The sequence below is a fragment of the Vicia villosa genome, linkage group LG6 (assembly GCF_029867415.1).
Source record: "Vicia villosa cultivar HV-30 ecotype Madison, WI linkage group LG6, Vvil1.0, whole genome shotgun sequence".
Classification (NCBI taxonomy): domain Eukaryota; kingdom Viridiplantae; phylum Streptophyta; class Magnoliopsida; order Fabales; family Fabaceae; genus Vicia; species Vicia villosa.
The window spans coordinates 69,326,812-69,398,900 of record NC_081185.1 but is presented as its reverse complement, the minus strand read 5'-3'; the positions used below and the strand labels follow the sequence as shown (position 1 = coordinate 69,398,900).

Genomic DNA, 72,089 nt, shown 5'->3' with positions numbered 1-72,089 from the left:
AGACCAAACAAACTCATATTGCAGCCTTGTGTAAAGAGAATGGCCAAACTATTTACCAACAACAGGAGATTAAGAATGAGATCCTCAATTTCTATGGTAAACTTGTTGGTTCGTTTGCTGATAGCCTCCAAGGCATCGATATTGAGGCTATGCATAATGGATTTCAGCTCACGCAGGAACAACGCGAGTGCTTGACTGGACCTGTCAAGGAAGAGGAAGTTTTTAACAGTCTAAAGGGTATTAAGGATACCACTGCCCCAGGTTATGATGGATATAGTGCTAAGTTTTACAAATCCAGTTGGCCTATTATTAAGCATGATCTGATTAAAGCAGTTAGGGAGTTCTTCATTGAAGAGAAAATGTACAAGGCCATTAATACCTCTATTGTCACACTTATCCCTAAAAGTCCTAATGCTAGAATGGTAAAAGACTACCGGCCTATCTCTTGCTGCACAATCATCTACAAAATCATTTCAAGAATTATGACGGTGCGTCTTGGTCGTATCATTGGAAAAATTGTGCATAATAGTCAGACTGCTTTTATACCGGGTAACAGGATGCAAGATAACTTTCTCTTAGCCTACGAATTGATCATGGGTTACAGCTGGAAAAATGGCCCTCCTAGAGTAATGGTTCAGATCGATCTCCAAAAAGCGTATGACTCGGTCGAGTGGAATGCTGTGGAAACTATTCTTCACGAGATGAGCTTCCCTCACAAGTTCATTCGCTTGGTTATGCTTACGATAAAAACTGTTTCTTATAGATATAATGTCAATGGGGAACATACGGATATTCTGGTTGCGAAACGCGGTCTCCGTCAAGGAGATCCTCTTTCTCCCATGCTTTTTGTGTTGGTCATGGATTACTTACATAGAGTCCTCCAGAAGCTTCGGTGTAATCCAAACTTTAAATTCCATTCAAAATGCGACAAGATGGGAATTATCAACCTCAGTTTTGCTGACGATTTTCTTCTCTTTTCTCGAGGTGATCCTATCTCTATTCAGCTCCTTATGCAAGCTTTTGCTAACTTTACTGAGTCGACCGGCTTGGCAGCTAATCCGTTGAAGTGCAGAATTTATTATGGTAATGTGCCTACTACTGATACGGAGAGAATTTTCCATATTACTACCTTCCAAGAAGGGGCTCTCCCGTTCAGGTACCTTGGTATCCCGTTAACGAGCAAGAAACTTTCCATAGCCCACTGTTTGGTCTTGGTTGAGAAACTAGTTGCTCGCATCCGACATTGGAGTACACGGCTCCTAAGTTTTGCAGGGAGACTAGAGCTGATTAAAAGTATCCTGTTCTCCATCTCTAATTTTTGGCTGCAAAGTATCCCTCTTCCAAAGAAGATCATCAATATGGTGGAAAACATTTGCCGCTCTTTCCTCTGATCTGGTGGTGACACCGTCCATCGTAAGACGCCTATTGCATGGGAGCAGACTTGCAAACCGGTGAACAAAGGTGGGCTGAATATTATCTCCTTGAAGCATTGGGGTACTGTCCAAGTTCTAAAGCTGCTCTGGAATATTTGTCAGAAAACCGATAGCCTTTGGGTGAAATGGATACACTGTTATTATTTGAAGGATGAAGATACCATGAATGTCCCTATTCGGAGTAACTGTTCCTGGATTCTTAAACGTATCCTTATTAGTAGACAAAGTGCTGAATCTCTACATAGCTGGACAGGTTCAATTCAACACGGAAAGTTTCTTAGCAAGAAGATTTATCACGAGCTGAACACAGCATTCCCCGATGTTCAATGGAAGAAAATATTCTTCAATAATAGGGCCAGGCCGCGGGCTAAATTTACTCTGTGGATGGCATGTCATAAAAAACTGCCCACAAAAGAAAGATTGTACAGGTTTGGCCTTCTTGACTCTAGTATGTGTAGCTACTGCAATGAGACTGAAACGTTGAATCATATTTTCTTCTCCTGTAAAACTTTCTATGATATTTGGGTTTCCGTACTTGACTGGCTAGGTTTGAACCATACCCCGAATAACTGGGATGAGGAAATTCGTTGGATTCTTCATGCGAGTAAGGGCAAAGGTAGTAAGGCTGAAGTGCTCAAATGTGCGTTTACGGAGACAATCTATGAATCATGGCTGTATAGAAATCAGCTCTGTTTTGGTCCTTCCATAGCTAGTGATACCATTAGGAAAAAAATTATTGGTTTTATCACTTACAGGTGCTGGATGAAGATTAAACTTAGAAACTACTTAGCTAGGATTATGCTTCCTATATAGTTTTCTTGTTAATTAGTGGCTGGATCTTTTAGATCGCCTTTGTTATCATCTGTTTTTGGTTAAATGAAATAAAGTATATCATTTCCCAAAAAAAAAAAATATATTTTAATTTTCTATATATTAAACCCGTGCGTTTGCGCGGATTTTAGTATGGTTATTTGTGCGCTCACACGATACTGGTGTGTTACCCGTGCCTTGGTGTGGACGATGGAATTGTCACTGCTTTGACATAGAATTTCAAATAAATTAAAAAATATCAAAATATTAATTGATAAAAGAAAATAAAATTGAGATAAAAGATGAATGTTTATGTTTTTAAAAACAAATAATATATTTGAAAAATATAAAACAAAAATGTTGTAAAAAAGATAATGATGCTAAAGAATTAATTTTAATGTTGTATTTATTAAATTTTACATAAAAATATATAATGTTGCATTCTTAATTATATTCCTAATTATAACTTAATTGACATTTCTTGCGAGCGAGCGTCGGCCAGAATCACGGACGACGACATTTCTTGCGAATTACAGTATTTTTAAGAATAAATTTTTGTTGTCAGCCGAGGAAGACAATAAATTATAAATTGCATAAGAGGCGGAAACAACAACAACATAATGTGAGATAGATCGCAAGAGCAGAAAAAATGTTTTCTTCGACGTGTACGAGTTTGGAGTGGGTGTGAATGAGCTAGGTTTAGAGAAAAACATTATTAACAAGTGTTTTTATAGTAAAATAAGATTATTTAACCCCTCGGTTATTATAAAAATCAAAAGATTGAGTAATTTATTTTATAAATAAAAAAAGAATGACACCACATTTAAAAGAAATAAAACATAATCTGATTTGCTGGGATACAAAGCATGTTCTAAGATACTTTCCCCCTCAGTTATATTTAAAAATCAGGGGATATATTATATTTTTGTTAATAAAAAATAAAACATTGCATGTTCGGAAATTATACCTCAACTTTGTGTTGTGTGAGAGGAAATTTTGTCAATAAATGTATTATTTGTAGTAGTGGAGGTTACGATCACGGAGTCTCTTGAACTAGAGATGTGGATCTGGAATCAACATCGTCAAGAGATGTTTATCTTAAATTGACATGGCTAATCTCAGATACGACATATCAAGAAAGGGAAGGGGAACCAACATGGTTAGCATTCCATTGTCCAAATTAGTTTAGATTCAAGATAGTTGTAGTGAAAGTAGGGGTGGCGAAACGGGCCGTGGCACGCCAGACTAGCCTGTGCGCCCGCCATTTCTGGTTGATATTTTAGGCCCGCCGCCCACCAAAACCCGCTATGCCAAAACCCGCCGCCCGCCAATGCTCGCCACGTAAAACCTCGCCGCCCGCCAAAGCCCGCCTCGCCTACTCGTTCAGCCTATCCTGCCTTAAGTCCGCCAATTTTTTAGTTAATTCTAGTAATTTTAATGCTTGGTGATTTAATTTATACATATATTTGTAAATATATGCAACATTTTTTTAAGTAAAATTTGTTTAAAAAATATTTTTATCAAAAATTGTTTTAAAAAATAAGTGAAAAATTTATTTAAAAGGTAAACAAAAGTCTATTAATCTATTAAACAATATAAAAATAAATTAATAAAAAATTAGGCAGACAAGCTCGCCGCCCGCCACCTTGGCGGGGCAGACGTGATTTTATGCCCATTTTGACTTGGCGGACTTGCTCGCCTCGCCTTTTATTTGGCTAGCATAAGACGGGGCGGGCGTCCTGTTTTTCCACCCATAAGAGAAAGTGTATATTATAGATTGCGACCCGTTTTTCTACCCCTAAGTGAAAGTGTATATTATAGATTGTGTCCCTAAAATCATTTACAAAGATATTGTATACCTTGCGGCCATTTTTTTTATTATTAACGTAAAAATGTCTAAAAAAAACCTAAAACATAAAGGAAACGGGATGAGGTAATAGCCATAAACTATATTTGAGTTTATTTTTAGTAATATATAATTGTATGTTTGGTGCGCCATTTGAATAAAATTAAAATTACTATTTTTAGTGTCTTTAATTATTTCACATTTAAATCTAAGTAAAGATAATAAGAGTGTTACCAATCCTTAGTTGGTTCAGTGGTGATTTGACGTTGAATTTTGAGGGGGCTCGAACCACTTGATGCCAGAAAACAAATTAAAAAAAATTAATAAGATTGTTATTAAAATTTAAAAAAATATACTATCCAATCCCATATAAATTATACAAAAAATTCATTTATTTGTCAATAAAATTTTAAAAAAAAATTTAAAAATTCAATATGTAAATTCATAAAATCATATTAAAAGAAAATTTATTATAATAATAAAATAGGAATAAAACTAGTTTCTTTGTTAAAATATATATTTTTTAAATAAATACAAACAAAACATATTTTATTTTATTTGTTCTTCAAAACTATTTTTAAAAATTAATTAATAAAATAAATTGTGAATTTTTAAAAACCAAAACTCGTTCAAAACAAACCCTAAATATTTTCTCCTTTCTTTTCAGTTTCTCTCCCATATAAATCACATGCCATAAATGAAACGAGTCTAACAAAAGAAAATTGCTACAAATATGGGAGCAATTCTTGCATGGACACGACCCTAAATCCACATTCTTAGGCACAACCAATAAAAAAGAGTCTTTTTTAAATTTATTTTAATTTTAATTTTGGTTTTAATTGGATTCATGGGGTGGTTGAGATTATGAAGGAGAGAAAAAAATCAGTATTTATTTTTTTAATTAATTAAAATTCTGTGATTGGTTGTGTGTAAAACAATTTCTTAGGTACTTGTCCCCCTTAGAATTTTCGCAAATATGAAAGGTCACACATTAATCCATCGCCTGGAGTAAAATTGGTTCCTTCCATGAAAAGTTTGATACCATATTATTACAAAAACAATAATGTCTTTTTCTTGTATGTAAGGTTGGACTTTCCCTTCCTATAATAATATGGTGGTTGGTACTGAAAAATTTATTAACAATCCCACAAACATATATGCTTTTGTTAAAATTTTAAGTATTGTATTATTAGGATAATTAAGTATACAAAATTTTAACAACCTTTTCTTCCTAAGAACCTAAAAAGAACTTTTTAGGAAAAACGTTATCATAACCTGTAAGTATCTTACACCATAGTTCATTTCAAAAGCATGTATGTTTGTGGGATTGTTAATAAAATGTTTGTGGGATTGTTAATAAATTCTTCAGTACCAACCACTATATTATTATAGATTTAGATTTATTCACCTAAGAACATTCACATGAATTTTATAAATTGACTGTAACTAAATATTTATTTGGATTTTGGTGTAAGATGTTAGAGTCGTCCAATAGGAAGAGTTCAATTCGTGGCAAAATTCTAATTGGATATTTTCGCTGTGTGTTTGGGTTTGATTATGGTTCATGGGCAAGTGAAGCAGCAAACACAAAGTGTTTTGGTTAATTGGATAAGACTCTTTAATCTTCATGTTGATCCATTTCCATTTCTAATTCTTTCTAAAAAATTGTTCAAGTTGTTCCTTCTTCATGGGATCGTTCTGAAGTTGCAAGGTAATGCCATTTCTTCCTTTTTCATTTTTTAAAGCATATGGAAATGAATTTCTAGGTTTAATTTCTACTCATTATTCACTTACCATTAGTGGTTACATATCCGCTGAAGGGATGGGTACAAACTTTTTCATTTCTTTATGAACAAATATTTCATATCTCAAATGATAACTATATGCGACACCTATATAAAAATATAATTAGATTGTACTTGCAATTAATTACACATATCTATAGAATCCAATTGATTTCAAATGATTTGATTTGTTTGTAGGTTTGGAGCCCACCCTTCTTCCTCTCTCATTTTTTTAGTTTTTCCAAGCTTCGATTTACGATTTGCATTGTCTTGCTATTGTTAGACGATAGGACTGGTCTAGAGGGGGGTGAATAGACCACCTTTTTTGACTTAAGAAAATTTTAGCTATTTGAAACGTGACTTCCCTGAATCACTTAATCGTCTAAGATGATTATGTTATTGGGGACCGGATATGTGCACTAAACCGAACGGATGGGAATGTCAAGTGATGAATTACGTTTTAACGAATACCTCGATTGTCTCAATTACACACTATATGGTATATTACTCACAATGAACGTTTTCACTAAAATATGAACAAAAATTTGATTGAGTAATTTTATCGAACACTTGGTGATCGATATTTTACCTAACCTTAGTTTTTGTTCAATAATGGAAATAAACGAAAACAAGTGAAAATGTAATAAAGTAAAAGCGATAAGGAACAGGATATTTGTTTAGGCAGTTCCTCTATCGTCCTCGCAGGAGTACGTCTGCCCCTAATTTCAAATGAAATTAGGAAAGTTTTATTTGATTGCAAAATGTTTAACAAGGATAGAAAGTACCAATCACCAACTACAATCATGCAGTAAAATTGAAATATAATTCGATCCTCCCCTTGATTCAAGTCGATTCAAGTCAATGTCTAAGATCTTCACGATCAAGACCCCGATCGTTCCTTTCTCAATCCTCCGGTTGTAGCAAGTTTGTTGAGTATATCTTCAATCTCTCAAACCCTTATGCACGGCTGAATTGATTACCAAACCGAATCGATCGTCAAAAACCTTCGAACAAAATCTTTGATGAGGAAGGAAAAACCCTAAGGTTTTATACAAGAAACACCCTCAACAATCTTCACTCGAACAAGATGAATGTCTACCGTCGAATCTCGAACAAGACAAACTCTACCGTCGAACCTTATCAACACACGTTCCTTACTTCGATCGAGAAAGATGATTATGTGTGATTCTCGATCAATAAGCGAAAGGTTGAAGATGAGAAGAAGCTGAGTCTATATTTCACGTTTCTTGTTATTTTGCTATTGAATGATCACTTGAGTATTTATACCACATTTGATGCATAAACCAATTTGAACACAGTAGAAAAACCAGATTAATTAGCGACAGGTCGACCTGCTCTCTGCATAGGTCGACCTATTGAGTTTGTTGCACCTGAAAAAGAGGAATGTGTGACACTTGCGTCGACCTGAAGGGTCGGCGTGCGCATTCCCGTGAGTTCCCCAAAATCCTGTGCGTCGACCTGCTCCATCCATGCGTCGACGCATTTTCCTTTTTCATCTGAGGTTCAAAAGCTGGATGCGTCGACCTGAAGGGTCAGCGTGCGCATACCCGAGATAAACTCAACGTTCCATGCGTCGATCTATGCATGTAATGCGTCGACGCATTCACTCCTTACTTGGAATCTTTCAGAATCAGCTTGCAATGGGTCGACCTATTGCATCCATGAGTCGACCTATTAGTGTCTTGTGGTCAAAGATACTTGTCTTTGTTGCATTAGCTCGGTTTCTCAGATTCCATTTGGGTTGTAGTTGATTCACAATGTTTTGACGTCATGAAAACTACACCTTGCCCTCACATACTCCCCCTTTTTGATGATGGCAAAAATTGTGAATCTTTGTATCGAGGCATTGCTTAACCGAGGTTCTTGCTCCCCCTTTCTGTATGCTCCCCCTTTCTGTATGCTCCCCCTATCTTGGTGCATGTGTTTTCCATTGCTTGTTGATTCACTCAGTTTTCTCCCCCTTTGACAACATCAAAAAGAGACAGGCAGTATTATACATATATGGTGGAATAACATAGTTCAGTTTTGATCATTTCTAAGCCCTTTTGCAATCATAATCATAAAGCATTCATTCACATAAAACAATGTTGAATGATAAAATAAACGGCAATATAACATAAATAGCTAAACGATAATGAGCACATAGCTCAATTTAAATCCTTACACAAACACAAAGTACGGTAGAATTATGTCTAGCAGAAAATAAAATTAAGTCACAAAATACAAATAACATGTTCATGACAATATGGAAATGTTGAAAGAAAAAAATCAAAAGAGAACACTAGGCTTCAGCATCATCATCTCCTTCTTGAGTCGGTGGTGGTGGTTGAGCTGTATAAACCTGAGGAAAAGGGTAGTGTTGCATGAAGGCGTTTGTGAAGGAGGAGAGTTGGTTGCTATGAGCATCCATCATACCATAGAGCGTGTTGTACCGCTGCTCTTGAAGTGTGGAGTAAGCGGTAAATTGAGCACCTTGCTCCGTGACATGAGTGGTCAAAGTAGTAAGACGCTCATTCATCAGGTTCTGGTTCTCAATTTGTTGAAGACGCATAGCCTCCATCAATTGTGTAATATTTGAGCCGCCAGTTTCAGTACCCACATCTTCATCTTCATCTTCACCTGCAATATCTTCCTCTTCATCAATGTTCATTTCGTCCTCATCTTCTCTATTGAGATCCGGATTGTTGCCTCGTAGAACAGCATCATAGGCACCCGTGGCCCGATTGTAGAAAAATCCCATCATATTTAGTGTTTTCTTGGTGAATTCTTGGTCGATAGATATAGTCTTCTTTGGAAGCCGCTGAGATGGAATGTTGACTTTGTTAAGCACCCATTGGATGAGAGATGCATATCCAATAGCGGTTCCACTACCTGATTCCTTTAATTCAAACATACGCTTCGCAATAAAATGAGGCCAATTGACCGGAATTCGGCTCTTAATCAACCAAACTAAGTACACTTCTTGTTGGTCAACACGAGAATATCCACCTTGTTTAGGTTGGATGATACGTGCCACAATCCATTGTAGAATTCTGTCAACAATGTTTAAGAGACCTGTAGTAGCGGACCGAGGAAACAAATTGCTTTGGACTATATGGTCGGCATGAGGGCGTCGCAACATGTTGTTCAGAGTAACATTATAGTCAAATTGGGTCATCACATTTGTATCAGTTACCGTGACGGCATTCTCACGGATTGGAAATAGACCCAATTGCCTCCAAGTGTTGTCGGTGATGGCGTATATGGTTGTACCCATCTGAAAGTTGAAGGAACTCCCTTGGAAGTGTCCTTGCATACCATTATAGAAAACCCTTACCAGATCCTCATTGTACTCATGGCTTAGTTCAAGAAAAGTGCCCAAATTTTGAACTTCAATTAGTTCCATTACCTGTTGAAGATGAAGTCTTCGTAGAGTTCCGGTGAACAGCATGAATTGTTTGATGACTTTTCAGTTTCTGAAGTAGGAAGAGTAGGATTCCATAAGAGCATCAGGAATGAGAGATAAGGCATCCTCTACTTCAGGTTGTTGTTGAGAGGAAGAGTCTTCTCTGCTTGCTCTCTTTCTTAGTGATTTGTGGGAAGCCATGGATGAGTGAGAGAGAGGAGATGAGTGATTCTTAGGGTTTTTGGGAGAGGGTCGGCGCAAGAGGAGAAGGAAGATAATGAAATAGCTTTGTGTTCCCTTTTAAAAATGTAACCTAATTTTGAAAACTTGCGAACGATGCGTCGACCTATGCAGTGGATGCGTCGACGCATTAGCCTTAGATTTTTAAAATTTATTTTTGAGTAGGTCGACTCACATAAAGAGTAGGTCGACCTAAGGCTTGCAAATTTCAAAATTTGGCAGTATGCAATGAATGTATGCATGTTATGACCAAATCTTGCATAGATTAAACATAATGATGAACACATTTCAACTTTACCATAGTGATACATTACCATGAAGTGAGTTTTAAGGTTGAAACGATATTACCTTAACACAAGGGAGATGAGAAACAAGCCCTCACATATCTTTTAATGAACACTTCAAACATTGTGAGAGCATAGATAATGATAATAAATAAAGCATATGCAACTACTCATAGTTGCAACCTATCTGATATATCAAGGACGCCGAGTTCCCTACGGATGTGAAAGAAGGGCTCGGTAGCTAGTGGTTTTGTAAAGATGTCGGCAAGTTGATTTTTGCTATCAACATGCTCAAACACTACATCACCCTTCTCAACATGATCCCTAAGGAAATGGTGTCGTATTTCTATGTGTTTAGTGCGAGAGTGTAAGACCGGATTTTTGGTTAGATTGATAGCACTTGTGTTACCACAAAAGATAGGAATATGATCAAGCTTGACATTGAAGTCAAGTAATTGTTGCTTGAGCCAAAGTATTTGAGCACAACAATTACCAGCCGCCACATATTCCGCCTCGGCGGTTGACAAAGCAACGGACACTTGTTTCTTGCTATGCCAACTAACTAAGGAATTTGAAAAGAAGTGACATGTTCCACTAGTGCTTTTCCTATCCAATTTGCACCCGACAAAGTCGGAATCGGAATATCCAACCAAAGAGCAATCACTACCTTTGGAGAACCATAAGCCATGCTTAGTTGTACCTACAAGATACCTAAGTATGCGCTTAACGGCTTTTAAGTGAGACTCCTTGGGACATGATTGATATCTTGCACACATGCATACACTAAACAAAATATCGGGACGGGAAGCGGTAAGGTAAAGTAGGGAACCGATCATACCTCTACCTTTTTACATCAACCGGCTTACCATGTTCATCCCGATCAAGATTTACTGCGGTAGGCATAGGAGTGTCAATGGCCTTGGACTTTGCCATATCAAACCGTTTGATGAGTTCTTGACAATACTTGGTTTGACTCACAAATGTTCCTTCTTTTAGTTGTTTTATTTGAAGTCCAAGGAAGTAGTTTAGTTCACCCATCATGCTCATTTCAAATTCTCCCTGCATAAGCTTAGAAAACTCCTTTACAAGAGTCATGTTAGTAGAACCAAAGATAATATCATCCACATACACTTGAACTAATATTGAATGCTTATCATGTCTCTTAATAAATAGGGTAGTATCAACTTTCCCTCTTGAGAAACCTTGATTAATTAGAAAATTGCTAAGCCGCTCGTACCAAGCTCTAGGAGCTTGTTTTAAACCATACAAGGCACGCTTAAGTTTATCGACATAATCAGGATAATCAACGTTTTCAAATCCGGGAGGTTGAGATACATAAACCTCTTCATTAATAAACCCATTTAGAAAAGCACTCTTAACATCCATTTGATAAAGCTTAAAGTTTTGTGAACATGCAAATGCAATTAACAAGCGAATTGCCTCAAGTCGGGCGACTGGAGCATAGGTCTCCTCATAGTCGATCCCTTCCTCTTGGCTATACCCTTGAGCAACAAGGCGGGCCTTGTTGTGAGTGATGATACCGTTTTCGTCTAGTTTGTTCCTAAACACCCATTTAGTGCCAATTACTCGATGGTCTCGCGGAGGAGGGACAAGGTCCCAAACCTCATTTCTCTTAAATTGGTTTAGCTCTTCTTGCATAGCTAAAAACCAATGCTCATCGACTAATGCATCTTTTGAGTTTTTAGGCTCAATTTGAGAGACGAAAGAATAATAAAAACAAAAGTTACTTATCCTTGACCGTGTTGTCACCCCTTTTGATATGTCTCCTAGAATGTTCTCCATAAGATGGTCCTTAGAAGATTTCCATGCAAGAGGAAGATCACTCTTCTTGCTTGGTTGATCTTCTACTTTCTCTTTAGGTGTTTGATCCACTTCCTCTTCATTATTCTCGGGTAAGAGGGATTCTTTATCTTTCTCAATCTTGGCATCCAGATCATTAAGTAAACTTTCAGTTGAGACACCTGCACCATTAAGAACACTACCTTTTCCGATAACTTTCGGACAAGATTCATCAAAAGAGACATGTACGGACTCTTCAACAATATGTAACCTTTTGTTGTATACTCTATAAGCTTTACTAGATTGAGCGTATCCTAGAAAGATACCCTCATCCGCTTTTGCATCAAACTTGCCAAGATTTTCTTTTCCATTGTTTAGAACAAAGCATTTACATCCAAATACATGAAGGTGAGAAATGTTCGGTTTTCTCCCTTTTAAGAGTTCATACGGTGTTTTGTTTAGAATAGGACGTATCAGGATCCTATTCAGAACATAACAAGCCGTATTAATGGCATCGGCCCAAAAATATTTTGGAAGCCCATGTTCATTAATCATAGTTCTCCCAAGTTCTTCCAACACACGATTTTTACGTTCCACAACCCCATTTTGTTGGGGAGTTCGTGGTGCGGAGAAATTATGATTAATGCCATGATTTCCACAAAACTCTTCAATGAGATGGTTTTCAAACTCACCTCCATGATCACTTCGGATGGATACTATGTTAGTGTTTAATTTATTTTGAATTAACTTGGCAAATTTCTCAAATGCGGAGAAGGTGTCACTTTTATTTGCTAAGAAAATCGTCCAACAATATCTAGAAAAGTCATCAACTATGACATACCCATAATAGTTTTCGCCTAGACTTTTTATTCTAGATGGTCCAAAGAGGTCCATATGGAGAAGTTCAAGAGGTCTTGTAGTTGAAACAATGTTTTTAGATTTAAAAGAGATCCTCGTTTGCTTCCCCATTTGGCACGCATCACATAAGTGATCTTTGGAAAACTTTATTTTAGGTAGGCCAGTCACTAAGTCTTTTGAGACGATTTTATTAAGCAAATCAAAGTTGATGTGAGCTAAACGTCTATGCCAAAGCCATGAGTCTTCACTCATAGTTGCTAGACATTTTGCTTCAATCGAGGATACATCATTTAGATCAAGCATGTATACATTATTTACCCTCAGGCCTTTGAACACATCATCTTTCTTGTCATCATTTCGAATTATGCAACTTTCTTTAGAAAATGATACTGAGTATCCTTTGTCGCATAATTGACCGATGCTAATAATATTGTGTTTAAGGCCCTCAACTAGAAGGACGTCAGAGATAGTAGTAGAAGAGGGATTACCTACACTACCTTTACCGAGTATTGCTCCCTTGTTGTTATCACCATAGGTCACAAATCCTTTCTTCTTAGCCACAAAGTCATAGAATAAAGATAAGTCACCCGTCATATGTCTTGAGCGTCCGCTATCTAGAAACCATCTTCTCTCGGATGGCTCAAGACATTCCACCTACAAATTTAAACAAGGGAAATAGGTACCTAATTTTCATTGGGTCCTTGTGTGTGAGTGAAACAAAGGTTACTCTTGGGAGTCCATTTGAAAATGCCTTTGGGAACCAAGAATCTCCTAAAGCGACATTTTTTAATGGTATGTCCCCTTTTGCAACAATATAGACATCTTGAGTTTGAGTAGTCATCACATTTACTAGATTGATCTTTTATCACATAAGTGTATCGTTGATACGGATTTATCATATTGTTTTTGAAATGTGATCGATCAATAGCATATGTGATTTTTGGTTGTGAGGCCTTGTCTAATTTGGCTTTGATAATTTTAACTTCTTTTTGCCAAATGTGCCAAGTTTCACATCCTCCCCACTTAAACCAAGGACCTTTGTCAACAACGCTTGTGTCTTTGATACTTTTGATCATAGATTCCTTGAGAGTTTCTAATTCCTTTTCGGAATCGGAAACTTTCTTCTCAAGGTATTTAAAAATTCTTTTATTTGAGGCTAAGCGTTGAAATGCTTCCTTAGCTTCATGATGCAAGGTATCAAAGGCATGCTTTAATTCAAAATAAGACATAGCATCAACATTATTATATTTATCATGACTTACAATCTTTTTCTTCTTTTGATGTGCCATGAGACATAGGTTGACGGTTTCCTCTTCATCGCTTGAGCTTTCTTTGCTAGATGAGTCAGTATCACTTTCCCAAGCGATGTAGGCTCTTCTTCCTTTTGGTTGCTTCTTTTGAGGTTTACTTTTGGTCTTATCTTTCTTTAGTGAAGGGCAATCAGGTTTGTAGTGACCGGGTTTTCCACAGTTGTAACAAGATCCTCTAGGTTTAGTCTTCTTGTACTCATCTTGCTTGTTAGACTTTGATTGACGTCTATAATCAACTAGATTGTTGTCCGAGTGCTTAATTTCATTCTTTCGAAGATATTTGTTGTACCTTCTTACGAATAATCCCATATCTTCATCCGGACTTTCATCTTCATCACTAGACTCACTATCACATGTATCTTTGGTGTATGACTTAGAACTTGAAGCCTTTAAAGCGATAGACTTCTTTTCCGTGTCCTTTGACTTTTCTTTCTTTTCTTTCTTTTCGTGCTTGTTTAGGTTCATGAGGTCTTTCTCATGTTCTTCAAGCTTTCCGAATAGAGCTGTGAGTTCCAATGTAGTGAGATCATTGGCTTCTTTGATTGCCGCGACCTTCGGTTGCCATTCCCTACTAAGACATCTCAAAATTTTGTTAGTAGCTACGGCATTGGGAGTAATATGTCCCAATGTGTGTAATCGATTTATAATGTGAGAAAATCTCTTTTGCATATCTGCAATGGTTTCACCATGCTTCATATGAAAGAGATCAAACTCTTGCGTTAAAGTATTGATTATAGCTAGCTTAACATCATTAGTTCCTTCATGGGCGACTTGTAATGCATCCCACATTGCCTTAGCCGATTGGCAATGCGACACACGAAAGTACTCATCGACCCCTAAGGAAGCTATAATCATGTTTCTAGCTTTCCAATCATACTCGTAATTCTTTTCATCTTTTTCATCCCATTGTGCTTGAGGTTTAGGTCTTGTGATGCCAGCATCGTTGGTTATGGTGATAGCCATAGGACCATTGACGATGACATCCCAAATTTTTCTATCAACAGAGTTGATATGAATGCACATACAATCTTTCCAATAACTATAGTTTTCTCCAGTGAAAACAGGCGCTTTAGTATACGCCCCTTTTTGACCGTTCTCCATTTTCTAAAAAGTTATATCAAGCACTAGAATGAACCGGAGCTCGTGATACCACTTGTTAGACGATAGGACTGGTCTAGAGGGGGGTGAATAGACCACCTTTTTTGACTTAAGAAAATTTTAGCTATTTGAAACGTGACTTCCCTGAATCACTTAATCGTCTAAGATGATTATGTTATCGGGGACCGGATATGTGCACTAAACCGAACAGATGAGAATGTCAAGTGATGAATTATGTTTTAACAAATATCTCGATTGTCTCAATTACACACTATATGGTATATTACTCACAATGAACGTTTTCACTAAAATATGAACAAAAATTTGATTGAGTAATTTTATCGAACACTTGGTGATCGATATTTTACCTAACCTTAGTTTTTGTTCAATAATGGAAATAAACGAAAACAAGTGAAAATGTAATAAAGTAAAAGCGATAAGGAACACGATATTTGTTTAGGCAGTTCCTCTATCGTCCTCGCAGGAGTACGTCTGCCCCTAATTTCAAATGAAATTAGGAAAGTTTTATTTGATTGCAAAATGTTTAACAAGGATAGAAAGTACCAATCACCAACTACAATCATGCAGTAAAATTGAAATACAATTCGATCCTCCCCTTGATTCAAGTCGATTCAAGTCAATGTCTAAGATCTTCACGATAAAGACCCCGATCGTTCCTTTCTCAATCCTCCGGTTGTAGCAAGTTTGTTGAGTAGATCTTCAATCTCTCAAACCCTTATGCACGGCTGAATTGATTACCAAAGCGAATCGATCGTCAAAAACCGTCGAACAAAATCTTTGATGAGGAAGGAAAAACCCTAAGGTTTTATACAAGAAACACCCTCAACAATCTTCACTCGAACAAGATGAATGTCTACCGTCGAATCTCGAACAAGACAAACTCTACCGTCGAACCTTATCAACACACGTTCCTTACTTCGATCGAGAAAGATGATTATGTGTGATTCTCGATCAATAAGCGAAAGGTTGAAGATGAGAAGAAGCTGAGTCTATATTTCACGTTTCTTGTTATTTTACTATTGAATGATCACTTGAGTATTTATACCACATTTGATGCATAAACCAATTTGAACACAGTAGAAAAACCAGATTAATTAGCGACAGGTCGACCTGCTCTCTGCATAGGTCGACCTATTGAGTTTGTTGCACCTGAGAAAGAGGAATGTGTGACACTTGCATCGACCTAAAGGGTCGGCGTGCGCATTCCCATGAGTTCCCCAAAATCCTGTGCGTCGACCTGCTCCATCCATGCGTCGACGCATTTTCCTTTTTCATCTGAGGTTCAAAAGCTGGATGCGTCGACCTGAAGGGTCAACATGCGCATACCCGAGATAAACTCAAAGTTCCATGTGTCGACCTATGCATGTAATGGGTCGATGCATTCACTCCTTACTTGGAATCTTTCTAGAATCAGCTTGCATTGGGTCGACCTATTGTATCCATGAGTCGACCTATTAGTGTCTTGTGGGCAAAGATACTTGCCTTTGTTGCATTAGCTCGGTTTCTCAGATTCCATTTGGGTTGTAGTTGATTCACAATGTTTTGACGTCATGAAAACTACACCTTGCCCTCACAGCTATCTCTAAAATCACGTTTAATTCGATATAATATTGATGAACGAATGAATAAAATAACAACACTACTATTTCTCTACAATTTTATTTCTCTCCCTAACTAATCCTCTCATCAACTTTTTTTTGACGAAAGCAAATTCAACTCATATTATTAAATAAACAATGTTCAATACAAGGAGGACTCAAATAAAGAACCATGCGTCGAGACCAGGAATTGGCCGCTCGAGCTAAGCTATGAGTAACACAATTAGCTTGACTCTTAACAAACTTGACCTCAAAATTGTGTCGAGAAATTAGAAGATTCTTAATACTATCAATAATTATATTATATTCAGACTCATCGATTGAAGTTTCTCACAGTATCATTTTTGAATTAGTATAGTCAAATCAATAGTTTTCGATAGAAACATACATCTTTTGTCTAGGGATATAAAGGTCATTGAGTTGATGTACTTGGTGGTTGACTATTTCCTAGAGTTCTTCATATCTCTAATTTCTACTTTTACTTTCTCTGTCTCACAATAGGTTCTCTTTCTTATTTTTATTTGTCTCAAATTATTTGTCCACTTAAAATATCAATGTGATATTTATTATTTCTTTCCACTAACTTACCCTTATTTATTGTATTTTAATTTATTTAAGTACTCCACTATCTATTATTAATAAAGTTATTTTATCATTGAAATCAGCATAATTCGTCATCTACTATCTTACCATTACTATTAGATTGACCAAACAACCAATTATACCCTTCTCATCCAAAAAAATTACACTGCATAAAGGATATAACCGTAAATTTCTAAATCAATGCCTACTACTCCTATTTTACACAAGCAGTACCAATAAAGCCCTTGAGAACTACATTAAATTGTTGTACTAAAACAAGTGTTTTGTCTTACTGCAAGGATAAAAGAGTAACAACCTAAATACAAAATGTAGCATTTTCCAACTACATGCCATTTGCTATGTTCCTATTGGTCCAAATAGAAAATCAAACTTTCCCCTCCTTCCATAAGTCATTTTCACTGCAATCAGACATTCACAATACTCTGCAAATTCTCTCTCCAACTTAACCTTGGTTATTATCCATTGAAGATTGTCCAACCTCTGCTTCCATTCAGGTATCTTCTTCAACATATTACTTTAGTTGGTTCTTGGAATCCTTCTCTATCTCCATTGTATTGTGCTATTCAACCGCAAATCATCTGTTTTGCTACTGGGTTCTTGGTTCCATTCTTAGTATGCTATTATTCTGTTTTACTACTTGGTTTCTTGCGTTTGTTTGCTTGTCTCTCGCAAATCATTTGTTTGCACTTCTCTCGCAGGGTCGGCGAACAAGAATGTCTCGCGCTCCGCTACTCATTAAGGATCTGGTCCAGGGAAATCAAGTTTGGAAGATGCTAATTGTCGCGGGCGAAAAATCGTAATCTTTTTTTGTGGATGAGACACCTGATGCCTTCTTTGGGCTCGAGTGCTCAAAAAATGATTTTTCTTTTGTTCCGACCTAACTTTTTATTGTTTCCAAAGTAGGAAAAGGAAAAAAGCTGCAATAACCTTAAAAAGTGGGGGGAGAGATCTTTGGGTAAGAGGGTTGGTTATACGAAGGGAAGGTATTAGCACCCAACGTATCTATAGTACTCTATAGGTTTCTTTTCTATGTTTTTCATTCCATGTTTTTGAGAGGTTCTTGTGAAATAGGTGGGACCTAAGGTGTTTGTTTGATTATGCTCGCAAAGATCATCGCGATCCTCTGCATACATATCCCTTAGAGGGAATCAGAGCATCTGTAGCTCGGGTCTAAGGGTGCTAAGGTTTGAGTGGTTTGAGTGAGAAGTTTTTGCTCGCCAAGGATACGACCTTGTGCCTACGTATTCTCAAAGGGATGTTGAGAAAGTCAGAGCAATCGTAGTTCCCACTTATGCTAGTGGAAGCAAAGGATAAGAGACAAATGTCATCTCAATGTTCGATGTATCTAATCTATATCATCACATACATCTGTTTGTTTTTTTTTTGTTTGAAAATCTTTTCATTATAAGCCCTGGGCCATGCCACTTATGGTGCTTAGAATGATAAAGATGTTTTTTTAGCCAGCCTTGTGGCAAAAACTTTCAATGAAGTCAGCCTTGTGACAAAAAGTTTTGATTAATCAGCCAGCCTTGTGGCAAAAGTTTCAATGATGTCAGCCTTGTGACAAAAACTTTGATTAATCAGCCAGTATGGTGGCAAAAAGGTTTGATTGATTAGCCAGCCTTGTGGCAAAAAAAGTTAAGGTGATTGATTGATTGATTGATTGTTTGTGATGATATAGAAAAGATACTCCTATCATAGAGATGATAAATGTCTAATCTCCTAGGGTATTTTGATTTGGATATTGGGGATGCTTATAAGAAGCCCGTGGGTCCTTGTACGAAGCCCAAGAGGAGGCTATCCGAGGGTCCTTGCATTGTAAGCCCAAGAGGAGGCTATGAGAGGGACTACCGAGGGTCCTTGCATTGTAAGCCCAAGAGGAGGCTATGGGAGGGACAAGTCGTTTGTACGAAGCCCAAGAGGAGGCGTGGTATAGTTGGTTTGAGCTCTTAGAGCGATTTCACCGGGAAACCATACTCTATGTCCTAACCTAAACTAGGGAGATTCTTTGCACGAAGCCCAATAGGATGCTATGGGGAACCTAGTGTTGTACTAAGTTGAACAAGCATATATATAACACAATCACAAATATGAACAAGTACGAGCAAATATGAACAAGTACATGAACAAATATGAACGAGTATGAACAAGCACATATATATGACAAGGTGTGTGTATACAATGGAGTTTATGAAGGAAATATACCTGTAAGCATGATCCGTTTGTAAACACTGGGGCTCGGGACTTATACTCGGGGAGAGACCCACTTGAGTTTATTCAAAGCTATGTAAACAGGTATTTACAAGGGGCTTGGGACTTATACCTACGTGGAGGCCCATGTTTTATTTACAAAACATGGTTGATTGTTTTATTAACAGACGCAAGGTTTCGTCGTTTGAAAAACTGTTTGAAAGTTTTGTTTTGAAAGAAGTTTTATGTTTAAAGAAAAACTGTACAAAGAAAAAGAAAGGGACTTATACTCTCTAATATTCGAGAGGCCCATGTTTTATTTTCATAAAACATGGTGGATGGTTTTGAAAAAAATATGAGATTTGTTGTTTAAAAAGCTGTTTGGAAGTTTTGGAAAAAGTTTCTTGTTTAAAGAAAAACTGTACAAAGAAAAAGGAAAGGGACTTATACTCTCTAATATTCGAGAGGCCCACATCGTTTTGAAAATCAATTGATCAATTAAAAAGATTTAATCAATAGTTTCTTTTGAAAAGAAAAATCAAAAAGAAATGGTTTATCGTTTTGAAAAGAATCATGATCGCTTGTTTTAAAACGGTTTGAATTTTGACAAAAGTCATCTTTATTAAGTTAAAAAAAAATTTTTAAAGCTTAATTAAGACATAAAAAATTAGGGTTTGATCACAAAAATATTTACAAGTGATTAAGTTTGAAAATCAATGAAAAACAATATTTTTAAGTATTAAAAAAACACTTAAAACATGTCATTTTAAACTTAATTAAAAATGTATTAAATAAATATATTTTTGTGATTTTTCTTGATATTCATAAAATATATATATTAAATAAGAGGTGTGCAAAAAATGAAGCAAAAATGAATTGATTTGAATGGTTAATTAATTGAGTGAAGTTGTTAAGAAAATGAAGAAAAATAGTTGTAAAAAATTTGGTTTTGTCTCCACAAGAACTTGAACTCACGCCCTCTCTCTCACCAACCAAAACTCTTGCCAACTGAGCTGCGTGCGCAGCTTGTAATACACACGTATCCAACTGATTATATTTTAAACTCAACATTTGAAATTTCTGAATCAAAAATGGCGCCAAGAACACACCTTCAACTGAATTTTGAAAATCTCCAAAACTGTGTTGTTTTGATCAAGTAAAGGGTCTATCTCACTCGGTTTTTCACGAGGAACATGATGGTAACCTCACAATTCATTTATTTTTGCTCTAAGGTGATCAATTTTGTGATGAACACGAAGAACCCTAAAACTGAAATTCAATGTGAAATCGTGTATGTGCAAGTTATGATGCAATTGATTGAGGGTTAATGATCCTCATAGGTGCAGAAACAAGATGGTATCTTCATATTTCATTTATGATGCATGGAGAATAAAGTTTGAAGTTCATGAGGCTTACCTTTAAAAACGGCCAAACTGGGAATCGAATTCTGAGTTAGAGGTGTTGCAGCTGCTTTGTAATGATCTGGATAGCTTCAATGATGATTATGGAACATGTCTGGATGCTTGGAACCACCTGGATTCATCTGAGCATGACCATGGTACCCGATCTGCAGAAGCTTCAAGAGTGAATCGAATTTGATGATGGAGAGGTTACAGGTCATATGTGAGTGTTTGGATCATTCATATGAAGTATATGGAAGGTGTTAGAAGTGATAGTTTGGACAGAAATGATCTGGAATGGAAATTGGCATGATAAGGTTCATTATATGCAAACATGGAGGTTGAAGAGTGATTCTGAGTTTTAGGTGTTTTTGGGGTGTGTGAATGATTCAAACACATCCCAAATGATGTTTATGAGATGTTAGAATCATCAATTTGGCCATAACTTCAAGGGTTTGGAGGTTGAGTTTTCTACCTCTTAGAAACTTAAGAAACTTGTAATTCAAGAAAGAAAGAGAAAACCTATCTTTTGTGAGGTTTTGGTGTGAATTTGAATGAAGTTTGGACCTCTATTTATAGGCCAAGAGTTCTGAACTCAGACCTTTGCAAGTTGATCAAGAAGTGATGATTTGGCTTAAGAGATAAAAAGGAATCTTTTACATTTAATGCAAAATGGTTAAAGTAACTTAACCATGGTCATTCTTCCAAGCTTCTTATCCTCTTCCATTCTGATCTCAAACCAGAAAAATATCTTCCAATTATTGCATTGGTGTGTCATCACTTGAATTATAGGCCATATAGTATTGAACTTAGTGAAAATGGCTTGTAATTTCATGCATAATGACCTCTAATGACAAAATTCAAAACCATGGCTACACTCCATATTTTTTCATGCTCTTGGACATTTTGGAAAGCTCATGTTATGTACTTCAAAACCCTAGTTGAAAGTTTCTTCAAGACCTTTAAGGAAATGGGTGAAAAAGATCCATGAACTTTGAAGAAAATGAGATTTTAAGTGAAATTTTCAAAAGATACCAACTTTGAAGCTCCATATCTCTTAAATGATTGATCTTTTGGAAAAAAATTATATGTGACAAAGTTGTTCATTGGATCAAAATCTACAACTTTCATGTTGGAAGTTTTTTTCAGTTTGTAGGTGAAATTTTGAGAAATTCCCTTCCAAAGTTTGGAAAAAACCATTGAAAAACACTTAGAATTTTTCTAAGTATGGAAAGTCAAACTTTTGACTTTTTGATTCTTGATTGATTTTCTTGATTTTCCTTGATCAAATGACTTCATATATCATATATTGGTGATTTGAAACTTCAAAAGTCATGGTTGACCAAAATTCCAAAAAGTCAATGGTGATCTTGTACAGTTGACTTTTTCAAACGGATCGCGTTTCTGGAGATTTCAAATGAACCAGGCTATCCTTACCAAATGAATGGTATGAATGGATAATATTGAGGTATTGGAGGATATTGAGCCATGGTTTGAGTTGTGGCACCATGTCCTGATTAAAAAGTCAGTTGTTCAGTGAATTAGGTCAAAAACCCTAATTGTCGACCTGATGAAATTGATGACTGTGGATCTTGAATTGGGATGTAATTTCCATTGGATGTTGTCATATGGATTATTTGAAGATGATTGAAATCTTTGATTGACTTCCTGGGGATTTTTAGGGTTTCCCAAATATGATCCCTGATTTCAGTCCCTGATAGTTCAAAACCCTAATCTGATGATTTGAAATTTCACTGTTGATCAATCCTTGTGTAGGAGATGTCTTGAGCAAATAGATTAGGCTAAAATGATGTACTTGGGGTCTTGAGGTCATGTCCCAAGTCATTAGGTCAAATCCTGAGCAAAAGTCAGGAGTATACTATCTTCAGTCAAAACCCTGATCTGGTTGGTTCAGAGCCTTTGAGCTTGTTGAAATGAATCTCTGAGGACCAAATGTTGATTGTTGATGAAGATGATTCATTTGAGATGAAGGGAGAACAAAACCCTAATTGATTGTTACTTGTACTGATGAGTGATTTCTTGATTAATCATGCTGAGTCACAAGTAGCAAACACAAGCTATGCAATTTGTTAGAGATGCAAATGATGCATATGCTATGATATGAGGTGGTATCTTAGGTCAAAAATTGGGGTATGACAGATGCCCCTATTTAAGTTTCTTCAACCTGAGATATGAATATTGAAAATCTTCGTTTTGATAGGGTGGAAGAGACTTAAATATCAGAAGACGCGAATTTTGGACCTAAGATACCAAAATTGCGAATGATGCAAGGATATCTTCACCGAGGGATATCAAAAATTGACTCCACTGGGAACAAGAGATCGAGAAGGATGTCTCAATCCGTTTTAGGAAGAGAATCCATTTTTTTCTTTTCGGGAAAGCAAGTGTATGCTTCACCGGGGAATGATAGCTTTGTAAAAAAAGCTTATCTATCGACATTACCGACTATCAGCACAGGGATAGACTTGTTAATAATGCGAAGGTGAAAGGTATGAAACTGCATTACCGACTATCAGCATGGTGATAGACTTGACATGGTAAAAAGAGTTTCAAAGGTTCGGTTAATATTACCGACTATCAGCATGGTGATAGACATGTTTAATAATATAACCAGAACAAAAAGATTACCGACTACCAGCCTCGTGATAGTGGTTTTGAAGACATGATCAATTATCAGCCGAGTGATAAAATGATTCTGGAGACTTTGCTAGGGAAATTACTGGTTATTCAGCCTTGTGAACAGTAATAAGGCCCTGATTGTCAAATGGTCTTCATGATTGATTTCCTAGAGAGGAAAAATCTTTTGAAAGAGACATAAACTGCTCAGATGATGAGGCTATTGCTTATTGTCTGTTTTTTCACGACTCTATTTTGAGGAATCGGAATTTGAATCTCTGGTAAAGACAAGGTTCTATCCATGAATGAATTGGAAAGAAACAGTCAAACAAGACTTTGTACCCATGAGGAATGAACTCAACTGGGGATTTTCTCCTTTGTTTTAAGAGGAGAAACTAAAGCAACCTTCTTCCACGAGGAATGATCTCAGTGGGGAACTGGAGAAAGAAGAAGTTATTTCTGCTTATGGGTGACAACCTACTAGAGAGATGACACGCCCATATCTGTTTCTTTTTTTTTTTTTTTTGAGGATAGATATATGCTAAACAAGTGATTTTAAAGCATACATTGAAAAATGCAAGAATGCATAAATGATGCAAATATGTATGAATGATGAATGTCATGAATGTTGCATGCATGTTGACGATACTGACAGACAAAGAAGTATGTACTGGAGAAGGACCAATGTCGCAATACAACCAGATACTTGGCAAATGTTCTTCAACACGGTGTAGATAACACGGGTGATGAATGGTGCTGCATGCTTTCGACTTCTTTGGGGAAGATGAGCATCTTTTCTTACTGAGATGGAAGAACTTCTTCACTGGAGATGGAAAATCTTCGTCACTGGGGATAAAAGACCTTCTTCACTAGGGATAGAAGAGCTTCTTCACTGGGGATAGAAGAGCTTTTCCTATCATAATCTTTGATTCATCCTATGGAGATAGCTGTTGATGTTCCTTCTGTTGTTCACAACTCAAAGGAAAGTTTCGCTTTTATTTTGAAAAAGAAAAGTAAATTCATTTAAAACTTCTTTTTTCTTTTTTTTCAAAAGTGAATAACACAATTAAAGCGTTATTTTGCAAGCTGAAAGGAATTAAAGATTGCAAACAAATGGGCACAAGGCTCAAATTTATTTAATAGGATGGTAATCAGCTAAAGGCGTGATTCCATGGAATATTTACAAAAGTTGGAAATGGTAATTATGCGGAAAAGGCTAAATTGAAAGCAATAACCATTATTCTCCCTAACAACTTTGAGTTCCAACTGTGCTTGTCGCTTCAGATTCGCAATGATTTGATTGAAGATCCTTTGATGAAAATACTCTTCAGGTGACGAAGTACGGACTGATGCAGTTACTTTGTCGTAAATCCCTAATTTTTGCCTAGATTGCCCTTTCAGGTTTTCAATCTACCAGGATGCATTTTTTCTGTTTATTGTCTCTAATTTTTGCCTGGACCGCCCTTTCAGGTTTTCAGTCCACCGAGACGCTCATTTTTGCCTAAGTCGCCCTTTGCGGGTTTTCAACTTACCGAGCTGTTCTTTTGTATTTTTTAGACAAAGTATTTCTTGACTGCATCAGCATTCACAGGATATGGGAGTTCATCATCATCCATGGTTGCAAGAGTCAAGGCGCCGCCAGAAAATGTTCTTTTGACAACATACGGGCCTTCGTAATTAGGAGACCATTTGCCCCTAGAATCTGGTTGAAAAGACAAGATCTTTTTAAGCACGAGGTCGCCTTCTCAAAATTCACGAGGTCGAACTTTTTTGTTAAAGGCTTGTTTCATCCTTGCTTGGTATAACTGTCCATGGCATAGAGCAGTCATACGTTTCTCTTCGATTAAGTTCAACTGATCATATCTGCTTTGGCACCATTCAGCCTCTGATAACTTAGTCTCCATGAGGACTCTCATTGATGGTATTTCAACTTCTACGGGGAGCACAACTTCCATGCCGTATACTAGAGAAAAGGGAGTTGCCCCTGTTGAAGTACGCACTGAAGTATGGTACCCATGTAAAGCAAATGGCAGCATTTCATGCCAGTCTTTGTAAGTGACGACCATTTTCTGGACGATCTTCTTAATGTTCTTGTTGGCGGCTTCCACGGCGCCGTTCATTTTTGGTCTGTAAGGAAAAGAGTTATGATGCTCAATCTTGAATTCCTCACACAGTTCTTTCATCATTTTGTTATTCAAGTTCGAACCATTGTCAGTAATGATCTTGCTGGGAACACCATATCAGCAAATGATGTTATTCTTGATAAACCTCACAACCACTTGTCTTGTAACATTGGCGTAAGATGCTGCTTCGACCCATTTGGTGAAGTAATCAATTGCTACCAAGATGAAACGATGACCGTTTGAAGCTTTCGGCTCGATCATTCCAATCATGTCGATACCCCACATGGAGAAAGGCCATGGAGATGAGAGAACGTTGAGTAGAGTCGGTGGCACATGGATCTTATCTGCGTAGATCTGGCACTTGTGACATCTCTTCACGTGTTTATAACAGTCAGATTCCATTGTCAACCAGTAGTATCCAGCTCTTAACATTTTTTTGGACATTGCATGCCCATTTGAATGAGTTCCAAAGGACCCTTCATGCACTTCATGCATTAACATGTCTGCTTCGTGTCTGTCCACGCATCTGAGCAAAACCATATCGAAGTTTCTTTTGTATAGCATATCTCCGTTCAGGAAGAAACTGCCAGAAAGCCTCCTTAGAGTTTTCTTATCTTTGTTTGATGCCCCAAGTGGGTACTCTTGAGTTTGAAGGAAGCGTTTGATGTCGTGAAACCACGGTTTATCATCGATGACGGCTTCAGCTGCAAACACATAGGCGGGCCTTTCAAGGCGCCTAATTCTGACTGTAGGCATATCATTCCAATGATTGACTTTGAACATGGAAGATAGAGTAGCCAAGGCGTCTGCCATTCGATTCTGATCTCGAGGTATATGATGCAATTCAACTTTGTTGAAGAAAGTCAACAGACGTCTTGCATAATCTCTGTAAGGAATCAAGCCAGGGTGGTAAGTTTCCCACTTGTCTTTGATTTGGTTGATCACAAGGGCTGAATCTCCATATATGTCTAGGATCTTGATCCTTAAGTCAATGGCTTCTTCGAGACCCATGATACAAGCTTCATATTCTGCGATGTTGTTGGTGCAATCAAATAGTAATCTGGCGGAGAACGGGATATGAGTACCCTTGGGAGTGATGATGATTGCCCCAATTCCATTGCCAAAAGCGTTTACTGCTCCATCAAAAATTAGGCCCCATCTTGATCCAGGATCAGGACCTTCTTCAGGTAACGGTTCGTCACAATCTTTCATCTTTAAGTACATGACATCTTCGTCAGGAAAGTCAAACTTGAGAGATTGATATTCATTAATTGGTTGATGCGCCAAGTGATCGGCGAGAATGCTTCCTTTGACCGCTTTTTGGGCACGGTACTCAATGTCATACTCAGATAACAGCATTTGCCATCGGGCAATCCTTCCTGTTAATGCAGGCTTTTCAAAGACATACTTGATCGGATCCATTTTGGAGATTAACCAAGTAGTATTGTTGATCATGTAGTGGCGGAGACGTTTTGAAGCCCATGCCAAAGCACAACATGTTTTTTCGAGCATGGAGTAACGAGACTCACAGTCTGTGAATTTCTTACTCAAGTAATAGATGGCATGCTCCTTCTTACCGGTTTCATCTTGTTGTCCAAGCATACAACCCATGGATTCTTCTAACACGGTAAGGTACATGATTAATGGTCTTCCTTCAACCGGAGGAATCAATATTGGTGGTTCTAACAGGTATTCCTTGATACTGTCGAACGCTTTCTGGCAATCTTCAGTCCATACAACCCCTTGATCTTTGCGGAGAAGCTTGAAAATTGGCCCACAAGTAGCAGTCATTTGAGAGATAAATCTGGAGATATAGTTTAATCGTCCAAGAAATCCTCTTACTTGCATTTCAGTTTTTGGTGCAGGCATCTCTTGAATAGCTCTGACTTTGTCGGGATCTACTTCAATACCTCTTTGGCTGACAATGAAACCCAAGAGTTTTCCAGATCTAACCCCAAAAGTACATTTGTTAGGATTCAAGCGAAGCTGATATTTCCTTAGTCGTTGAAACAACTTCAAAAGGTATTCAATATGTTCTTCTTCTGTGCTGGACTTGGCTATCATGTCGTCCACATAAACTTCAATTTCTTTATGCATCATGTCATGAAAGAGAGTAGTCATTGCCCTTTGGTAAGTTGCGCCTGCATTCTTTAATCCAAACGGCATCACTTTGTAGCAAAAGGTACCCCATGGGGTGATGAAAGATGTCTTCTCCATGTCTTCGGGAGCCATCTTGATTTGATTATAACCAGAGAACCCGTCCATGAAAGAAAAGACGTTGAACTTAGCGGTGTTATCAACCAACATGTCAATATGTGGTAATGGAAAGTCATCTTTTGGACTGGCCTTGTTCAAGTCACGGTAGTCAACACACATTCTGACTTTTCCATCTTTCTTCGGAACTGGCACTATGTTGGCCAACCATTGAGGATATTCTGAGGTGACAAGAAAACCTGCGTCGAGCTGTTTTTGAACTTCCACTTTGATCTTGTTAGCCATATCAGGGTGAGTCCTTCGCAATTTCTGCTTAACCGGCGGACATTCTGGCTTCAATGGCAAGTAATGCTGAACAATATTGGTATCCAACCCAGGCATGTCTTGGTAGGACCAGGCAAACACGTCAACATATTCTTTGAGAAGGTCTGTCAACTTACTCTTGATATCAGTATCAAGCAGCGATCCAATGGTCACTTCTTTTTTGTCTTCTTCAGAACCCAAGTTGATCTTTTCTAAAGGCTCTTTGTGAGGCAGAATGGCTCTTTCCTCGTGCTTAAGTAATCGAGAGATCTCGTCCGGGATCTCTTCTTCTTCCTCTTCTTCGGCTTCGAACACAGGAAACTCAAAGTTGGGAGGGGGCATAGGGTTATTGCATTCAATGGGTTTATTAATAGTTAATCTGCACATATGATTTATATTTATTTCAGAAAATTTATGAATGCAAAAGTATATGCAGATTTTTTTGAAAATTTTTTTTTTTTTTATTTTGGTTTTTTAGGATTACCACTTCCAGAAAAAAGCAAAAAATAAAACATATAATGTAGGGAATTCAAAATGACGCTTTATTTATGATTCATTTTTGAAACAAAGCCCTAAACACAAACTCATTTGTCTTGGGCAGGACAAAGAGGGAAACTTTTAAAACAAAGCCCTATGCACAAAGTTATTTGGGCGGAACAGAAATTTAAAAGCAAAGCCCTATAAAACATCTCTCTGCTTTGGGCAAGGCAGGAGGTCAAAATAACAACGAGGTGATTACTTTGAGCGGTGAACAACATTCGGAACGTCGACAGCCTTCCAGTAGCAACGAACTCCTCTGTGTATTATGTATTCAGGAAAATTCCCCTCAGAATAATCTTCAGTATTGACATTGACCGCTGGTCGAGCAGGATTTGAAGGTCCTGGTTTGTCACTCTTGTTCTTTGTAGAGTTGAAACGGTCTTCTTCTACTTCTTGAAGAGCATAAGATGAGTCACAATCTTCAGAATTTTCAGGATGTATTTCCCAGTCTTCAGGATGAAGAGACTCATTGTTAGCGACACTTTCTGAGTCAACTGCGGGACCATCTTCCCCTTCATCTTCAAAAATGGCATTTATGTGATAATAACCATCTTCAGGATTATAAATCTTGGCAGATGCATTGAAGTCAGTAATTTCAGGCTGCTGAGAAAATTGAGAGCATTGGTAAGCCTCTTCTGGTTGACTACTATATTCAAAGGAATCTCCCCATCCAGTTGGTTGGATATCTTCAATCGCAATCTTTGAACTTTCAGGTGCAGTATATTTCACCATATAATCAAATTTTCCACTTGGTTGCCCCAAGGTGTCCCAGATTTCTGCAGGAACAGGCTCAGTTTCTTTAGCACTTGTTTTCTCCGAAGGAGGATATGGTTCTTCCTGAGATATGTATCCTGAGTCATTGAGATAACATTTCCATTCTTCTTCAGTATCGGAGAGACCTTCTTCGATGCATTCTTCGATAAGGACATTAACCTCTTGAGGAATTGGATTGAGGAACCCTCCACTAATGAATGTTTCTTTGATCGGACGAAGGGTTTCATCCTTATTGGTGCAGTTTGAGAATGTTGGTGAACATCCGAGTCCTGCTCTAGTTTCATTCTTGGTCGGGATCACAACTTGCCCCCAGCCAGTGGTAGTTCCATCTTTCACTATTTTCACTGCCTCTTTGTAAGAAGAGATTGATGCTTTCTTTTTGGAAGATTCGTCTTCTAAAGAGAGACCTTGGAACTGCGTTCCTTCCTCATTATCGGCACTTATGAAAGAGAAATTGGATAAATGACTCACCATCAAGGCTTGTTCTCCACTTATCGTTACCAATTTTCCATTTGTTACAAATTTTAACTTTTGATGGAGCGTAGAAGTTACTGCCCCTGCTTTATGGATCCATGGTCGTCCTAACAGACAGCTATAAGCAGCTTGAATGTCCATGACCTGGAAGGTGATTTGAAATGTATGTGGACCAATTGTCATGGGAAGGTTGACTTCGCCGATAACAGATTTTCGCGATCCATCAAATGCTTTGACTACTACACCACTGAACTTCATAGGCATTCCTTGGTAAGACAAGCGAGCAAGAGTCGTCTTGGGCATCACATTCAAGGAAGATCCGGTGTCTACCAACACATTGGACAAAGAGTCTGACTGACAGTTCATAGAAATGTGCAAAGCAAGATTGTGATTTTTACCCTCCTCGGGGAGTTCTTCATCACATAAGCTTAAATTGTTGCAAGCTGTTATGTTAGCTATTATCCCATCAAAATGGTCAACAGTCACATCATGATCTACAAAAGCTTGATCCAAAACTCTCATCAGGGCTTCCCTGTGGGCTTCTGAATTTAAAAGCAATGAAAGTATTGAGATCTTTGAAGGAGTCTGCATAAGCTGATCCACAATCTTGTATTCACTTCTTTTGATAAGCTTCAAAATTTCATCAAAGTCAGGATTGACATTGGTTCCACTGGATTGACCAACATCAGTGCTTGTATTACTGATAGGAATTTCCACAGGATTCCCCACTGGTGTATTAACAGGATTTTGCCCGGTTGCTTGAGCAACGGGCTGCTTTGGAGGTAGTGGAGTGTACACACGTCCACTTCTTGTTACTCGACTCACATCAGCGATGTTCACGACAGATGAAAGAGTAGGTAAAGGAACTTCTTGTCCATCCTTTATCATTGTTGCATTGTAGTTGTATGGAACTGCCTTGTCAGAGTCATAGGGAACAGGTCCAGGTAGACAAATGATCAAAGGAGCAACAGGAACCCTTGGCTTGTTGTAAGTAACTTCTATGCGCTCAGGCATGTTGAAATGAGGAATGATGACGTTAACTTTATGCATTTCCGAGTTGATATCTGAGACTAAAAGCTCATGCGGATAACATCCTATCATGTTAACTTCATTTTCATTCCTATTTCTGTAGATCTGAATAGTACCATTATCCAACAGAACTTGGAGATCTCTTCTCACAATCGAACATCCGTGAGGATCTACACAACATATGCTACAGTAACCGTAGTGATGCTGGCGAAAATTCTGCCCTTGACAGAGAGTAGCGTGCATTTGTACCAAATCTGCTCTTGAGAAGTTGATATTATAGACTCGGTATGGACCAGGACATCCATACACCATGTTTACAACATGCCCTCCATGATTGGGCAGCGGATTTGCTTGCACATTTGGATTCAAATTTCTGAAAGAGAGGAGATTAGATCTAACCAACCTCTGAACTTCATATTTCAAAGCTATGCAATGCTCAAGATCATGGCCAGGTGCTCCTTGATGATAAGGGCATGAGACCTCAGCTTTGTACCACCATGGAAGTTTCTCAGGTACGGGTGGTGGTGCTTTAGTTTGAACAAGACCTCTTTCAATCAAAGCAGGGTACAACTCTGTGTAGGTCATTAGAATCGGATCAAACTGTGGAGCTCTTTGTACACGATTCTGATTATTGTTAAACTGTTGAGCCTGTTGTTGTTGAAACTGCGGGGTAAATCCCGGATTCGGTGCTGTATTAATGGCTGGTGCGATAGCAGCTACCTGTCGTTGACGATTGACGTTTCCTCTTGGCCTCCCTTGGGATACCATGTCAACACTTTGTTCCTTCTTCTTTGGGAAACCACTTCCGAACTTTTTGGTTCCGCTTGAAGATCCACCTTCTTTAGTTAGACGTCTGGTTCGGACCCCTTCTTCTAGACGCATCCCCATGTTTACCATTTCGGCGAAATCACTTGGAGCACTAGCAATCATGCGTTCATAATAAAACGGGCCAAGAGTATTCAAGAAGATCTTTGTCATCTCTTTCTCTTTTAACGGTGGATCAATTTGAGCAGCAGTTTCTCTCCATCGTTGGGCATATTCTTTGAAAGCTTCATGATCTTTCTGAGCCATGGATCGAAGCTGATCTCTGTCTGGAGCCATATCCGAGTTATACTTGTATTTTCGGACAAAGGCCTCACCTAGGTCATTGAATGTTCGAATATTAGTGCTATCCAAGCCTGTGTACCACTTCAGTGCGGCACCAGTCAAACTGTCTTGAAAGTAATGGATAAGCAACTGATGATTATCTGCATAAGTAGACATCTTTCTAGCATACATCACAAGATGGCTTTGTGGACAAGAACTACCTTTGTATTTCTCAAAGTCAGGGACCTTGAATTTAGCAGGTATTTGTACACTGGGAACCAAACATAGTTCCTGGGCATTCTTTCCAAACAAATCTTTTCCACGGATAGCTTTAACTTCCAGCTGCATCTTGTTAAACTGCTCTTGGAGATCTCCCACAAGATTACGCTGATTTGTGCTATCATCCTGATCATGATAAATCTCATTGCCACCATAAGGAACAGTGTGAACCGCAGGGGTCGGAACCGTCATAGTGGGTTGAGAAAGTGCCATAGTGATTTGGGAAAAAGTTACCCCTGAATGTGGAATAAACGCCGAACCCTGTGTAGCAGGCGCTTCAGTTGTGGTTGTTTGAACCCCAGAGAAATTATGGCGGAAACCTGCACCAAAGCTGAAAGGCGGGCCCCAACCTTCTGGCATGGAGAAAGATGGAATGCTGAATGCAACTGTAGAAACTGGAGTAGTGACTTCAGATGTTACTGTTGCTTGACTGTTTGGTGGCGGCGGCTGATTCTGTGCGGCCATTAAGGAGTCAACCAGAGTAGTGAGACTTTCCAACTTTTCCTGAAGGGTGGTCACTGTACCACGAAGCTCAATATTCTCTTGTTCAGAGTGTTCCATTACTATTCTTCTGCTTGAACGAGTATTGTATCTGTGATCTGATTGCGAGCGTGGTCGAGAAACTTTGAGACGCGACAGCTTGACGATCTATTGGAGAAAGATCCAAAAGATGAGACTCTATACAACGGACTCGATATGCAGAATGATGTATGCAAAAAGAAATTTATGATTTTTCCAAATATTTTAAAGATTATTTCCTTGCAAACATTTGAACACAAACTATTCTTTTATTGAATAAATGGGAAATTTTACAACATTGGAGCGTAGCTCCTTACAAAAGCAAATGATAAATAAAAATCTAAACAATCCTAAGCATCTTCATCAGACGAAGAACCAAATGCATTGTGCAGCTTGAGCTTCATGATTTCTTTCCCATAGTAAGCTTTCAATTCGGCCTTTTCGGTCCTCAGTTTGTCAACAACATTCTTCCAATCATCAGGAGTCGGAGCGTTGCTTGTTGAGCCTTCAAGATTCTTCTTGCTTTCTTTGATGTACCTCTTGATTGCAGCGTCTTTCTGACGAATCTTCTCATCTTTGCTCATGAGCCATCCATCTTGATAATAGAGAGTTTCTTCGTGATCTTTCACTCTTTTCTTCAACTTTCTATTTTCCACATCAGTTCTACGAAACTTTTCTTCCCAAGCGTCTTTTTCTACCCTCATCTTAGCCAAAGTGTCTTGGTATTCCTCCATGGTGGGAATGTTGGGTCGTTGAGACACTGCAGGAAACATGGGTTTTTCATAAGCATAGGGCATTTGGAACTCTTTTGCTCTTTTCTTTACCCAGTAGGTGTAGGCGTCCATGGCAATGCAATTTCTTGCCTCACCTTTTTCTTTCCATCGGACGTCGTGCCACGCTCTCACCATTCTTGCTTTCAACCTTTGAGGATTATCCCCTTCTCGGTAGAAGTAGCCTTCCACTGAGGGACCAATGGGTTTAGTTGAATTTGCATACCCGAGTTGTCGTCGGGCTAGGACCGGATTGTAGTTAATTCCTCCTTGTGTACCAATGAGGGGTACGTTGGCGAATTCTCCGCAACCGTCAATGGTTTCTGTACCACAGCGAGCCAAGGTATACCAATGAATATCATTATTAGAAAGAGACATAAGTCTTCGAGGCCAACGCAAACCTTCTCGGTTTTCCGTGAAAATAGGAGACTCAGGTAAGTGTGAAACAATCCATTTGAACAACAATGGTGCACAACATACAATGATTCCACTGCCTTGGCGATTCCTATGATGGACAGAGAAATACATGTCACCAAGCAAAGTCGGAACAGGATTTCCAATCAAAAAGATCTTTATGGCATTGATATCAACAAAGTTGTCGATGTTGGGAAACAGAACTAACCCATAGATGAGCAAGGCTAGTATAGCTTCAAAAGCTATCATGCTACCAGTTTCGATGAAATCAAAGGCTTTCTTTATTAAGAAATGTGAAATTAAACCCGGGAGGTTTCCTTTGGTAGTCCAATTACTCTCTACTTCAGATTTCTTCAAGTGGATACTTGCTGCAATGACGTGTGACTTAGGAATGGCTTCCAAACCATTGAAGGGTATTTTGTCAGACACAGGAATATCCAAAAGATTGGCATATTCTTCCAAGGTCGGTACCAACTGGTAGTCTGGAAAGGTAAAACATCGGTAGACGGGATCATAGAACTGAACCAGAGTTTTGAGAAGTCCTTCATCAACATGAGTGTTCAGGATAGGCAAAAGCTTTCCATAACTTTTCCTAAAATCGGGAGGATCTTGTACAAAAGATGCCAATTCTCTCAGTTTTTCCACATCAGGTGCTTTGAAACCGTACTTTTTGGTATACCTTTTTACCCCTTCCATAACTTAATCCTATAATGTTTGCAAAGAAAATTCTCTAAATTTTTTTGGAAAAATCATGTTTTTATGGAAAAAGATGGGTTTTTTTTAATGAATGTATGAATGCATGGATGCATGGATGCCACATATTCAAACATGGTAAAGCAAACATGGTAGCACAAACATGGTACTACAAACATGGTACACAAACATGGTAACAAACATGGTACACATAGGTTCAAAGGTCCAGCGTCACGAGCATGAGGTCAGAGAACCAAAAATGGGATAGTTCTAGTTAATCACCTGCACAACTTGTTCTACTGATACGTCAGAGTCTACATTTTTCTTTCGGATATTACCGGCTTGCCAATTAAACTTGTGAGCCAGCAATATTCTCAAGAAAAACTCGTCTGAGTGTGGTTCTCCGCATGACAACTAATCCAAGTCTTCACCTGAATAGTTTCTGCACCACAACCTAATAAGGCCAGGATGGGTTGGGGTTCTACGGCCAACTCAGCTTCTACAGTTCAATGAAAGTAATAATGTCTTCGCTATGAAACATGCTAAACATATATTACCAACAAGGAACCTCCACTGAGCAGAAGGATTCTCACGTACGCCTGTACATGACTATACCCTCCACCTAATTCTTATGTGTACTTAATCCGGGTTAGGATTTGTCCATAGTGTATCACTTGTAACAGAACCACACAAGTAACAGAACCAGAACCACACATGTAACAAAAAATGAAATGAAAAATATAGAAAATAGAATTAACCCTTCCTTTGGAAACAATAAAAAGACAGTCCCCAGTGAAGTCGCCATTTTTCTGTCGCGGGCGAAAAATCGTAATCTTTTTTTGTGGATGAGACACCTGATGCCTTCTTTGGGCTCGAGTGCTCAAAAAATGATTTTTCTTTTGTTCCGACCAAACTTTTTATTGTTTCCAAAGTAGGAAAAGGAAAAAAGCTGCAATAACCTTAAAAAGTGGGGGGAGAGATCTTTGGGTAAGAGGGTTGGTTATACGAAGGGAAGGTATTAGCACCCAACGTATCTATAGTACTCTATAGGTTTCTTTTCTATGTTTTTCATTCCATGTTTTTGAGAGGTTCTTGTGAAATAGGTGGGACCTAAGGTGTTTGTTTGATTATGCTCGCAAAGATCATCGCGATCCTCTGCATACATATCCCTTAGAGGGAATCAGAGCATCTGTAGCTCGGTTCTAAGGGTGCTAAGGTTTGAGTGGTTTGAGGGAGAAGTTTTTGCTCGCCAAGGATACGACCTTGTGCCTAGGTATTCTCAAAGGGATGTTGAGAAAGTCAGAGCAATCGTAGTTCCCACTTATGCTAGTGGAAGCAAAGGATAAGAGACAAATGTCATCTCAATGTTCGATGTATCTAATCTATATCATCACATACATCTGTTTGTTTTTTTTTGTTTGAAAATCTTTTCATTATAAGCCCTGGGCCATGCCACTTATGGTGCTTAGAATGATAAAGATGTTTTTTTAGCCAGCCTTGTGGCAAAAACTTTCAATGAAGTCAGCCTTGTGACAAAAAGTTTTGATTAATCAGCCAGCCTTGTGGCAAAAGTTTCAATGAAGTCAGCCTTGTGACAAAAACTTTGATTAATCAGCCAGTATGGTGGCAAAAAGGTTTGATTGATTAGCCAGCCTTGTGGCAAAAAAAGTTAAGTTGATTGATTGATTGATTGATTGTTTGTGATGATATAGAAAATATACTCCTATCATAGAGATGATAAATGTCTAATCTCCTAGGGTATTTTGATTTGGATATTGGGGATGCTTATAAGAAGCCCGTGGGTCCTTGTACGAAGCCCAAGAGGAGGCTATCCGAGGGTCCTTGCATTGTAAGCCCAAGAGGAGGCTATGGGAGGGACTACCGAGGGTCCTTCCATTGTAAGCCCAAGAGGAGGCTATGGGAGGGACAAGTCGTTTGTACGAAGCCCAAGAGGAGGCGTGGTATAGTTGGTTTGAGCTCTTAGAGCGATTTCACCGGGAAACCATACTCTATGTCCTAACCTAAACTAGGGAGATTCTTTGCACGAAGCCCAATAGGAGGCTATGGGGAACCTAGTGTTGTACTAAGTTGAACAAGCATATATATAACACAATCACAAATATGAACAAGTACGAGCAAATATGAACAAGTACGAGCAAATATGAACAAGTACATGAACAAATATGAACGAGTATGAACAAGCACATATATATATGACAAGGTGTGTGTATACAATGGAGTTTATGAAGGAAATATACCTGTAAGCATGATCCGTTTGTAAACACTAGGGCTCGGGACTTATACTCGGGGAGAGACCAACTTGAGTTTATTCAAAGCTATGTAAACAGGTATTTACAAGGGGCTTGGGACTTATACCTACATGGAGGCCCATGTTTTATTTTTGGGAAGATTTAAAGAAAACCTTCATTTTTTTATTTGTTGTTCGAAGTTAAAAAAACAAATTGATCGAGATATGTACAAAAAGGTGTGTGTACAATGAAATACCTAATTTCATGTACAGGAATGGGACTTATACCTACGTGGAGGCCCATGTTTTATTTACAAAACATGGTTGATTGTTTTATTAACAGACGCAAGGTTTCGTCGTTTGAAAAACTGTTTGAAAGTTTTGTTTTGAAAGAAGTTTTCTGTTTAAAGAAAAACTGTACAAAGAAAAAGAAAGGGACTTATACTCTCTAATATTCGAGAGGCCCATGTTTTATTTTCAAAAAACATGGTGGATGGTTTTGAAAAAAATATGAGATTTGTTGTTTAAAAAGCTGTTTGGAAGTTTTGGAAAAAGTTCTTGTTTAAAGAAAAACTGCACAAAGAAAAAGGAAAGGGACTTATACTCTCTAATATTCGAGAGGCCCACATCGTTTTGAAAATCAATTGATCAATTAAAAAGATTTAATCAATAGTTTCTTTTGAAAAGAAATATCAAAAAGAAATGGTTTATCGTTTTGAAAAGAATCGTGATCGCTTGTTTTAAAACGGTTTGAATTTTGACAAAAGTCATCTTTATTAAGTTAAAAAACAAATTTTAAAGCTTAATTAAGACCTAAAAAATTAGGGTTTGATCACAAAAATATTTACAAGTGATTAAGTTTGAAAATCAATGAAAAACAATATTTTTAAGTATTAAAAAAACACTTAAAACATGTCATTTTAAACTTAATTAAAAATGTATTAAATAAATATATTTTTGTGATTTTTCTTGATATTCATAAAATATATATATTAAATAAGAGGTGTGCAAAAAATGAAGCAAAAATGAATTGATTTGAATGGTTAATTAATTGAGTGAAGTTGTTAAGAAAATGAAGAAAAATAGTTGTAAAAAATTTGGTTTTGTCTCCACAAGGACTTGAACTCACGCCCTCTCTCTCACCAACCAAAACTCTTGCCAACTGAGCTGCGCGCGCAGCTTGTAATACACACGTATCCAACTGATTATATTTTAAACTCAACATTTGAAATTTCTGAATAAAAAATGGCGCCAAGAACACACCTTCAACTGAATTTTGAAAATCTCCAAAACTGTGTTGTTTTGATCAAGTAAAGGGTCTATCTCACTCGGTTTTTCACGAGGAACATGATGGTAACCTCACAATTCATTTATTTTTTCTCTAAGGTGATCAATTTTGTGATGAACACGAAGAACCCTAAAACTAAAATTCAATGTGAAATCGTGTATGTGCAAGTTATGATGCAATTGATTGAGGGTTAATGATCCTCATAGGTGCAAAAACAAGATGGTATGTTCATATTTCATTTATGATGCATGGAGAATAGAGTTTGAAGTTCATGAGGCTTACCTTTAAAAACGGCCAAACTGGGAATCGAATTCTGAGTTAGAGGTGTTGCAGCTGCTTTGTAATGATCTGGATAGCTTCAATGATGATTATGGAACATGTCTGGATGCTTGGAACCACCTGGATTCATCTGAGCATGACCATGGTACCCGATCTGCAGAAGCTTCAAGAGTGAATCGAATTTGATGATGGAGAGGTTACAGGTCATATGTGAGTGTTTGGATCATTCATATGAAGTATATGGAAGGTGTTAGAAGTGATAGTTTGGACAGAAATGATCTGGAATGGAAATTGGCATGATAAGGTTCATTATATGCAAACATGGAGGTTGAAGAGTGATTCTGAGTTTTAGGTGTTTTTGGGGTGTGTGAATGATTCAAACACATCCCAAATGATGTTTATGAGATGTTAGAATCATCAATTTGGCCATAACTTCAAGGGTTTGGAGGTTGAGTTTTCTACCTCTTAGAAACTTAAGAAACTTGTAATTCAAGAAAGAAAGAGAAAACCTATCTTTTGTGAGGTTTTGGTGTGAATTTGAATGAAGTTTGGACCTCTATTTATAGGCCAAGAGTTCTGAACTCAGACCTTTGCAAGTTGATCAAGAAGTGATGATTTGGCTTAAGAGATAAAAAGGAATCTTTTACATTTAATGCAAAATGGTTAAAGTAACTTAACCATGGTCATTCTTCCAAGCTTCTTATCCTCTTCCATTCTGATCTCAAACCAGAAAAATATCTTCCAATTATTGCATTGGTGTGTCATCACTTGAATTATAGGCCATATAGTATTGAACTTAGTGAAAATGGCTTGTAATTTCATGCATAATGACCTCTAATGACAAAATTCAAAACCATGGCTACACTCCATATTTTTTCATGCTCTTGGACATTTTGGAAAGCTCATGTTATGTACTTCAAAACCCTAGTTGAAAGTTTCTTCAAGACCTTTAAGGAAATGGGTGAAAAAGATCCATGAACTTTGAAGAAAATGAGATTTTAAGTGAAATTTTCAAAAGATACCTGTCGCACGCTCGCGAAAAATGAACAGAGTCGCCACCAATATATTTATCCCATAAGGGAAAGGAATATCAGAAAACCTAACAAAGGAAGGAACAAGGTCTTGCGACCAGAGAATCAAGGTACGGGAGTCGGTTACGCAAGAGGAAGGTACTAGCACCCCTCGCGCCCATCGTACTCGATGGTATCCACCTATGTTTGTTTCTATCTAAAGGGTGTATACTATGTCTATGTCTACATGCGAATGAATGCAAAAGAAATACGGGGAAAAGAAGGAATATTTACAAATGTGCTCGTTCAAGCCCCGCGACTTGATGCCTACGTATCCTTTTCAGGAATCAGAGCGCCGTAGTTCGGCTCACATGTTTTTGTTTGTTTTTGTGTTTTTTAGTTGGGCGGAGTTAACGCTCGCGCTCTTGCATAAGGGATCGGCCTAGGATGCAATAGAGCGGAGATAACAATGCCCTTAAGAAAGGAGAGAGAGAGAGAGAGAGAGAGAGAGAGAGAGAGAGAGAGAGAGAGAGAGAGAGTTTGAGTGTTTCGAGGAAATCCCTAAAGCAAGGGAAACTCGAGTTACTCTTTGGTTTGTGTTTTTTAGAAGTTGGGAACTTACGCCTAAATGGGACCCTAAAGCAAGGGAGATCCAAGCACTCGAACATTCCCTAAAGCAAGGGGTGTTCAAGCTTCCATTCCCTTTTTAAGATTTTCACTTTTTTATTAATGTTTTAAGTATTTTCTTTGTATTTTTTATGGGGAATTTATTCAAGTATTTTTAGATGTTTTATTGTTGAAAAGGAAAAAGAAACTAGCCTAAGTATGAAGGGAATTTCTACCTAATGTTATCATGGTTTCTACCTAAGGTTATGATTTAAAAGACACATGGAAAATAAAGCAAAAAGTGGAGTATATGAAAATAGCATAAGAGCATGAAATAGAACAAGTCAAAATATAGCACAAAAGTGAATTAAAAGTACTATTATTTTTATATGATTTTTTGTGAAGAAAAATCGGATTACAAGTCAAGCAAAAAGATTAAAACAATTAGCCTAAAACTAATATTTTTAGTGATTATTTTTATGTCAAAAATGAGTATTAAAGCCTAAAAGAAGATTAGCAATTTTTATTGTGTTTTTATTATCAAGAAAATATAATAAGAGAAAGCCAAGTTAAAAATCTAAATTCTAATATGAAATGGTGTAAGTCAGGGGGGTGAGAAACTGAAAATGATGGTGTAAGAAGTAGTTCTGGCCGCAGGGCCCAAAGAGGTTGGCCCAACCAGTTGTTTTTGTTATTCAGATTTTTATGCCCAAAAAAGGAGTGCGTGGGCTAATAGGGGGTGCATGCCAGAATCGTGTAAAGCCCAAGTGAAGTTTTGTTTTTGTTCAGTTTCAAACAACAGCACAAAAATGGTGGTACTGGGCCCTCAGGGAGGTGCATATAGCGAATTCATATGGCCCAATGAGAATTATTCAATGAGATATCAAATTTATCTTCAGACTTAGCCTAATCACCTAATTAATCCTAATTAAACCTAACTAAGTCTAATTAAACTAAATTATCCCTAATTAAATCTAACTAATTCTAATGCTAATTAAAACAAAGTAAAAGAGGAATTTAGGGTCTGACCTTGTGACTATTGAACTTCACACGAAGACTCTCTCCCTCTCCTCACCGTATGGCCGCGGCGGCGAAACCCTCAACGTCCCCGTGAACAAGTCACCACGCCGACCGTCCTCCTACGTCTCCAACTCTCTCCTTGATTCCTCTCGTTCCACCCTCAGACGGTTGCTCTCGGTCACCCACGGCGGCGACGAACTATCCCCAACCTCAGACGCGATTTCACTCTTTCCACCACCGAAACAAACACCTAATCGAGACCTCTGCCCTCATCTCCGATGTCTCTCGCCCCTCCTCTCAATTTCGTCTTCGACTCGTTCTTTGCGGTGTTCTTGATGATGATGCGCGGTCGAAATAGAGCTAGGATTCGAGATTGGTGACTGAAGGTTGTTGAAGGTTGCTGATGGAGCGATGTTGTTGACGATGAAGAGTGAAGTTGAAGATTTGTTGATGAAGTTTCAACGGTGAATCGTTGGTGATTATGATCGATTCTGATGCAGAAGTGTGGATGGAGGAGGATCGAGTTGAAGACGATTGCCTGAGTTTGGGATGATTGAAGATGAATAAGGTTGAAGCAGTGATGAAGGTGATGAAGGTGCTGAGCGAGAGATGAAGGTGAGATTTTCTGTTACGATTTTCTCTTCTCTCTTTTTCTATTATGCTGTTGTGTGAGTTTTTGCTGTGATGTATGAACTGGTTGTTTGTTCTTGATGCAGAGATTGAAGGAGCTTGTTGAGTGGTGATTGGTGATGATGAAGATGGTTATGCTGTGGTGATGACGAAGGTTGGTTGAAGATGGTTGGTGAGAGGCTGAAGATTGATGATGAGGGAAAAATTGAAGATGGTGAAGAAGAAGAATTCTGAAATTGTGAAGGGTAGAAGATGAAGATGACTGAAGTGGAGATTTTCAGGGTGTGAGAGATGAAGATGATGAAAAATGATGGACCCTTGAACAGAGTGGTGGCTGAAGATTATATAGAGGTTGAAAGGTTAGCTCCTCTGAATTTTTCTGTTATCTTCTGTTACAATCAGTTAGGCTTGGTAGTTATGAATCTGTTTTGATGGTTACAGTCAGTTAGAGGTTGTAACTGAATTCTGTTAGGTTAGTTTTGAAACAGTAAGCTGATTTGGCAAATTAGTTATAGGTTCAGTTTTGAAAAGATGTATGAAACAGGTTGGTTAGAAGTAGTTATATAAATGGTGGTTGATGGTTCGGTTATGAATGTGCAAGTGTTTGATGAAGTCTTTTGAATGGTAGGCAGAATTTCGAGCTATGGTTTGGTACTGACTGGTTCAGTTAGGGGCTGGTTCTTTTGTTAAACTTGTGTGTGACTGTATGCATTGAATGGATGATGAGGCAATGGTTAAGAAATTGGCAGCAAGACATTGTTAGCTCTGTTATGGGACGGATTTACAAACTGTTTTGAATCTTTGATTTATGGTTTCAATTTGGTTTGGAATGAATCATGAAAAGTTGTATGATTGTTTATGGTTTTTGTTGAATTCATGTTGGACTTCTGGTTAAGTGTATATGGCTCTTTCATGGAAGCATGGTTTGTGATATAATCTCACTCTCTTTTCCTTTATGCAGATTTGATATGGCAAATGGAAATCAACAAAGGGTGATGGCATGGGAAAAAGACTTTGCGGTTTAGACTTAGGCTCGTATTTGCAGTGAAATTTGGATTCTTGAACATGTAATGGTGATTTGGTTTTGTAATGAAGTTGTAATGAAGTTTGGGAGATTATGCATCTTGTAATGAATGGGTTTGCATTTTTTGTAATGAGTTTTGGTATTGAATGTTTGTAATGGATTGTAATATGTAATGTTTTTTTTGTAATGAAATTTGTATGAAGTGTATGATGAATGTTTAAGTGTATGGACTTTGGGAAGATTACATATGACCTTTGAATGAATCTTAATTGAGCAAAACCGTATTGAATGCACCTTGAAATATCTTTGTTATACTACTAACTTCATATGAACATGTCCACGCCCTCCATCCTGTTAACTCTTGGACCAAGTACTCAAAACAAACTTCCTTCCCCAGATTGCATATCTCTTTTTCTTGACTTTGAAATGGCATTAATGGCATGATAATGTAATGAAAATTGAAGCCATGACACTTTGACGTTGTGAGAAACCTTTGTCCATCGAGTAATTAATTCAATCCCCTCCCACCTTCGCAAATTTGAGTAAGACCACCCAAGTGAAATAGTAACCAAAGATGTAGATCAACATTAGTATAGTAAAAAGTCAACTTCACTTGGTTAGCTCTCACTATTAGTCCACAACCTTGCACATAATTTCCACGTGTCTTTTTCCGTCAATATATCAATAACACCTCCAATTGAACCACTAGGTATTCTCCTGAGACCACGAAGCTCCTTCTGATCAAAGATTAAGCATCCTTTTGAGGAAAATAAAACTTGTGCCACACCAATGTGAGACCCCAGTTTTCTCCATGATCCTTGATCCCAAGCTTTTATATGTTTTATCTGATTAATGAATGCATGAATTATGTTAATGACCTAATGGGAGGTATGTACATGAAATGCAAAGCCTAAGCCAGTTAGAAATTAGGGGTAGGACAAATTTGGGGTATGACAGCTGCCCCTATTTAATCGTCTTAAACCTGAAGGTGAGATTGGCGTTAGCCTTTCGAAACATTCGAGGTAGAAGAAGATTAAATATCAAGACCTGAAATTTGTCCTGAAAAGATGGTGTGATTGTTATTCTTATTTTTCTGTTTTGTTTTGATATCTGCTGGGGAAAGAGAATTTTTGTTTTTCTGGTGGAAATATTTACAGTGAGTAATGGATTTGAAGGATGGTAGCATGTAACGTAGCCAGAGTGCCAATACAAGGTTCCCAAAGGAAGAGATTATTACATGGAAGTGATTGGAACATACACAGGTTTGATAGAAGGGTAAGGTAACATAGACAAATGTTTTAAAAGAAGATACAAACGAGTATCGAAGGAATGACACATACGAGCATCAAAAGGAGATACAGACGAGTATCGAGAGAATGACACAGACGAGCATCAAAAGAAGATACAGACGAGTATCGAAAGAATGATACAGACGAGCATCAAAAGGAGATACAGACGAGTATCGAAAGAAATGACACATACGAGCATCGAAAGATGATACAGACGAGTACCAAAGGAATGACACATACGAGCATCAAAAGGAGATACAGACGAGTATCGAGAGATTGACACATACGAGCATCAAAAGGAGATACAGACGAGTATCGAAAGAATGACACATACGAGCATCAAAAGGAGATACAAACGAGTATCAAAAGGAGGACACATACGAGCATCAAAAGGAGATTCAGACGAGTATCGAAAGAATGACACATACGAGCATCAAAAGGAGATACAGACGAGTATCGAAAGAATGACACAGACGAGCATCAAAAGAAGGTACAGACGAGTATCGAAAGAATGACACAGACGAGCATCAAAAGGAGATACAGACGAGTATCGAAAGAAATGACACATACGAGCATCGATAGATGATACAGACGAGTACCAAAGGAATGACACATACGAGCATCAAAAGGAGATACAGACGAGTATCGAGAGATTGACACATACGAGCATCAAAAGGAGATACAGACGAGTATCGAAAGAATGACACATACGAGCATCAAAAGGAGATACAGACGAGTATCAAAAGGATGACACATACGAGCATCAAAAGGAGATTCAGACGAGTATCGAAAGAATGACACATACGAGCATCAAAAGGAGATACAGACGAGTATCGAAAGAAGACACAGACGAGCATCAAAAGGAGATACAGACGAGTATCGAAAGAAATGACACATACGAGCATCGAAAGATGATACAGACGAGTACCAAAGGAATGACACATACGAGCATCAAAAGGAGATACAGACGAGTATCGAAAGAATGACACATACGAGCATCAAAAGGAGAGATACAGACGAGTATCGAAATAATGACACAGACGAGCATCAAAAGGAGATACATACGAGTATCGAAAGAATGACACATACGAGCATCAAAAGGAGATACAGACGAGTATCGAAAGAATGACACATACGAGCATCAAAAGGAGATACAGACGAGTATCGAAAGAATGACACATACGAGCATCAAAAGGAGATACAGACGAGTATCGAAAGAATGACACATACGAGCATCAAAAGGAGATACAGACGAGTATCCAAAGAATGACACATACGAGCATCAAAAGGAGATACAGACGAGTATCGAAAGAATGACACAGACGAGTGTCAAAAGGAGATACAGACGAGTATCGAAAGAATGACACAGACGAGTGTTTGAGAAGTTGGGTAGATGGACTTACCGGGGATTGGGATTTGGTTTTGAAATGATTTGCCAGGACGGAAGGCAAAGAATACGCAACACGGGGGTTGGATCTGAAAAAGTTTCCCGTACGAGGGAAGGAATCACGGAGACTAGGGACGACTAGGCTCGGCAATAAGATGACAGTAACCACGGGGGATTACGGGGATATTGATGCTTACGAAGCATAAGAATTACATTAATCCCTCAGGCCAAAGGCGGGGTGTAACTCTTCAAGAGTGGCAATCGTTCGAATCGCCACACACCATGTATGATTATTCAAACGATTGAAAAATGAAATGGGTTGAATGCCCACCCTCATTCGCACTCTAATCTGCACGCAGCACACGGGAAATAACCTCAGAGACAACGATTCTGACGAAGAAAGACATTGCATACGATCCATATTGGGGGGATTTCTTTTGGGGATTGAGAAAACCAAGTATCGGCACCGTGGATGGAGGAGATTTGTAATGTGGTAGCAGATATCAATCGGAGTTTGTAAGGACAACTTTTATGGGGAAGTATCATCGTCTTGATTGAGTGGTGATTTGTATTATCTGGCTTATGCTTTGTATGCATGTTTGAATTTTCTATGGCGTAATGATCCGCTTTGGCGGATATGCTACGCTTTTGAGGATGCAATGTTATATGCAGTGAACACTATATGCAGGATGCCAAATAAAGGCATTAGTGAGGTAGACACCAGGGAGAATCCCCTTAGTGTTAAGGACCATGTGGAGGTGCCAATAAATATTGGACTTTGATTTGTAAGATGCACCTTCTTTGACTTGAAGAATAATTTCTGACTTCTCACCATGTGCCACTGCTTGGAGGATTTTTCAGCTTGAGGAGATTCCTTCGATTCACCATGTTGGGGATTATCCAAATAAGGGCACCAGGTTGGAGAAATGGAACAACTCCTAGGAGAAATAAACTCCCATGCTTGAAGAATGGAACAAACTCTCAGGAGAAATAAACTCCTATGCTTGGGGAGAGACTTTTCTAGGAGAAGCGAACTCCTATGATTGGGGAGAAACTTTTCTAGGAGAATCGAACTCCTATGATTGGGGAGAAATGATACAACTCATAAGATAGTGCCCCAAGTTTTACGACCCATGAAGGAATTTTCCCTAAAGGATCCTTGGAGAGATTTGTCCAATCTCGACGTAACTGCCCCATATTGGTTGAACTCAAGAGAGATTCCTCGACTTGATTGCCCCAGATATGCTGAATTTGAGAGGTCAAACCTCGACTTAATTGCCCCTGATTAGGTACATCTGACTAGAATCCTCAAGCTTTCTTTGTTTTGAAGTCAAACAAACATGGAAACAACTTTACCACGCTCAACGTAGTCTTCAAACTCTTCCCTTCAAGGTAATCAAGGAAAGCATTAACTGTTCATGCCCAACGGAGTTCTTTGGATAACTTGCCCCTTGATGGTCGACATTTGAGATGATTAGCTTTTCTTCCTCGGAGTTCTCAAGTCTCTTGTACTTTGACATGATCAAGTTACTCACTGATTCTCATCATGGTAACTTCCTTGACGTTAAGCACATGTTTTGTATGCAAAAGAATGTTAATTCTAAGAATGATGATTCTAATGCAAAGCCTATGTTAGTCTTGAAGTTGTAAAACTTGTTTATGAAATGAGGTTGCGACCTCTTGTGACTGAATCACTTAGTTGACACAACCTCGATTTTTGCATATGGAAGATAAAGCAAACGTACGATACCAACATGGATATGAGTCTCGCTTCATTGGGAGTCAGCTAAATGCTATCTCATCGGAGTGCGCTTTCAAAATAAACCCTACTTCAATTAGGACTTTTAAGGGTTGTAACTTGGCCGGGCTCACGGTTTTAGAAACAAAGGATTTTTAGGCTCGAAATTATTCGTACCCACCCCCTTCGTGATGTTCTCCAGTCCTATGTTCAGTTAACTCGACATGAGTGTTCATCCCTCACAAGGAAAATTGAAATGGTTGAAGAATCAATGAGGTTTTTCGGACATGACAGTCACTCACTTTCTTGTTTTTTGGTGTCTGATCACACGACTTTGTTCCTTTGATGAGGATCCTTGTTTTTTCGCTTCTGCTTTGCTTTTCCTTTTTTGTTTCCCTAACTTTTGCCTGGACAAATTCTTTTGAATTTTATTTTGGAGTCCAGCGGGATGCCCTAACTTTTTCCTAAGTCATTGTTTTCATGTTGTTGACTTAGCGGGCACTATATATTTTTTTTCACCCTTTTTTTTTTTGAACAAGTCGTGTGATCTTGAATCTTTGATTTGCGGGAGGTGATTGTGACTGCCTCATTCTTTGATTGATGAGGAATAACCATTGTGGCGTCGACATCTCTTGACCTCCTGATGGAATAAGGATAGTCATTGCGGTTTTGACATTCCTCAACCTTTTGAAGGATGACCATTGTTGTATCCTTAGATGCATACCCTTTTGGTGAGTTTTGAACACTCGATCAAGTTAAATGAACACTACCCTGCCCCAAGGTTAAAATAAGGGTTTTTTATGATTAGAAAAGAAACTCCTACTTCAAGGCTCAAAGGGGTTGACGAGGGTCTATCTCCCTTATATCTCCGGTGTTTGGGGATTTGAATCAATGCCTGTACATCCTCAGCGGGGTTTTATTCAAAAGCACACAATTAAAGATTTTGCATTTGTATTATTTTTCATCATTCTCCTTTTGATATTTTTATGCTTTAGTCAAGAGTTTGATATCGATAGACAGAAAGATATGAGTGAACACGAATGGATTGATTCGAAACTAGCATGTGCAATGCATTTTTATTTTCATTAAAAAACAAACAAGTTTTACATGGAAAAACATTTAACAAAACAAAGAAAATTACAAATGAAAATGCAGAAATGATTGATGATTGCCATTGTTGAGGAGGCTTGACTCCGTCTGGACTTGTGGATCTTGAATACTTTTTGGCAGTTCTTTCCAAATACTTCAGATTACTTCAAAAGAAAACTCCAACGAAGTCACCCAAGAGTTGTAAACTTTTTCCTTACTTTAGGGATTCGAGCAATGCAAGTGATGCAATGCTCAAGATAAGAGTATGTCTTGCTTATCCCTCGTGCGGGAGCCCCAAGCATAGTTGCTAGAGTAGTAATCGCCATCATAAATGGGAAGAATCGTGTATGATCATCAACTCAAGAGAGCTACTTGTGGCGAAGAAGACCCAATACTAGAATCTTGACCAATTGTGATTCCAACAAACAAGGAAACGAATGAGCACAAGGCAATAGAATCACATCAATTTGTTTCTCATGTTCTTCTTGTCTCTGTTAACTAGCAAGGAGATCCTGAGAAAAGGCAACTGATATATGAAGTAGAACCTTGAGAATGAGAAGCATTGTGAAGAACACTCTTGACTATCACACGGAAGGAGATTCTAACGAAGTCACCCAAGAATTTGTAATGCTTTAGGGATTCGAGCAATGCGAATGATGCAATGCTCAAGATAAGAGTGCGTCTTGCTTATCCCTCGTGCGGGAGCCCCAAGCAACTTCCACACATGTACAGGAGATGATTACCAATTTAGCTTCAATATCCATCATTAGGAGTGAGAATGGATGACCCTTACATTTCTTGATATCAGGCATTAGGCACAAACCAACAACATCTGAATCAATGGCGTCACGACTTTTTATGGCTTTCAATCTTTTCTCCAAGAGGTGGAACCTTTTGTCAGTTTTAATAATTGGAAACTTGAAGACTTCAATGATCAAATTGTCCTCAAGATGTGTTTCCTCCTTCAGAGTGATAAGAATCTCAATAGTCAAACATTCTGATTCATAGGGCCTTTTCTTGAGGTGAGATTAACATTTGCATTTGGCTTCTGAGGAACTCGTCTTAACTCTTCATGTCTAAAAGAAAAACTTGAAGAGCCTCCATAGATTGATTCATGTTAACCCTCATTTTGTTCCCATCTTAGTCAAAAACCTCACGGAGTTGTTCCATAGTTGATCTTGGAGCTTGTGGCAGTGAGAAGTCAAATCCGTTGTTGATCTTGAAATTTGTATAGAAAGGGTCCCATAAGTCTTTGAGAGAGCCATGAAATGCATGATGGTATGAATGCATGTTTCATTTCCAAGGGATCCTAAAGTCTTTTCACACTTTTTCTTTTTCTTTTATTTTCTCCTTTTTTTTTTTGAATCAAGGTTTGTTTTGTATATAGTATCTTTTCTATTTTTTTTTTTCTGATTTTCTATTTTTTCTTTTTTATTTTTATTTTTCTCTTTTTTTTTTTTGACATAGACTTTAGGATCCCTCATAAATGAAGTGGATAAAGCGATGATGTTATGCAATGCAAAAGCATGGGATCAAGGTCCACATAATCTTAGTAACCACCGCACAATCCTCTGAATAACTGATATGAAACCTCTGTACAGGCCAAGTGTCACAGGATCAAAGGTTCGGCGCCCTCTTGAATACCAGAATACCAAGCACCATGAGAACAGACCAAATAAAGGTCCGACCTCAAATATGAAGAGCCAAAGGTATGTAGGAGCCAAGGTTTCCTGTCCCACCCCAATCTCACGGGTATGAAGTCTAGACACAGACAGGTGGTCCCTAATGGTCACTAGGGTCTACAGTTCCCATGGGGTACAAAGTGTTTGAGGCAGCAAGGGTGCCAGACACAGTGTTCCATGAAAGAACCTCGCCCAGTTGTGGTACCCCATGTTGAACTCGATCGTAGCAAGGGCCACGGGAGTCAACATGAGCATCCACGCTAATCCTATGTGTCACTGGCCTGGGTAGTGGGCCTTTTACCTCATACAAACCCCCACCTGCAAAACAGAACAGAAGACCCCAGGGAACACAAAATATAATCCATATGCATGATGTGCAAACAGAAATAAACATGATATGCAGGCAAAGAATAAGCATGCAAACATATATACAAGATATAGACATAAAACAAGTAAACACCCAGCAAATAAACAAACAAACGCAGGCTAGGATCGACTCACTAAGGATGGACCAGCAACAGGTCTAGCAACATCCCCAGCAGAGTCGCCAGCTGTCGCACGCTCGCGAAAAATGAACAGAGTCGCCACCAATATATTTATCCCATAAGGGAAAGGAATATCAGAAAACCTAACAAAGGAAGGAACAAGGTCTTGTGACCAGAGAATCAAGGTACGGGAGTCGGTTACGCAAGGGGAAGGTACTAGCACCCCTCGCGCCCATCGTACTCGATGGTATCCACCTATGTTTGTTTCTATCTAAAGGGTGTATACTATGTCTATGTCTACATGCGAATGAATGCAAAAGAAATACGGGGAAAAGAAGGAATATTTACAAATGTGCTCGTTCAAGCCCCGCGACTTGATGCCTACGTATCCTTTTCAGGAATCAGAGCGCCGTAGTTCGGCTCACATGTTTTTGTTTGTTTTTGTGTTTTTTAGTTGGGCGGAGTTAACGCTCGCGCTCTTGCATAAGGGATCGGCCTAGGATGCAATAGAGCGGAGATAACAATGCCCTTAAGAAAGGAGAGAGAGAGAGAGAGAGAGAGAGAGAGAGAGAGAGAGAGAGAGAGAGAGAGTTTGAGTGTTTTGAGGAAATCCCTAAAGCAAGGGAAACTCGAGTTACTCTTTGGTTTGTGTTTTTTAGAAGTTGGGAACTTACGCCTGAATGGGACCCTAAAGCAAGGGAGATCCAAGCACTCGAACATTCCCTAAAGCAAGGGGTGTTCAAGCTTCCATTCCCTTTTTAAGATTTTCACTTTTTTATTAATGTTTTAAGTATTTTCTTTGTATTTTTTATGGGGAATTTATTCAAGTATTTTTAGATGTTTTATTGTTGAAAAGGAAAAAGAAACTAGCCTAAGAATGAAGGGAATTTCTACCTAATGTTATCATGGTTTCTACCTAAGGTTAGGATTTAAAAGACACATGGAAAATAAAGCAAAAAGTGGAGTATATGAAAATAGCATAAGAGCATGAAATAGAACAAGTCAAAATATAGCACAAAAGTGAATTAAAAGTACTATTATTTTTATATGATTTTTTGTGAAGAAAAATCGGATTACAAGTCAAGCAAAAAGATTAAAACAATTAGCCTAAAACTAATATTTTTAGTGATTATTTTTATGTCAAAAATGAGTATTAAAGCCTAAAAGAAGATTAGCAATTTTTATTGTGTTTTTATTATCAAGAAAATATAATAAGAGAAAGCCAAGTTAAAAATCTAAATTCTAATATGAAATGGTGTAAGTCAGGGGGGTGAGAAACTGAAAATGATGGTGTAAGAAGTAGTTCTGGCCGCAGGGCCCAAAGAGGTTGGCCCAACCAGTTGTTTTTGTTATTCAGATTTTTATGCCCAAAAAAGGAGTGCGTGGGCTAATAGGGGGTGCATGCCAGAATCGTGTAAAGCCCAAGTGAAGTTTTGTTTTTGTTCAGTTTCAAACAACAACACAAAAATGGCGGTACTGGGCCCTCAGGGAGGTGCATATAGCGAATTCATATGGCCCAATGAGAATTATTCTATGAGATATCAAATTTATCTTCAGACTTAGCCTAATCACCTAATTAATCCTAATTAAACCTAACTAAGTCTAATTAAACTAAATTATCCCTAATTAAATCTAACTAATTCTAATGCTAATTAAAACAAAGTAAAAGAGGAATTTAGGGTCTGACCTTGTGACTATTGAACTTCACACGAAGACTCTCTCCCTCTCCTCACCGTATGGCCGCGGCGGCGAAACCCTCAACGTCCCCGTGAACAAGTCACCACGCCGACCGTCCTCCTACGTCTCCAACTCTCTCCTTGATTCCTCTCGTTCCACCCTCAGACGGTTGCTCTCGGTCACCCACGGCGGCGACGAACTATCCCCAACCTCAGACGCGATTTCACTCTTTCCACCACCGAAACAAACACCTAATCGAGACCTCTGCCCTCATCTCCGATGTCTCTCGCTCCTCCTCTCAATTTCGTCTTCGACTCGTTCTTTGCGGTGTTCTTGATGATGATGCGCGGTCGAAATAGAGCTAGGATTCGAGATTGGTGACTGAAGGTTGTTGAAGGTTGCTGATGGAGCGATGTTGTTGACGATGAAGAGTGAAGTTGAAGATTTGTTGATGAAGTTTCAACGATGAATCGTTGGTGATTATGATCGATTCTGATGCAGAAGTGTGGATGGAGGAGGATCGAGTTGAAGACGATTGCCTGAGTTTGGGATGATTGAAGATGAATAAGATTGAAGCAGTGATGAAGGTGCTGAGCGAGAGATGAAGGTGAGATTTTCTGTTACGATTTTCTCTTCTCTCTTTTTCTGTTATGCTGTTGTGTGAGTTTTTGCTGTGATGTATGAACTGGTTGTTTGTTCTTGATGCAGAGATTGAAGGATCTTGTTGAGTGGTGATTGGTGATGATGAAGATGGTTATGCTGTGGTGATGACGAAGGTTGGTTGAAGATGGTTGGTGAGAGGCTGAAGATTGATGATGAGGGAAAAATTGAAGATGGTGAAGAAGAAGAATTCTGAAATTGTGAAGGGTAGAAGATGAAGATGACTGAAGTGGAGATTTTCAGGGTGTGAGAGATGAAGATGATGAAAAATGATGGACCCTTGAACAGAGTGGTGGCTGAAGATTATATAGAGGTTGAAAGGTTAGCTCCTCTGAATTTTTCTGTTATCTTCTGTTACAATCAGTTAGGCTTGGTAGTTATGAATCTGTTTTGATGGTTACAGTCAGTTAGAGGTTGTAACTGAATTCTGTTAGGTTAGTTTTGAAACAGTAAGCTGATTTGGCAAATTAGTTATAGGTTCAGTTTTGAAAAGATGTATGAAACAGGTTGGTTAGAAGTAGTTATATAAATGGTGGTTGATGGTTCGGTTATGAATGTGCAAGTGTTTGATGAAGTCTTTTGAATGGTAGGCAGAATTTCGAGCTATGGTTTGGTACTGACTGGTTCAGTTAGGGGCTGGTTCTTTTGTTAAACTTGTGTGTGACTGTATGCATTGAATGGATGATGAGGCAATGGTTAAGAAATTGGCAGCAAGACATTGTTAGCTCTGTTATGGGACGGATTTACAAACTTTTTTGAATCTTTGATTTATGGTTTCAATTTGGTTTGGAATGAATCATGAAAAGTTGTATGATTGTTTATGGTTTTTGTTGAATTCGTGTTGGACTTCTGGTTAAGTGTATATGGCTCTTTCATGGAAGCATGGTTTGTGATATAATCTCACTCTCTTTTCCTTTATGCAGATTTGATATGGCAAATGGAAATCAACAAAGGGTGATGGCATGGGAAAAAGACTTTGCGGTTTAGACTTAGGCTCGTATTTGCAGTGAAATTTGGATTCTTGAACATGTAATGGTGATTTGGTTTTGTAATGAAGTTGTAATGAAGTTTGGGAGATTATGCATCTTGTAATGAATGGGTTTGCATTTTTTGTAATGAGTTTTGGTATTGAATGTTTGTAATGGATTGTAATATGTAATGTTTTTTTTGTAATGAAATTTGTATGAAGTGTATGATGAATGTTTAAGTGTATGGACTTTGGGAAGATTACATATGACCTTTGAATGAATCTTAATTGAGCAAAACCGTATTGAATGCACCTTGAAATATCTTTGTTATACTACTAACTTCATATGAACATGTCCATGCCCTCCATCCTGTTAACTCTTGGACCAAGTACTCAAAACAAACTTCCTTCCCCAGATTGCATATCTCTTTTTCTTGACTTTGAAATGGCATTAATGGCATGATAATGTAATGAAAATTGAAGCCATGACACTTTGACGTTGTGAGAAACCTTTGTCCATCGAGTAATTAATTCAATCCCCTCCCACCTTCGCAAATTTGAGTAAGACCACCCAAGTGAAATAGTAACCAAAGATGTAGATCAACATTAGTATAGTAAAAAGTCAACTTCACTTGGTTAGCTCTCACTATTAGTCCACAACCTTGCACATAATTTCCACGTGTCTTTTTCCGTCAATATATCAATAACACCTCCAATTGAACCACTAGGTATTCTCCTGAGACCACGAAGCTCCTTCTGATCAAAGATTAAGCATCCTTTTGAGGAAAATAAAACTTGTGCCACACCAATGTGAGACCCCAGTTTTCTCCATGATCCTTGATCCCAAGCTTTTATATGTTTTATCTGATTAATGAATGCATGAATTATGCTAATGACCTAATGGGAGGTATGTACATGAAATGCAAAGCCTAAGCCAGTTAGAAATTAGGGGTAGGACAAATTTGGGGTATGACAATACCAACTTTGAAGCTCCATATCTCTTAAATGATTGATCTTTTGGAAAAAAATTATATGTGACAAAGTTGTTCATTGGATCAAAATCTACAACTTTCATGTTGGAAGTTTTTTTCAGTTTGTAGGTGAAATTTTGAGAAATTCCCTTCCAAAGTTTGGAAAAAACCATTGAAAAACACTTAGAATTTTTCTAAGTATGGAAAGTCAAACTTTTGACTTTTTGATTCTTGATTGATTTTCTTGATTTTCCTTGATCAAATGACTTCATATATCATATATTGGTGATTTGAAACTTCAAAAGTCATGGTTGACCAAAATTCCAAAAAGTCAATGGTTATCTTGTACAGTTGACTTTTTCAGACGGATCGCGTTTCTGGAGATTTCAAATGAACCAGGCTATCCTTACCAAATGAATGGTATGAATGGATAATATTGAGGTATTGGAGGATATTGAGCCATGGTTTGAGTTGTGGCACCATGTCCTGATTAAAAAGTCAGTTGTTCAGTGAATTAGGTCAAAAACCCTAATTGTCGACCTGATGAAATTGATGACTGTGGATCTTGAATTGGGATGTAATTTCCATTGGATGTTGTCATAGGGATTATTTGAAGATGATTGAAACCTTTGATTGACTTCCTGGGGATTTTTAGGGTTTCCCAAATATGATCCCTGATTTCAGTCCCTGATAGTTCAAAACCCTAATCGGATGATTTGAAATTTCACTGTTGATCAATCCTTGTGTAGGAGATGTCTTGAGCCAATAGATTAGGCTAAAATGATGTACTTGGGGTCTTGAGGTCATGTCCCAAGTCATTAGGTCAAATCCTGAGCAAAAGTCAGGAGTATATTATCTTCAGTCAAAACCCTGAGCTGGTTGGTTCAGAGCCTTTGAGCTTGTTGAAATGAATCTCTGAGGACCAAATGTTGATTGTTGATGAAGATGATTCATTTGAGATGAAGGGAGAACAAAACCCTAGTTGATTGTTACTTGTACTGATGAGTGATTTCTTGATTAATCCTGCTGAGTCACAACTAGCAAACACAAGCTATGCAATTTGTTAGAGATGCAAATGATGCATATGCTATGATATGAGGTGGTATCTTAGGTCAAAAATTGGGGTATGACACTAATAAGGGTTATTGATGTGTGGGTTGTTAAGGAAAAAACAGGATCACAACACCTTGAGTTCATCATTCAAGATGGAAAGGTTTGTTTCTTTTGGCACACAATGCTTAAATCAAACAGAAAGTTTTTTTAAAGAAGCAATGTGTTGAAAAATAAAACTAGATAACAAAGGGTTTTCTTTTTCTTTTCATGCCCTTTGTTAAACTATAAAACTGTTTCTGTTCTATTTAGTAACAGATCTCATGGTTAGCCACATTTACTTAAATTTACTTTAATATATGTTACTCTATCACCGTTTCTGTTTATATCTTTTTTCTCTTTAATATATTTCATTTAGTTTTTTCTACTATACATCCCTGTTTTTAAAGAAGCAATGTGTTGAAAAATAAAACTAGATAACAAAGGGTTTTCTTTTTCTTTTCATGCCCTTTGTTAAACTATAAAACTGTTTCTGTTCTATTTAGTAACATATCTCATGGTTAGTGACATTTACTTAAACTTACTTTAATATATGTTACTCTATCACTGTTTCTGTTTATATCTTTTTTCTCTTTAATATATTTCATTTAGTTTTTTCTATTATACATCCCTGTTTTTAAAGAAGCAATGTGTTGAAAAAGGTTAGTACTCAGGATTTCTAAAATAATTAGTTTTCTCTACCAATAGATTGTTGCTTTTTTTTAGGACTGATGTAGTACTCAGGATTTTTGTCTTACTGATGTTCCATAAGCCAGTGTTTGTGTTTTGCCATTGATTAAAATCTTCCCCGATAGTTGTATGTTTGATCTCAATCTACCTGCAATATTGATTGAATCATATTATAATTGTCTAATAACTAGCTTCCAATCACATAAAACTACAAATAACAAATATACTATTAGAAGTGGTTATAATTCATAAAAGATACTAATTGGTCACACGCGCATGTAAGTTGCAGTAGAGTACTATAGTACTGATATAATCACCTGCTAATGCATCAAGGACTGTTGATTTGCCACAGCCTGTTTTCATTTAATATATTTTTTCTCTTTAATATATTTCAGTTAGTTTTTTCTACTATACATCCCTGTTTTTAAAGAAGCAATGTGTTGAAAAATAAAACTAGATAACAAAGGGTTTTCTTTTTCTTTTCATGCCCTTTGTTAAACTATAAAACTGTTTCTGTCTTATTTAGTAACAGATCTCATGGTTAGCCACATTTACTTAAATTTACTTTAATATATGTTACTCTATCACCGTTTCTGTTTATATTTTTTTTCTCTTTAATATATTTCATTTAGTTTTTTCTACTATACATCCCTGTTTTATATGCCCTTCACTTTATGCTCCTATAAAATTTAGTATATGCTAACTATTGTGGATTTAACAATTTTGCTTTATCAAAACATGTCATAGGGTGATCGGATTCATGCCATCTCTAGGAGCAGAGACTTCCAAGATTGGATCGAACAAGTCAAAGAGCATGAAACATATTCCCTCTATAATGGAGAGCCTGTTATCAATGATGGACCTTTCAAAGTGTGTTCTAACCCACTAAAACTTCTATTCAACGGAGGTACTACCATGACCAATTTGGAAATACCAGAAATACCGAGACACAGATACAACTTTCACCCTATTGCAGATTTTCTCAAGGGAAGCTACAAACCTGACATGTTATACGGTAACTATCTACTATACTTAATATACTGCAAGCATGTTATCGTAATACCGCCTTTAGATCTAATTGTAGTCCCTTTTGTAGATGTGATTGGTGTTTTTCAAGATGTGCTTAAGACGCAAATGGGTGGTGGTGGAAGGAAGTCTTGCGTCAATATCACTCTGCGTGATATTGAAGGAAACGTGATCGAGGTTGCCTTGTGGGATGATTACTGCAAACAGTTTATGAACTACAATACCCCTGGCAAGATGGTTGGTCCTACTATTATTGTCTTGACACATGCGTGGTGCATGATAAACACAGGTTTTATGAAGTATAGTATTGTAGTTTATTGCTATTGTACTTGCAACATGTCTATGGCTGCAGTTGTTATACTTCAGGTTATCATGTTTGAACTTTTGATAGAAAACCATGTGTCTTTTGCAGTTTCTGGAGCACGGAGTCTCTCAAATGCATGGAGTGGCTCAAGACTTCTCATTAATGTGGAACATCCCCAAATTGATGAATTCAAAGTAAGGTATATTATATTAGTTTAATATTAGTGTTATTTCCTATCTGCTATTGTTCATTTAAACGGTTTATAATGTTAATTGTATTTTATACTAAATTAGTTTGTATTTGATCCCTATCAAAACAATATCTTTTTGACTATATTATACTTATCAGCTATGGAGGAACTGAAAATTCCAATGCGCCTTCGCTGTCCTTGACTTGTGAATCTTCCTTTCAATCTGCTAACAAAAGTTGGACCAACCTCAACGAAGTCAAAAGTATCCGTGCAATCAAGGAAGGAAAGAAGGTAAATATAATTCCACGTTTGTTGCGACTTTATTTCCTTCCAATACAAACGAACATCTTACCGAGTTTAGTTAGGGTACTGTTTCCTGAAAATGTTAATTTCGTTAATATCAATGTCTATATCCATTAGGACTGTTTCGCAACCACCATTGGAACTACAAAACATTTCAAAGCTTCCAGGTTTGGCCGGTTTTTTGAGTCATGCCCGGGCTGCAGATCATCTAACAAGTCACAAGGTGAAACTTTTGAATGTGCATGCGGAATTACCAATGTCGAACCCGTAACCAAGTGAGCCCAACTAATTTATATATCTATATAACATGCTGCCTATTATATCAATATCCTCTAAATTTTGTCATTCAATTTTATTGTAGATTCAAAGTTGAAGTTGAACTTGAGTATGATAACTACAAGGGTACCTTTGTTTTTTGGGACAAGGACGTTATCCCTTACACGAAATTGAGTGCAAAGGAGTTACGAGCAGTTATGAAGGAGGTTAGTTAAAAGATCCAATAATTTTAATTATACTTTAGTATGATTAAATAGAGGTTTTAACTATTTCATTTTTTGTGGTTCATAGGCTGGTGAAGAGAATCCTACGATTTGGCCTATTCACCTCGATGTGTTGTTGAACAAACAAATGGTTTTCCGAGTCAAGTATCAATCGAGTTTCGAGCAGTTCTCTATCGTCGCAATACTTAACGATGACAACCTTTTCAACACTTTTGATAACCACCTCTGCCCCAATGAGGTTTTATATGAACTTCTATCATTGAATTTATTAAACATAACTGTTTGGCATAAAGCAAAGTATTGATATTGCATATTTTTTTACAGCTTACTTCAAATGCTGCTGTTGTGGGTAATGAATCCAACACTCCTACTGATCATCCAATCCAACCAATTGTATGTCATTTCATAGATATAATTGAAATTATATGCCAATGGTTGTTTATCATATTAATCTTGGATGTTAATATTTTTCCAATGTTATTACTAGGTTACACATTCTGATGACTTAGAGCTAACTGCACAGCCAGCCTTGGATGCAAACTGTTCAGGGAGCCCAACTGCAAGCTCTAGCTCCACTCCGGCCAAGCGGGTTGCTGCATCAACCTATGTTAATGAACCCATTCTGGCTGCAGAACTGACCCCTAAGCAATCTGCTACCAAAGCCAAGGCTGGGAAGAAAATTAAGCATATCAAGAAGGAGTAATTTGGGAGAGAGTCATTCAGAAGCCATATCTTTTTTGATGCCACTTTTAATTTGACACCTTCTATGTAAGGAAACTATTCAAGTACTATGTGTTTTATAGTTTGATTTTATGTTTGAATGCATGTTCTATGCCCTTGAAACAATGCACTTTAACTCCTCAACATACTATTTAAGTTGAATCTTTTATGTTTACTCCATGTAGTTTTTTTTACTTGCTGTTGGTTATATATTTGTCAAGGTCTTTGAGTTTCAAATTCACCTTTTGTGCTTCAAGACAGTATGCTGCCATACAGCTTTAGTATCAAATTCAAGCTTATTTTATGTAATAGTTTTTTTCTCTACTATCTATTATATTACAAATCAGAAACTAAGGTAACAGTTGCTTCCCATTTCTTCATTTCTAATGGCCAGTAGGTAGCAACTACTTTAACAATGCAATAGCCTTGAGTTGCTACTAACCACAAAAAGTTTATTTTGATCATTCAAAATGTCACTCACTACAATTAGGAAGAAACTTTGTCTTCTTTTTTATGCTTTGTATGACTTATGAACTGAATATGTATTTCTATACTATGGCTCATAAATAGCACAAAGTCAAGAAATTACACATGAACTTGGAAATAAGTTTCAAATTTCACCATTTAATCCGATTAACAATTTATATTTCAATGAGAGAGGCTTACTCTATTAACCATGTGATCCATTCACTTATGTTTGACCTCAATTTACATACACATTCATGCAGCCGTAGAATTGAGAATCTAATATTGTGTTCTCTCAATAACTGCAAAACCTATATTTCTATATGCTCTTAAGCAATTTGTATTTATTTATACAAAAGCTTTATCTATACTAGCCTTATACAAAATGTTTCTAATTTATTCTTTGGGCGGGAACATAATAAATAGCATCAGACTAGAACTTTTATAATAGTCAAAGAATGTCTTTGTTCATTAGCATTTAGAAGTCATTTATTTCAGTTCTTTTATCTACTGCTTTTTGCTATTGCCCTTTGGAAACTATTTATGTGCTAATGGCTACTTACCTCTGCTGCACCATGCTACAGATCTGCGGTTCAGATTTTGGGAGTTGGAGTCTACCTTCATTTAGGATGCAAAAAGTACAACATCAAATCAGCCTTAAATGCAAGCATAACATGAACACGGTAAGGGATATGCTTCTCATAAAAAATAGCACAAATCATGTACCTTTTCAACAATTACAGCTTCACTTTACATACATTGTCAAAATCAAAACCTGTACCAGCTGCACATTAAAACCTTTGTTCAGAATAATGATTTATTTGGCACTGTTGAAGTCTGCTGCATGTTGTAGAGTGCAGTCTATTTCCAAAATCATCATTTACCATTGCTTATTTTATATTAAATTATCTCATGGTCAATTGAAATTCTGCATTGTTTGGATAATTTCGCTATGGTACTTTTGCTTTTCAGAACAAGTCCCCAACTGTTTTTTAGGAAATACATATATATTTTAATAGTACTTTTTATAACACAACAGGGCAGCATAATAGAACTAGATTTTTTTAAGGAACACTTACTAAAGAGCTAATATTAATGTAAATGCTAGGTCAATGTATTTCAATCATCAAAATTATTAATAACTTCATCCATTTATGCATATACTAACTCTATCTTGATAACAATAAACAATTTTGTAGGACAACTTGGACTTGCCTTGGACTAATATTCCATTACCAACTCTCAGTACATGGTTGACAATATTGCCTCTCCTAAAAGGTGAGCAACTTTTGTCTTAACTCATGTTCTTTGCATTTGCATCTTAACTACATGTTGGAAATCATATATGAGCCTCTGGATTTTTTTTATCAATGAAATGGATGCAATAACTTGTGAGTAAGGTGTGCATAATTGTTAGAACTTACTTACGTATAGCTGAAACTGTTCTGGACATCCACTCCATGCTATAGCTGAAACGCTTAGAATAACATATACCATTTGAGACCATTTTTCTGCATGGCAACAAACTCATGAGAAAAGCCGCCCCATTCAACCATGCCCAACATTGTGATATAACTCAGCATACTTTTGTAAAATCAAACAACATGAGTTAGATGACAACATGACTTATTCCTCAAAAAACATTAAGTAACTAATATGCAGTTAGAAACACATTTATCTGGATCTATTAATTTTATATAGCTCTTACTGAGAAAGAAAAGTTTGGCCAATCCAGAATTATGTCCATGAACTTTCAATTCTACATGTTGCCTTCATGTTATGTGGTCCTCTAATGGAGCTTCTGTCGGTTTATCGTTTTATTGGTTGACGATAAATAACAGCCTGTGCATCACTTCATGCAGTTCGAACATAGTTAAGAATTACTGTAACTGAACTTGAGATTCACTTATTACTATATCAGGCCTTTAACAATAGCCACTGATACAATGTTTCTTAGCAGCAACTTATATTCTTTACTTTGGAATGGTACAAATATAACTTGCTGCACAAAGACATGAGTTGTTAGCATATATAGCTTGAACTTGGTTGGTTGCACTCATTTATGATGCAGCAGGTCGGTTACTCATTAAATTAGGTTGGTTTGTATTTATTTTGGTTGCAATAAATGAAAAAACAAACAAGTTCCATGTTCTAAAACATTGTATAATTGAGTTGAGATTTGAGCAGTTGATAACATATATTACATTGCAATAAATACATAAGCTTAGTTTTTTATGTTTCTAAAATATGTTTAATACAACAGTTACATATAACTCTTACTTAAATAGTGATATTTTAAACCTAAGAATTTATTGGCAACATTGTCTTGGTGAACTTATAGTTGGTTTGTACTTACAACTAATTTAGCTTGCACATATTATGTAGGGCGCATATTTTTGCAAAATGGAACGTCCTGATAAAAATGAACTTGGGAAAAAAGCAAGAGCGCGAAGATCTTTGGTTTTGAAGGAGAACCGTTCAAAGCGTCCTAAATATAGTCCTCACCAACCGATAAGTATGGATACAAATCATGTGTCGCCTATCTCAATGACACCAAGACAACCATTGGCCGACCTGACTCCGTCAATTCAAAACCAATATTCTCAATCCCACCTAACTAACGAGGCATTTTATAATACACGACTTCTTCAAGGTTCCGAACCAAGCCCATCAAGACATGGTTTTAAAACAAATTTGCGGACGTCCCATATAGAGACTTTAGGAACAAATTTATTGTCTAAGTTTTCTTCCAGTGCGGCCGTGTTTGACTTTGGAAGTTCATCTAATACACCAACATTAGAAACTTCTTATATTGGGTCAGGAAGTAACAGTGACACTAATTTAATTAAACAGCTTGACACAACCGCACTTCAAAGGCAGCCTGCAAAAAAACCGGTCTCTGCGGTATCTCAAATTGTGTATGTTTCAGTAATAATTTGTTAGTCATCATGTTCGTAAATTATTGCTTTTATCAATACTTTGTCACTTGGTTTAAGTTATGTTATGTGCATTATGGTTATACTAACTTGATAAATTTAACTGCTATTTCCTTTAAATGTGAATAACAGAAGAGCAAAAGCGAACACGCCGGCACGGGGCTGGCCTAGACAGCAGTTGGGGGTTCCAAATATAGCAAATCACTTGAGCAAGAATGTGCCTATCCAAACAAATCCGACTGGGACAGATACTCCTAAAATGTCGTATGTACTTAGAAACTTTTAATTTTTATTTTTATAGCAGCTGAAAGAAGTACATCATTTATGTTCCATCTGGTCCTTATAGTTATCCATTTATAACACATTGTTCCTTCTTGATCACCCAAGGATGCAAACTGCCACTATTCATCCCGTCACCAATGGAGTCAATCTCGCAGTACCTCACATAGTAGAACTGGAGGCGAATGAACAACCTACCTCAGCTGCAACACATCCCAACCAGACAACCAATTCATTGTACTCCGTAACTCAAACAAAGCATGATGAATTACAAATTCTAAAACTTTTATATGTTTAATATGTTGTTTAAAGTTGTTATCACCATTCATATAACCATTTCATTCATGTTTCTATAAGAATTGTACAACAAATTGCAACATAACAGTAATGACATTTTCATTAAACTATTTTGCTGTGGTGCTGTTTTGAATTTGCAGCTGTCCAAACAACAACAAACAAGCTAAGGGTCGGCCTAGGAAGCAATTGGGAGTTCCCAACCTGGCTATCAACTTGAGCAAAAAGTTTGCGGTACAAACGAATGCGCAACAAACACAGTCTCAAAGATACACACCGGACTCAACATCACAACATAGGTACATGTTCGATGTATTTTAAATGGAAATTGTAATATATCCAACTATAGCCCAATATTAGAAACTAAACACAACATATATCGTGGTTCCCGTAACTTATTTGCATTCAGGAGCGACAGTCGATCGAGCATTCCTAATATGCAATTTGATCAAACCAAGAAACAACCTTACAGAAATATTGATACTTCTGTCTCACAAACCACACATAGTGCCAATCATAGACCGGAGCCGTCATGTCCTGTTTTTACGTCAGCCGTCAATTTGGATTTTGAGAGCGACTCTGGAGAGGATAGAGACTATGACCCGTTCGCAAGTAAGTTTAAATCTATGGTCCTTGCATTATGGAATAATCATTATTGCTATCATTAAAATGTATGGACATTCTAAACAACACCACTTTTTATGATAATCTTTGTATTACACCTAATTCTCTCATACTTTGAATAATAGCATATTTATCCAAAGATGACGAATGGTTAGAATCGGAAGATGTTGCAGCACCCTTTACAATTCACGACAACTATAGCGAAACTTCCGAAGGTATGAAGTGAATATCAAATGGCATTAAACGGACCATAGACATTTTTGGAATTTTAAATTATTCAGCTCAATGAACAGAATTAATTTTATTGTGTAGATTATTACGATGTCGGTGACCTTCTAATAGAATGTCGGTATTGTAAAGCAATGATGTGGTGTCAGGAAAGGATGCACAAAAGTTCCAATGCTGCCAATCCGAAATTTATGCTTTGTTGTGGAAATGGGAAAGTAGAACTTCCATTGCTAGAACAGCCTCCAAAAGTACTTGCAAAGCTGTTGTTTGATAATGATAACTTAGATAGCAAGAAGTTCCAACATCAGATCCGAGTTTACAATATGATGTTTGCCTTCACATCACCTGGAGCAAAGTTGGACAATCGTTTTAACAATGGACGCGGGCCTCCGACAATAAGGATACAAGGTCAAACATGTCATCGAATTGGGAGTTTGTTACCTCCACAAGGTCAAAAACCGAAATTTGCTCAACTGTATATATATATGACACGGAGAATAAGGTCCATCATAGAATGCAAGGACGAAGGTAACAAGCATCTTTTTCTATTGATTTCTATCAAATCTTATATGCCATAATGCCTTATGGTTTACATTTTCATTTCATATTAATTAGTTTTCATATTAACTACATGCCAGGAACTCCAAAAACATTGATGAAATGGTTGTCCAACATTTGTCTGATATGTTGTACGAATGCAATCCTCATGCTAAGAGTTTTCAAATGGCAAGGCAATGGTTAGACAATGGTGAAAGTCAAAACCTTAAGCTGAGACTAATTTCAAATAGATCCGCAGATGGGAGAGTATATAATAAACCTACTGTTTCTGAAGTTGCTGCCTTGGTTGTCGGTGATATTGACACAGCAGAAATGAGGGATATCATAATGCAAACAAAAGGAGGACAGCTTCAGAGAATCAATGAGCTTCATGCAAGTTACATGGATTTTCAATATCCTTTGATTTTTCCTTACGGTGAAGACGGTTATAGGCCTGATGTAGCTCATAGAGACTTGCCCATCCATGAAAACAGCATAAGAAATAGACTTACCATTAGAGAATGGCTTGCATTTCGCATTCAAACAAGGTTTACTGAGGCTAAGACTTTATTATCTTCTAGAAGGTTGTTCCAACAGTTTTTGTGCGATGGTTACACAATGTTAGAATCCGAGAAGTTAGAATGGCTTAGAAAAAATCAACCAAAGCTCAGGGTCTCCAAGTACAAGTCTCTAAATGAGGAAGGTGATCAGAGTCAAGCTCCTGGGTCAAGCATAGGCAAAAGAGTTTTTTTACCATCCTCCTTTGTCGGCGGTCGTAGGTTTATGGATCAATTGTATTATGATGGTATGGCCATTTGTAGCAAAGTTGGCTTTCCTGATTTGTTCATTACATTTACCTGCAACCCAAATTGGCCTGAGATACAAAGAGTACTTGGTCCTCTTCAGTTGAAACCACAAGATCGGTCGGACATCATTTCTAGAATATTCAAAATCAAGTTTGATCAATTGCTAGCTGACTTAACCAAGAAAGGTGTGCTAGGAAAAGTGCTTGCCTGTAAGTTTGATCTTTAACTTCTCTTATACTTTGTTGCATTAATACTACTACTATGATATTGTGTTAATTTGCTTATATCTATGAATGCTAGATATGTACACCATTGAGTTTCAAAAGAGAGGGTTGCCGCATGCCCATATTTTGATCTTTTTGCATCCTTCAAACAAATATCCTAGACCCGAAGACATTGACAAGATAATTAGTGCTGAAGTGCCCGATCCCTTAACACATCCTCGGTTGTACAATTTGGTCAAATCTCATATGGTTCATGGTCCTTGTGGTTTAGTAAATGTTAATTCACCTTGCATGAAAGATAGGAAATGCTCCAAGTATTTCCCAAAAAAATTTCAACCGAGCACTATAGTGGACCAAGATGGATATCCTATTTATAGAAGAAGAAACAACGGTCACACGATTGAAAAAAATGGGGTCATCTTTCATAGTGGTCATATTGTTCCTCACAATCCAAGTTTATTGTTGAAGTACAATGCCCACATCAACATGGAATGGTGCAATCAAAGTACTTCTATCAAGTATCTTTTCAAATACATAAACAAAGGTTCTGATCGAATTTCAGCTGTCATTCACGGTTCTAACAAAGACAACATTGACGAGATCAAGCAATATCTGGATTGTAGATACATCTCCCCAAGCGAGGCATGTTGGAGGATATTTTCATATTCTATACACGGAAGAAAACCAGCCGTAGAGAGATTGTACTTTCACATGGAAGGTGAAAACTCCGTTTACTACAAAGACTATGAGCAAGTTGGTGATGTGTTACTCAAACCAAGTGTAACCGAGTCAATGTTTACATCTTGGTTTGAATCTAACAAAACTTACGAAGAAGCTAGATTACTAACTTACGGTGACTTTGTTTCTAAATTTATTTATCATAAACGAAGCCGAAGTTGGAAACCAAGGAAACGAGGGTATACCATTGGAAGACTTATTTGGGTTCCTCAAAGCACAGGTGAATTGTTTTATTTAAGGATGATGCTCACTGTGAAAAAAGGCCCTTTATGTTATGATGACATCAAAACTATTGATGGCAAAAAACATAAAACTTTTAGAGGAGCGTGTTTTGCTATGGGATTTCTACAAGATGATAGAGAATTTGTTGAGGCAATAAAAGAGGCACATGTTTGGGGATCTGGGTTATTTTTACGCAAGTTATTTGTTACGATGTTGATGTCGTCATCCATGAATAGACCGGAACATGTGTGGAGATTGACTTGAAAGTATTTATCAGATGGCATTCTTTATGATCAACGATTATTGGCAAGAGATCAAGGTACTTCCTCTTAACTTCTTGTAAGATTTTATTCCCACCATGCATTAAATGCTATTAATTCTGTATGCTAAGATATTAACAGTTTGTAGTGAAAAGAATTAAATGGAACAATTTCTCATATGAGGTTAAACTAGCAGTACCCTAAATTTGAGGCGGAGCTACAAACTAGCAGTGTGTAGTTATAATATTAAGTGCTGCGGAGCTACAAATGATATAATGTCTGCATACATTGTAACATTAACTTAGCTTATATTCTAACAAGGAACTTATATACTGTTAGCTTATATACTGTTAGCCTAATTAGAAATTATATTTAGCTTAATACTCCAATATAATTTTATAAGAAAGATTAGTAGAGTATAGTGTATTCATTATAGTTTAATTGTATGAATCCAGTAACTAGCATCCAATAGTAACAATCAGTGTTGACCTAACACAAGTTAATGTTTAAGGCAAATTTAAAGGCAATCACAAATTTATATGATATTTAATTAAAATTATTATATTTTTGGTTAAATATATTTTTAATACAAAACCATTTATTATATATCAATAATTATTTTTATTTATCATCAAGAACAATAATAAATCATTTACTTAATCATTGTTAAACTACAAATTTCAAACATTTTCTCTCATTTTTTTTTTAACTTTCCCATTCAAAATTTTAATTAACACTATTATAAAACAAATATCAGGAACTTATATTCTAACAGTATATACGTTTTTTGATTGTAGGGTTGACACTAACTGATACGGAGCTAAAGGAACTTACTTTAATGGCTATTGAAACACTATTACAAAACAATAATAAAAGTTTGAAAGATTTCAAGCCAATGCCATATCCCAAGGATTTTGTTGTTTCCTTTATAGGAAACCGACTTCTATACGATGAACGTCAATACAATGTTCATGAACAACAACAATGTTTTGCTAATTTGTACTCATCTCTCACAGGTAATCTTACTCTACTTAACCAAGTAATTATAAGAATATATGCATTTGCATTGTTTTCATGTTATTTCCCATGCTTCTCTATTTTGTAGATGAACAAAGAAACATTTTTCATGAAATAATGGATGCTGTCGAGAAGCAACGAGGTGGGGTCTTTTTCTTATATGGCTATGGAGGAACTGGTAAGACCTTTATGTGGAACACTTTATCGGCTGCACTTAGGTCTAAGAAAAAAATTGTCTTGCCGGTTGCATCAAGTGGGATTGCAAGTTTATTGTTACCAGGTGGCCGAACAGCTCATTCTAGGTTTAAGATTCTTGTCCCTACTTTAGAAAATTCTATTTGCAACATTAACAAAAAAGATGATCTTGCTGAGCTTCTAAAGGTGACCGATCTTATAATATGGGATGAAGCTCCTATGGCTAACAAATTTTGCTTTGAATCTCTTTATAAATCCTTGAAAGATATTATGAGTGGAATGCCTAATGCATCTCAACAAATATTTGGAGGTAAGGTTGTCGTCTTTGGTGGTGATTTCAGACAAATTCTCCCCGTTATACCAAGAGGTACTAGATCTGATATTATCCATGCAACAATCAATTCTTCTTATATTTGGGACCACTGTAAAGTCTTGAAGCTTACAAAGAACATGCGGTTACAATATGGTATAAGTGATTCTACTATTGATGACATTAGGAGCTTTTCAGAATGGATTTTAAGTATTGGGGATGGGACCATGTGTGAGCCGAATGATGGTTATGCTGATATTTGTATTCTAGATGAGTTTTTAATTTCAAACTTTTCCGATCCCATTAAGGCAATTGTGGAGGATACCTACCCTGATCTTATTCCTAACTATCTTGATTCGGACTATCTCCAAAGTCGTGCAATCTTAGCTTCAACAATTGAAGTAGTTGATGATATCAACAAATATATCACAAACCTTCTTCCAAGTAACAAATAATTAATTATTTAGATTTTGTGCTGCAACATAGGAATTACTTGCTGATCGAAATCATTTATGTAATGCTGAACTTTTTGCATCTTTTGTAGGAGAAGACAAGGAATACTTCAGTAGCGATTCTATAGATAAATCTGATGCTACTAACTTTGATGCATATGAGCATGTCACACCTGAATTCCTTAATGTTCTCAAAACTTCTGGATTGCCTAATCATTCAATTAGGTTGAAAGTTGGCGTCACAATAATGTTAATGCGTAATTTAGACCAGTCTGAAGGCTTGTGAAATGGTACACGACTCACTGTAACCAGACTTGCATCTCATGTCATTGAAGCTAAGATCATTTCTGGAAAAAATGTTGGTTACATCATTTATATTCCTAGGATGTCATTGTCTCCATCACAGTCACCATGGCCATTTAAATTGGTTAGACGCCAAATCCCCATTATGGTTTCCTTTGCCATGACTATTAACAAGTCTCAAGGACAGTCTCTTGACCATGTTGGTTTGTATTTGCCAAAAGAGGTTTTTAGTCATGGTCAATTATATGTCGCAATCTCAAGAGTTAAGTCAAAAAAAGGATTAAAGATTCTTATTCATGATAAGGATATAGAACCAATGTGTAACACCACTAACGTTGTTTTCAAAGAAGTGTTCCAAAACTTGTGAAAGGTATGTTTTGCTTGTAATTATTGACCATTCCATACTATTTAACTTAAAATGACTTTCTTTACTTATTATTAGGACATGTCATTTGACTATTTTGTTCTTTTCAGGTTCTAGCATCCACTACATTATGAAGACTCATGTTGCAAATTTTTTGTTATAATATTTTGTAAGGAATATTGAAGTTTACACCTTCTTTTGAGACAGTCAATATCAATTAGGAATAACACTCATTATTGTGTATTCACATTATTAGAAAACTATTTTTCATTTTATTACCATTTCATTCTTTTGGAATATTCTTAAATACACAACGTTTTATAGGTATTTACATAATATAGAAATTACTTTTACCCGTGCGGCAGCACGGGTTTCTGACTAGTTTTCTTAAAAAGTGTGAAAATTTGAAAAAAGACACCTATTATGATTCGGAGGAATAATATATAAAAATAAACTACTATCAAAATTACAGATTACCCTTAGTGAATATTAATTTGATAGTGATTTTATATCCGTAGTTGTCAATTTACATTATTAATCTTTGCAATTAATACCTTCATTTTTTAATATAACCTTACAATATTTTTACCATAATAAACATTAATTTACTACGCCTGATTATTGACATAACTATGGTTTAACATTTTAGAAAGTATAGTCTCAAAATATTTTTTTTTTGAGTAAGCAATAATTCAATAAAGAGATAACTAATGGTTCTCAATCCATTTACACAGGGACGGACCCAGACATTTTATGTTGTGGGGGCATTTAGTGATGGGCACAAAAGATTTATATAGTTGGAGCGATTTTTACAAGAATTAAAGAATTAGTCTCTGCAGTTGCATGCAGATGATACCCGATTTACACCAAAAATATATTTTAAGTAATTTATAAAAAATAGCACTTTTGTATGACTTAATCAAATACACATGTAAATATTTACACAGTGAATAATCTCTTTAATATTAATAAAACATAAAAATATACGAAGAATACATTTTATAACATAAAAATTATAAAAATTTAAATTATGTATTAAGTATTAAACATAATAGTCAAGTTCATCGCATTGTATTGAAAGAATTCAGCAGTAAAACCGTCAGAAAGATAGTGTATATGTATATGTATGTTGAATTTTATTATTACTGTCGTGATTGATATTCTATTCTTGTCCAAATGTTGGTATGAAAGTGCATTAAGTTTAACACCATTACACACACTGTGACAAGTTATGCCTAGGAATTAAAATTTTAGTGGGGGCATCAACCCGCACACTAGTAAAGGTAGGTCCGTCCCTGCATTTACACAAAAGCGAGAAAAAAGTCTCGACCAAAAGGGATATTATAAACCAATTGCGATTACAATAGAAAAAACACCGAGTATTTGCTAAAATCGTAAAAATTACAATTGGTGTGAGTAATTTCACTAATAAAAGACCACCTCCAAACTGTTGGCTTGATATTCCAGACCACATCCAAAATGTTCCACCTATAGTTGCTAAAAATTATATCATTTCGAAACGATGTAATGTAAAGTAAATGTTATTGAAACGTTGTAAACATCACAAACTTTTCCGTAATGATTACTACTACATTGACTTTTTTAATTTTCAGAAGCTTTAACTACCAATGATGAGGATGTATTTATGTTATATATGTTATCAATATAGAAAATTAATAGGTTTTAATGTATATTTAAATAAATAACTATAGTACTAAATAACTTTATAATTATAAATAGGGATGTAAGCGAATCAGAAAAATTCTATTAAACAGACAATCCAAATCAAACTAAACCGAAATAAAACCGATTGATATTGGTTTGGTTTTAAAACCAAACTATTAAAAACTAATGTGGTTTGGTTTGGTTCTCCATTTTAGTTTTTAAGAACTATCAAACCGATATACCGAACCAATGAAAATAATGACGCTTTAAATATTTAATTTCACCCATAATTAAGCTCAAATTTTTTATAGATCCAGCAATTATCCATCTTTGTTTACACTTAATTCCTTTCAACAAAACAGGAAGCTAGAACCAAACTCTAAAATATAGAAAATAGAAATTATTAGTCACGAAAAACAAGCTTTCATTGAACTGCTGCTCTTGGAGCCCGCAACCATTACTTCTCTCGCTACAACCATTTTAATATGTTATGGTCGTCTTCTTCGTGTTCAAGTTCTCATCGTTAATATATATATATATATATATATATATATATATATATATATATATATATATATATATATATATATATATATATATATATATACACATATACCTTTTTCGTTTCTTCTTATTCAACAAATTTCCTTCTATTCTTGTTACAAATTAGTTTTGATGCGTGTTTGAGGTGTGAAACATGTTAATTGATGTGTGTTTTTTTTGTTCTATTTGTTAAGTTTCGAAATCCCTTTTCAACATTTT

General features: G+C 37.0%; 2 protein-coding genes across 2 annotated transcripts; both read left to right on the top strand.

The window, feature by feature from the left end:
* The first annotated feature begins 17,478 nt into the window (after positions 1–17,478).
* On the top strand, positions 17,479–59,562 carry LOC131611625 (uncharacterized). The gene is made up of 12 exons (XM_058883560.1): positions 17,479–17,585; positions 17,790–17,869; positions 55,724–55,799; positions 57,113–57,380; positions 57,462–57,680; positions 57,804–57,894; positions 58,044–58,176; positions 58,306–58,463; positions 58,550–58,670; positions 58,756–58,926; positions 59,013–59,081; positions 59,176–59,562. The coding sequence occupies exons 2-12, from the start codon at positions 17,805–17,807 to the stop codon at positions 59,389–59,391; spliced, it is 1,587 nt and encodes a 528-aa protein (XP_058739543.1). The 5' UTR covers positions 17,479–17,585; positions 17,790–17,804; the 3' UTR covers positions 59,392–59,562.
* A 2,714-nt stretch (positions 59,563–62,276) lies between these two features.
* On the top strand, positions 62,277–69,665 carry LOC131613826 (uncharacterized). The gene is made up of 13 exons (XM_058885465.1): positions 62,277–62,791; positions 62,942–63,073; positions 63,197–63,325; positions 63,526–63,681; positions 63,792–63,994; positions 64,132–64,221; positions 64,319–64,709; positions 64,873–65,786; positions 65,878–66,759; positions 67,819–68,037; positions 68,127–68,987; positions 69,088–69,277; positions 69,380–69,665. The coding sequence occupies exons 1-13, from the start codon at positions 62,277–62,279 to the stop codon at positions 69,663–69,665; spliced, it is 4,968 nt and encodes a 1,655-aa protein (XP_058741448.1).
* The last annotated feature ends 2,424 nt before the right edge of the window (positions 69,666–72,089 follow it).

Coding starts and splice junctions, on each gene's coding strand:
- LOC131613826 (XM_058885465.1), top strand. CDS start 62,277: ATGGAACGTCCTGATAAAAATGAACTTGGGAAAAAAGCAAGAGCGCGA. Junction 62,792..62,941: donor TCTGCGGTATCTCAAATTGT/GTATGTTTCAGT, acceptor TGTGAATAACAG/AAGAGCAAAAGCGAACACGC. Junction 63,995..64,131: donor AGACTATGACCCGTTCGCAA/GTAAGTTTAAAT, acceptor TTTGAATAATAG/CATATTTATCCAAAGATGAC.
- LOC131611625 (XM_058883560.1), top strand. CDS start 17,805: ATGTCTCGCGCTCCGCTACTCATTAAGGATCTGGTCCAGGGAAATCAA. Junction 17,870..55,723: donor CAAGTTTGGAAGATGCTAAT/TGTCGCGGGCGA, acceptor TATGACACTAAT/AAGGGTTATTGATGTGTGGG. Junction 58,177..58,305: donor CAATCAAGGAAGGAAAGAAG/GTAAATATAATT, acceptor TATATCCATTAG/GACTGTTTCGCAACCACCAT.